Genomic DNA, 72,089 nt, shown 5'->3' with positions numbered 1-72,089 from the left:
AAATGAATGAATGAATGAATGAATGAATGAAAGGAATCCTCAGAATTTGCACTGAGAGTTAGAAACAAGCGAACAAATGTACATGGCCCCGACTGGCCTGAGTTCACAGTGTGTAACGGGAATTCTACAGGAGGCATTAAACCTTTCACCGTCAATATTAAAGCCAACTTGCAACAATAAATCAGGGACAAAATTCGTGAAATTACCCACAAAAACAGAGTAACGAGGGACACTTGCCACAGCAAACTGTGCTGTAAAATGAAGGTATTTCAAACATTACCAGGGAGGCTTGAGTGGTGACAGAGATCACAGGATCAGAGTGAAGAGCTCATCTGACACTGGGCAAATTGGGTGTTTGCCAGTGACGCTCAGCTGGGGAAAAATTAATCCTCAAAAACAAAATTTTTCCTGATAAAAGTCTAAAAAAACTGAGTGGCTCACGTGGTTAAGTTCTTGGTTTCAGCTCAAGTCAGGATCTCAGGGTCATGGGACTGAGCCCATATTGGGCTCCCTGCTCAGCCGGGAATCTACTTGAAGATTCTTTCCCTCTGCCCCTCACCCCACTCATTTGGGCATGCTGTCGCTCGCTAGCTCGCGTTCTCTAAAATAAATAAAAAACCTTGAAAAAAAAAAAAAGCCTGAAAAAAATGTTGCACAGCATCAGGAGTTGGACATTAAAACATCAAGCGAATTGTTAAAACACCCATGCTACCCAAAGCAATCTACAGATTCAGTGCAATCCACAGATTCAGTGCAATCCCTATCAAATTACCAACAGCACTTTTCAGAGAACTAGAACAAACATTGAAATTTGTATGAAACTGCAAAAGACTGCGAATGAAACATGAAGCATACAAATGTCCCCCTGGAGGAACATCCCTGGGGTTCTCCTCAGTGATGGGAGCAAGCTGTAGAAAACAACGGGTGGACTAGGACCCTGAAGGCAAAGGAAGAAATCCGGCTGGCCTGGTCGGTTTGTTTTCCCAGGGAGGTGAGGCCAGGGAGCTGCAGGGTGCTGGGAAAGCCAGACCTGAGCACCAAATCAGATTGGGGAGGAGGGCAGCAGAGGGACAGCAGGCTTGGGCAAGACCACTTGATATCTGCATGTCCATCTTGGCAGCATTTTACCAGTTAGAATGAGCAAGTCATTATTTTCTAAGGAAAGTATCAATGAGGACACGTAACAAAATAAATGTGAGCTTACTGTATGTGCCCTTACCAAGTGCTTCCATTCCTCTAGGTCTCAACTTGATCTCTAAAAATCAGGAAACACCTGCTCTTTGAACAAGTACCAATAGCAATAAGTACCAGTTAATAATGACAATAATCAGCACTAACTTAAGGTCGGGCTGGTGGTGCATGCTCCTATTACTAACAACTCAGAGGCTGAGCCGGGGATGGGCTGGAGCCCCACAGTTCTGGGATATAAGTACCCATTGTGTCCCCACTAAGTGTCCACACTTAAACTTGACCATCCGGATGGGACCTTCCCAGAGCGGGAACAGCCAGGATGCCTGAGAAGGAAAGGGTCAATTGGTCCAGGTTGGAAACAAAACCCATCAGTGATAATAAAAAGTAACAAGAAGCTATACGTAAATAAAGGTACAAAACAATGATGAGGAAATTTAACAAACCCTTGATTCAATAGAAAGATCCATATTTCTGTATGACAAGATTGTTATTGAAGATGCAGATTTTATTTCACTTGCAGTTGAGAAGTACGTCAAAAAAAAAAACCCACACCCCCCGAAAAAAAAATCCCAATGTGGCACTGAGAGTCGTGCTAGCCAAGAACATCTGCTACAATGATAAAAGTATGCTAAAATTTGCGCTGCCAAAGACAGCAGCCACTGGCCCCAAGTGGCTTTTAAGTGCTGAAGGTGGAACTAGATTTTATTTAGTTTAAAATAAATTCAATTTTGGGCGACAGGTGACTCTGGTTGAATGTGTGCCTTCAGCTCAGGTCATGATCCCAGGGTCCTGGGATGTCCTGGGATGAGTCCCGCATCAGGCTCCCTCTCCCTATGTCTCCGCCTCTGTGTGTGTCTTGTGAATAAATAAAATCCTTAAAAAAAAAAACAAATAAATTCAAATTTATATTTTTTAAAGATTTAGTTTATTTATTCATGAGAGACACACACACACAAAGAGAGAGAGAGAGGCAGAGACAGGCATAGGGAGAAGCAGACTCCATGCACGCGGGACTCCATCCTGGTCTCCAGGATCAGGCCCTGGGCCGAAGGCAGATGCTCAATGGCTGAGCCACCCAGGCGTCCCATAAATTCAAATTTAAATATTCATCTCTTGGTCAGCTAGCTCAGCTTTAGGGAATTCATGAAATGAAATTAAGGAGGAGTCGTATTCTAATACCTAGTAAGGAATTTTCATATTAGATACCAAAACGGAATGATAAAAACTACCAAAATCAAACCGTATGGTTTTGGATCAAGTATTGACATAGTTGGAAAAAAGTACTAAAATGCTGCTGCAAAAATTAGGTATTTGTGTAGAAATTAAACTGTTAAATCAGCACTTCCCCACCTACACCCACAATACGTTAGATGCAGATTAGATCTCTAAATTATAAATGTCATACAGGCATACCTCGTTTTATTGCATCTCGCTTTGTTAAGCATCGCAGATATTACGGGATTGGTTTTTAACTAAAGCTTTGTGACAACCTGCATCAAGTAATTTGTCAGTGCCACTTTTTCAATGGCAATTGCTTACTGTCTCTCTGTATCTCACAATATTTCTAACTACTTCATTATTATTGTATTTGTTATGGTGCCTGTGATCAGTACTCACAACTCACTAAAAGCTCAGATGATCATTAGTATTTTTTGCAGTGAAGTCTCTTTAGATTGAGGTACGTACATTGGTTCTTTTTTAGACATAATACTATTTTGCACACTCATTAGACTACAGTACAGAGTAAATGCAACTTTTATATGCACTGAGAAACCAAAAAAACTCATTTTGACTCTTTTTATTGCAATATGTGCTTTATTGTGGGTGGTCTGGAACCAAACCCCCATTATCCCCGAGGTATGCCTGTACAACACACAACTATTAATCTACAGAACTTCCGTAGCATATTTCAAGTAAGAAAAAAAACTAAAAAAATCAAAATTCATAGCAGGATTCCTGTTTTTAAAATGAAGTAATTCTTAAAGATTACCTGAGTGCTGGTTATTGACCGAAGTGTCTCTGCAAGGGTTGAGGTAGAAAAGAGGGTATAAAGCAAGGGAGGGTAGATTTGGAGCCACGGGGGAAATTTAAGAGGTGTGGTGTGCATATGCACATATGTAAGTAACTTTACTTATCTGATCTGCTTTAACAATGGATGCCTTAAAGGTGGGCTGGAGGGAGCAGAGGTTCCAGAAATCCTCAACGGCTTTTTAAATCTCTTTGTATTCTTTCTCCAGGCATTTGAGCATGTGTAACTCCTCTAATCAAAATAATTTAATTCTAAAATTGCAAGGAAATGAATGTCCTTTATTTGTTCTACTACTTAATATATACAACTTTAATTTTTCACATAATCAGGAAGAAAAATGATATCTGCTACAGAGAAGGGCTGTTAGCTATGAGGTTTTATGGAGTGCTTTCTCCAAGTCACACATTTTGCCCTGACCTGAGGATTCTCTTCTGGAATCTTCACCACAGTCCATGCAGCAAATTTAATCATTACACCACCTCCCTGACAGAGTGCTCACACAGATCGAGAAAGAGAGAAAGAGAGAAAGAGAGAAAGAGAGAGAGAGAGAGAGAGAAAGAGAGAAAGAGAAAGAGAGAAAGAGAGAAAGAGAGAAAGAGAGAAAGAGAGAAAGAAAGAAAGAAAGAAAGAAAGAAAGAGAGAAAGAAAAAAAATGGAAAGAGTGAACCTACTTGAAAATACAGTTGAATAAGTTACTGGTAACACAGCCAAATAAAATTTGTTTTGCATGTCATATGTATTACAACTGTATCTTACCATAAGGTAAAAGGAAGTATTAAGAAAATCATAAGGAAGAGAAAACATATTTACAGTAGTATACTGAAAAAAAATCATGCATAAGTGGACCCACAATTCAAACCTGTGTTGTTCAAGGGTCAGCTATACTTTGCTAAACTGTAAATCAACCAACATGCTAAGGAGTTATATTATCAAGACAGGACTCTAGTTTTAAAGCCGGCGGTATTTACCAATTTCATGCTGTTTTTCTATCCAAAATCCACTCACCCTCTAGTACGTGAATGCAGTAAACAACCTGTCTCTAATACTTACGATTTAAGGCCCGCTGAGGGCAGTATTGGCATTGACTATGACCAACTGTTTTCCAGGACATTTGGGGTTTTATTTGGGGAGGGAAGATCCAAATAAGGAATGCTGCTTGAGTCATTCTATATAGGCACTCATAGCACTTCAAATGAATGAGAATGTAGTGGTTCTCTCTTTTAAAAATTTTTTTAGGGGCACCTGGCTGGCTCATTTGGAAATGCATCCAACTCTTGACCTCAGGATCATGAATTCAAGCTCCACGTGGAATGCAGATTATTTAAATAAATAAAACTTTAAAAAATAAAATAAAAGGGGCACCTGGGTGGCTCAGTGGCTGAGCCTATGCCTTTGGCTCAGGTCAGCATCCCGGATCCCCAGGATTGAGTCCCACATCAGACTCCCCATGGAGAGCCTGTATCTCCCTCTGCCTATGTCTCTGCCTCTGTCTCATGAATAAAATTTTTTAAGAAATAAAATAATTTTTGTAAATATTTTTAAATTTTTGAAGTGCATAGTAGTCACTTGATTTTAATAACACAATGCAAATTCATAGAGGATATTGTCTCAGTAGAAATCCCAAAATAATAAATTAAAAACTATGAAAACTACTTTGTCAAATCAGTTAGAAACCAATCATATACCTATAATATATACTAATGCAACAATATATAATATTAATATATAATATAGTGACGTATAGTTCATCTATACATGTAAATCGTATATGTAACTCATATACAACTACATACACACGAAGTCATAAAAGGAAAAAATCAAATGCACAGAAACAATCCTATCAAGAGTCATTCGAATCCTATAAGGAAACACTACAATATTTTGTCATGTGAAAGGCCACTTGAATTAACAGACGTATATTCCTATTACTTTTGGAGAATGTCATCCAGAGAACGTGACCGCTAGTTGACCTATGAGCTGTCCCAGGGTAACTGGCAATTGAAGGCTGCTGGCCCTCTCCCTCCTCACAGAGGAGGCTGTTTTCAAGGATGTGGCCTTGACGACTAAGGTAATGACAAGACCACCTGGATGGTAGACAGGACTGACGCCCATTAAGGCCTCTGTGTAAACTTACAGGATTCTGGGCAGGCTGAGATCTACTTGTTTTAAAACTGCCTGAAACAAGTATTATTTATTTAAGTTCCCCTGCTGGTTAAAGCTGTACCAATCTGGAGTGGCCTGCCTTTTTCTTCTATCCATCCTTGCCCTCCAAATATGGGGGCCAGTTTCAGATTTCACTTGGGAACTCTTGAGGTTTCAAACCAACAATTACTGAAAGGAACTTTTGATATTTGTAACCAGGTTTGGTTTTTTGTTATTGTTGTTCTGTTTGGTTTTTTTCTATATTTGATGTACATTTCATGGTAATTGTACTAAAATCTCCCACAGTTATTTCCTGAACTTGACAATGGTGTTAAAGTCAACCAGAAATACACCTGGGTACGTACATACTCTGATCAAATCTGAAACCGGCAAGACTAATGAAAGAACTTTACCACACCAAGCACTCACTGGCATTTTAAAGTTGGAATAATTGGCCCAAAAAGGTGCAGGCTCACACACTGACTGTCACATCAATGGAACCATATTAATGAAAGAAATGTTGGGGAAACAGCAGGACACAGTGATAAAGTGTGCAAAGTGTCACTCTGCACCTCATGCAACTGAAGGGTAGCAGAATACTCCACCCAAAAAAATGCCCCTTTTGGCACACTGATTATTTTGAAACAAAGTAACTTAGGGAACAACCAGTGCAAGAACACTCTGACCCTCCTTTGTGCTAGGAAGCAGGAAGTAAATATCCCATGTGAAAAGTATCCTCTTTGCATCAGAAGAGCAGGAGGCATTATCAGAAATAGCGAATTTAGGGTAGAGAAGGCTATATAAACAATCTTGTTATTTCCTCATAGTAAGTACCGCAAGCCCACAGTTTTTTGTCTTCTCAATTCTTCATAAATTTATTCTTTCTTTGCCTAAAAGCTGCCTGCTTTGGTCACTTGAGTTTTATAATCTTTATGGTGCAAGATTAAATTTGTTTAATTTTTAAAATCTGTAGGTTTTTCTTGTGTTCATCTGTTTTCTGTCAATTTAATTATTAAGCCAGCCAAAGGACCCAAAAGAGAAGAAGGGACAAGTTTTCTGCCCCTACATAACCAAATGATGCAGTCAGATGGTTTTTTAAATTTACTTTTAGAATTATAAAACTAGTGACTGGGATTAGCACGGCATAGTTGGGTTTTTTGTTTTTTGTGTTTTGGTTTTTTTTTTTTTTTTGGATTTTATTTATTTGACAGAGAGAGAGAAAGCACAAGCAGGGGGAGCAGCAGAAGCAGACACCCCAGTGAGCAGAGAGACAGATGAAGGACTCATCCCAGGACTCCAGGATCATGACAGATGCTTAACTGAATGAGATGCTAAGCCAAGGCAGATGCTAACCCAAGGCAGATGTTTAACTGACTGAGCCACCCAGGTGCCCCACAGTTTTAAGTGAGAAAAGAATGTTTCTCCTCAATTGCAAAGTACAAGAGTCTTTTAAGCAGGAGTTGTCAACAAACCCCTATGAAATGGACAGGCACAGTAGGCAGAGTGGGCTCTTTCCCAGAGGATGGTTAGTGATCACTCATGAACTTGCTCAGTTCATCTTGGAGAGGGACCATCCTTTCAAGTAGATGCAATGATTACTCGTAGTTCTGTGCATTCCAGCAAGGATGAAATAGGAAAGCCGTGAGTCAGCACACAGAGTTAAGGATGGTTACCACTTCTCTGGCTGACAAAACACATTCATGTATGGTATTCAGACGTGCTATTTGAAAACTGCCTGAATGAGGGCTATGAGGATGCTTGTTTACTTATTAACTAACTGGGTTTAATCTCTGTGGCCTGTTACACTGCCAATCTATCACTGTATTCCCAGGAGTGTGGGAGCCAGGGCAAACTTGCACCAGTTGACAGCAAAGTCATATCAAGTTGTTCACCTAAAGGTCCAGGTGCCAAATTGGAGCTCGAGAACCTGGGTCAGTGTCCAGGGAGGAAAGGGCCCCAAATCATGGGTCTGCTTGTTCCACCTTGCAGTGTCTAGCACTTAAGGATCATGATGTGTTCTCATATTTCACTATATCAAAAGCACATTATCCATTTTAGGCCCTGATGATACAGCAATGAACAAAGAAAAAGTTTTAATATTTACAAAGACAAAGAACACATATGGCACAAAGTAAATATTAAATAGGTATTTGAAGGGGCACCTGGGTGGCTCAGTGGTTGAGCGTCTGCCTTTGGCTCAGGGCATGATCCCTGGGATCCCTCCCTCCTGGGATAGAGCCCTGTATCAGGTTCCCTGCAGGGAGTCTGCTTCTCCCTCTGCCTGTGTCTCTGCCTCTCTGTCTCTCATGATTAAAGAAATAAAATCGATCTATGTGTCTGTTTTTGTGCCAGTACCACACTATCTTGATGACCACAGCTTTGTAGTACAACCTGAAATCTGGCATTGTGATGCCCCCAGATATGGTTTTCTTTTTTAAAATTCCCCTGGCTATTCGGGGTCTTTTCTGATTCCACACAAATCTTAAAATAATTTGTTCTAACTCTCTGAAGAAAGTCCATGGTATTTTGATAGGGATTGCATTAAACGTGTAAATTGCCCTGGGTAACATTAACATTTTCACAATATTAATTCTGCCAATCCATGAGCATGGAATATTTTTCCATCTCTTTGTGTCTTCCTCAATTTCTTTCAGAAGTGTTCTATAGTTTTTAGGGTATAGATCCTTTACCTCTTTGGTGAGGTTTATTCCTAGGTATCTTATGCTTTTGGATGCAATTGTAAATGGGATTGACTCCTTAATTTCTCTTTCTTCAGTCTCATTGTTAGTGTATAGAAATGCCATTGATTTCTGGGCATTGATTTTGTATCCTGCCACGCTACCAAATTGCTGTATGAGTTCTAGCAATCTTGGGGTGGAGGCTTTTGGGTTTTCTATGTAGAGTATCATGTCATCGGTGAAGAGGGAGAGTTTGACTTCTTCTTTGCGAATCTGAATGCCTTTAATGTCTTTTTGTTGTCTGATTGCTGAGGCTAGGACTTCCAGTACTATGTTGAATAGCAGTGGTGAGAGTGGACATCCCTGTCTTGTTCCTGATCTTAGGGGAAAGGCTCCCAGTGCTTCCCCATTGAGAATGATATTTGCTGTGGGCTTTTCGTAGATGGCTTTTAAGATGTCGAGGAAAGTTCCCTCTATCCCTACACTCTGAAGAGTTTTGATCAGGAATGGATGCTGTATTTTGTCAAATGCTTTCTCTGCATCTAATAAGAGGATCATATGATTCTTGGTTTTTCTCTTGCTGATATGATGAATCACATTGATTGTTTTACAAGTGTTGAACCAGCCTTGTGTCCCGGGGATAAATCCTACTTGGTCATGATGAATGATTTTCTTAATGTGCTGTTGGATCCTATTGGCTACTATCTTGTTGAGAATTTCTGCATCCATGTTCATCAGGGATATTGGTCTATAATTCTCCTTTTTGGTGGGGTTTTTGTCTGGTTTTGGAATTAAGGTGATGCTGGCCTCATAGAATGAATTTGGAAGTACTCCATCTCTTTCTATCTTTCCAAACAGCTTTAGTAGAATAGGTATGATTTCTTCTTTAAACGTTTGATAGAATTCCCCTGGGAAGCCATCTGGTACTGGCACAAAAACAGACACATAGATCAATGGAACAGAATAGAGAACCCAGAAGTTGACCCTGAACTGTATGGTCAACTAATATTCGATAAAGGAGGAAAGACCATCCACTGGAAAAAAGACAGTCTCTTCAATAAATGGTGCTGGGAAAATTGGACATCCACATGCAGAATGAAACTAGACCACTCTCTTTCACCATACACAAAGATAAACTCAAAATGGATGAAAGATCTAAATGTGAGACAAGATCCCATCAAAATCCTAGAGGAAAACACAGGCAACACCCTTTTTGAACTTGGCCACAGTAACTTCTTGCAAGATACATCCACAAAGGCAAAAGAAACAAAAGCAAAAATGAACTATTGGGACTTGATCAAGATAAGAAGCTTTTGCACAGCAAAGGATACAGTCAACAAAACTAAGACAACCTACAGAATGGGAGGAGATATTTGCAAATGAGTATCAGATAAAGGGCTAGTTTCCAATAACGTATCAGATAAAGGGCTAGTTTCCAAGATCTATAAAGAACTTCTTAAACTCAACAGCAAAGAAACAAACAATCCAATCATGAAATGGGCAAAAGACATGAACAGAAATCTCACAGAGGAAGACATACACATGGCCAACATGCACATGAGAAAATGCTCTGCATCACTTGCCATCAGGGAAATACAAATCAAAACCACAATGAGATACCACCTCACACCAGTGAGAATGGGGAACATTAACAAGGCAGGAAACCACAAATGTTGGAGAGGATGTGGAGAAAAGGGAACCCTCTTACACTGTTGGTGGGAATGTGAACTGGTGCAGCCACTCTGGAAAACTGTGTGGAGGTTCCTCAAAGAGTTAAAAATAGACCTGCCCTACGACCCAGCAATTGCACTGCTGGGGATTTACCCCAAAGATTCAGATGCAATGAAACGCCGGGACACCTGCACCCCGATGTTTCTAGCAGCAATGTCCACAATAGCCAAACTGTGGAAGGAGCCTCGGTGTCCATCAAAAGATGAATGGATAAAGAAAATGTGGTTTATGTATACAATGGAATATTACTCAGCCATTAGAAACGACAAATACCCACCATTTGCTTCGACGTGGATGGAACTGGAGGGTATTATGCTGAGTGAAGTAAGTCAATCGGAGAAGGACAAACAGTGTATGTTCTCATTCATTTGGGGAATATAAATAATAGTGAAAGGGAATATAAGGGAAGGGAGAAGAAATGTGTGGGAAATATCAGAAAGGGAGACAGAACATAAAGACTCCTAACTCTGGGAAAAGAACTAGGTGGTGGAAGGGGAGGAGGGCGGGGGGTGGGGGTGAATGGGTGACGGGCACTGAGGGGGACACTTGACGGGATGAGCACTGGGTGTTATTCTGTATGTTGGTAAATGAACACTAATAAAAAAATTAATTTATTAAAAAAAAAGAAATAAAATCTTTTAAAAAATAAATAAATAGGTATTTGTTAAGTGCAACGAATATATAAGCTATATAGAAAATGGGTATTTGGGATCCCTGGGTGGCGCAGCGGTTTGGCGCCTGCCTTTGGCCCAGGGCACGATCCTGGAGACCCGGGATCGAATCCCATGTCGGGCTCCCGGTGCATGGAGCCTGCTTCTCCCTCTGCCTGTGTCTCTGCCTCTCTCTCTCTCTCTCTCTCTCTCTCTGTGTGTGACTATCATAATTAAAAAAAAAAAAAAGTCATATCAAAAAAAAAAAAAGAAGAAAATGGGTATTTTATTTACAGACAAGCAATACTCCATTAGAAAGTATGGTGGGAAAAAGAAGCAATTTGTGTAGTGATAAAATCTAAAATGCTTAGAAAAAACTCTTCAGGGGTACCTCGCTGATCCAGTCAGAAGAGTATGCCACTCTTGATCTCAGGGTCATGAGTTCGAGCCCCATACTGCTGGGTGCAGAGACTGCTGAAATAAATAAACTTTAACAAAACAAAAACAGAAAAAAAAAACTCTTCAACAATATTTGTTCAGGAATGATACAAACACAGATTAAAATTTAATGCAGAATGCGAGAGAAGATTTGAGTAAGTGGATATTTATTCCAGGAGTTTTCCTGAAAAATAAGATATCTGATGAAGTGGAGCCACAGAACAAATGGTCAAGATAGAATTCTTGAGATGATTTCAGTGCAAAACGGTTCTTTTATTATAGCGCAGGAACAGGACCCATGGGCAGAAAAAGTGCCTGGCTGACTCAGTCAGTAGAGTATATGACTTAATTTGGGGCCATGAGTTTGAGCCCCATGTTGTAGGCAGAGTTTACTTAAGTAATTTTTAAAAAAATTTTTGGAAAGAACTGCACTGGGATTGAGGAATGGCTGGCTATATACTTTTTAGTTAGTAGGGGTCAGGGATAATTTCTCTAAGGAACTGGAAAGCAAGGTTTCCAGGACCTTGAGGGGCTATTGTTAAGGTAAGGTTGCACTCAGGCTTTTAATGAAACATCAAGGAGCCATGAGTTCCTTGACAAACATCATGCTCTGTACTACTTCAGGGATTTATCAGTGGGCTGCAACTGTACAGAAATTTAATTTTAAGCTACATTTCTCTTTCCTTTGTTCTCAACATCATCTATCACATAGATATATAGAAGTATACATCATCTATCACATAGATGTATATGCACCTCGTATAGAAGAGGATGCCCATGCCACAAAGGATCTTTTCCTGGATCCCTGGCATCCATTCTACAGCCCAACATCTGAAAATCACAGCCACCAGAATCAGATATATACTACTCTCACCTCTTCAAGAAAAAGAATTCCAACAATTTATCGAGAGCTTACAGAAAACCAAAGACCTTTCTATGTGCTTTACATGGCTATCTCCTTCAATCTAACACAACTCTGCAGAACAGGAACTTTTATTATCTGCTTCCTACAGATATGGCAGTTGAGGCTAAGAAGGTACTGGTCCCATCTTAAGTAACAAAGCCAGGTTCTGAGCCCAGTTCTCCCTGACTGCAAAACACGTACCCTTTACATTCAGTGCACTGGGCGTGGGATCTGCTTAAGACTCTTTCTTCCTCTGCACCGCTGCCCCCTGCCCCTGCTTGTGTACACACACATGCATGCATGCTCTCTCTCTCAAAAACAAAAACAAACAAAAAAAATCAGTGATTTTTTAAAAAGTAATTGAAGAAAATACTAACCAATCTCCCTAGTGTGGCTCATATATTTTATTTCAGGAGGAAAATTGTAAGTTGTAGGAGACAAGATAATTATGTAAAATAGTAACAGTGGTAATAGTTATTGATTACTTATTCTGTAGCACATATTATCACTTTATCATGATTAACTCTTTAGGATTTTATTTATTTATTTGAGAGCAGGAGGGAGGGAGGGGGGAAAAAGGGAGAAAGGGGAAAAGAGAGATGGAGAAAGATCACACACAAATGGGTGAGGCCCAGAAGAAGAGGGAAAGGGAGAAGCAGACTTCCTACTGAGCTGGGAGTCTGATGCGGAACCCAATCCAAGGACCCTGAGTTCATGACCTGAGCCAAAGTCAGATGCTTAACTGAGCCACCCAGGTATCCCTATCACAATAACTCTTCAGAGTGGGTACAATGATTATCCCCATTTTACAGATGAAGAAATGTAGGCTCAGAGATAACATAATCTATGTTTAAATCTCAATCACCTTGTTTGATTCCAAGGTGTTAAGACTTAGCCACATGCTACACTGATTTCCGACCAAAGTGCTGTGGTGAAGCAATACAAGGGTCACAAAGCTTGATGACTGCACATTCCACTGGGAGGTCAAGAAGAGGTCAAGATGCTGTGAGGTCGATGGGTAACGGTCCAGGCTTAGAGCAGCCCCTATCAGCTAAAAGCAGATGAACTCACAAGTAAATCACAAGGGACAGAAACAAAACATTCTCCAAATGACATTGACCTGAGCAAACCCTCTGCTCACTTTCTGTCCAAAGGCACCTTTCTGAAGTGTGCTGGGGAGACAAGAAATAGGTTAGGAGATTCTCAAGCCAAAGCCCACCAGGATTCCCTCTAGCAAACAGCTTTCCTTTCAGATCAGGTCAGCCTTCATTTTCACATTGGCTCTCCATATGCTAGAACTCTGTAGGTTGGAAATGTACTCTACACCAGCGTCTGCTCTTGTCGGGTATTGTTGTATTTAATTCAAATGGAACTATATGTGCAGTCCAGGACATAGAGGGTAAATGAGAAAGGCTTTCAGGGAGTATGTTCATCATCGTATGAAAAAACTGCAGTGTCGTAATGAATTTAAATATCAAGAAGAGAGAGGAACCTCAAGGCTTCATGGAAGTGATGAAGAAATCATGAATCTGAAGACAGTCTGCTTACTTCATTCACTATAATGCACACTGGGTACCAACTACACGCTAAGTATCTGGGGGCCAGGCTTTTCTATAGCTATTATCTCACATAATCCCCTCCACAGTCGTATAGGTAGGGCACACTTTTTACATGAAGTGACTCACCAAGGAAGTGAAATAGCTAGGATTCAAACTAACTGGGTCTGGTGCCAAATCTGAAATCCTTCCTTGGCCCCTTAGCTATTTGGGTGACACGTTCATCTGTTTGGTGAAAATGAATCAATTCTGATTTTATGAATGCCACCTCCTCCCTTTCTTTTCCTATGTTTTGACTATAGTGGCAGGTTGTTTATAAGTGTAGGACTGACTTTACTTTCAGATGTAAGTGCTGAGCTCTCCAAAGAGTCTAATCCCTATAGGTCTGTAAAGTAGTCTTTAAAAAGACTTTTCAAAGTTCAATAAAGAATGACAGATGGGAACACATTGTGAACAACATATAATAATGATGTCAATCAAGATACAAAGAAAAAAAAAACAGTATTTGTTTCACAAAATAAAAACCAGTTCTGAAGGTTACTCCTCTTTTACTTACATAAAAGCAGATTACAGAGGGGTGTCTGGGTGGCTCAGTGGGTTAAGCTTAACCCATCTTCCTTGGGTTCAGGTCATGATCCCAGAGTCCTGGGATCGAGCCCTGCATCAGGCTCCCTGCTCAACGGGAAGGCTGCTTCTCCCTCTGCCCCTGCCTTCTCTCTCTCTCTCTTACACGCTCTCACAAATAAATAAAATCTTTAAAAACCCAGATTACAGAGACAGGATCCAAAATTATCTCAATGGGCTAAAATGATAGAACATTAAATTTAGCACAGTGAAAGTTAATGTAGCTAAATATGAACCCAGTATTTGGACCAAAATGAAATAAAGTAAGCAGAAGTACTGCCTAAGTATGGACTTAAAGATATTTGACTAACCAATAACTGTTGTTTTTTTTAAAGGTTTATAATTTTCTGGAAGCCCAGAATGAGTCAACAGTGTGACAAAGTTGCTGAGTAGTGATTATGATTTTATGTAATATCAGAAACATTCTCTGTATAATAAAAGAAATGATAGTCTCTAGTCTGTGAGGAGCAGGTCTCACATAAGGTTTTTTTTATTTTTAAATTTTTTTTCACATAATGTTTTGATCAGTGTTTAATTCCATATTCTGAGATGCTAACATGCTAGATTATATCTAGAGGTAAATGATCAGAATGGTAAAGAGTCTGGAACCTTTGGCAATGGAAAAACCGAAGTTGTCTGGAAAAGAAATAAATTAGCAGGAGCAATATTAATGTTTTCAACTATTTAAGGGAATAGCATGCAAAAAGAACGGTATGGCTCAAGAGGGACAAACTAGGATCCTAGCTCAGTCAGTAAAAATTTTAAGATAGTAGATTTTTACCTGACATTCAAATAAACTCTACACTAGTTAGAATAGGACAAAAGTACCTTCATGAGAAAATGACTTTGACATCTCTAGAGGTCAGAACATCATTTATCAAAACTGAGACAATTACTTTAGAGAGAAGATCAGGTTTGGAAAAGTTCAAAGGAAATTGTTGGTTCTGAGTCTCAGTATTCCTATCAGGCCTGCCCAGTAGGTATCTGAGTACTGTCTGCTATGATGTATGGGGTCTCTATCTAATGTAAACTTTACATAACTGCATTGAAAATTAGACACCAAAAAAGAACAGGTGACATCGATGGGGCTGGAACCATTTTAGCAACTCTGTCTTTAGAAGCACATGGTCTTTTGAACTAGGGGTAAGAGTTAAGATAACCAGAAATTTATAAAGAGTTACACTCCCTATGTTAAGAGCATAGACCAGTACATTGTTTGGATTTTGCTAGCTAGAAAAGGGGCATCATTAATGCACAGAGATGATGAGAAATGCGGACAATTCTACATGCCTGGCAGGATGGTGATGGCAGAGAAGCTGAGCCATGGAGTGAGGACTGGAGCTAGGAATTTGGAAAGCTAGCATATGAAGGCAAAAAAGATTCCTCAGAAGCTGAAGCCTCCTCTGGAAGAAAAAAGAATAGAGAAATGAATAGGTGAGACTTTGCAAAACCCCTGAAAAACTGGGAACTAAGAGTTGATGAATGGTCTAGGTGCTGATGTCCGAAAGTGGAGTGGCTTCTTGGCAGGGTAAGCACCATGACAGATGGTGTTTGCTTGAGAAAACGTGACAGGAAGGAGAAACAATGACTGCTTACTTTAGGACTTAGGGAGAAAAGGAATTAAAAGTATCTAACGAAGAGGCATCGGGGTGGGTCAGCTGGTTAAGCGTCCGGCTCTTGATTTAGGCTCAGGTCATGATCTCAGAATCCTGAGATCCCCACATCGGGTTCCGTGTTGGGTGTGGAGCCTGCTTGGGATTCTCTCTATCCCTCTATCCCTCTCCCTCTGCCCCTTCCCCACCGACTCATGCTGTGCCCACGGCACCCCACACACACATGCACACGCGCGCGCGCGCACACACACACACACACACACGGTATCTGAAGAACTAGAGGCAAATAATTATTCTATGAAAGTCTATCATGTTTAGGGAAATCACTGAAAACCAAGTAATGCAGTATGACCCATGGGTATCCATAGCAACCAGGACACAAACCGAATTCTCAGAATGGGCTCTAGTTTTACTGGGTAGCTTTTAGAGAAAGCCTTTCCAAATATGCCAGAGAAACATACTGAAACAAAGCTTCCTGGCCTGATGGAGAGACTTGTTTTGTGGAACCACGAAAATATTCCTGTTGTGCTTATTTGTAGGGTGCAAAATGAAGAGGGGGCAGTGGACAGGGGCAGGAAGGCAGGTACACAAACTGAGCCCCACTTTGTGTCAGGCCCGTGCATGGCATTTTCACTGATACCTTCGCATTTAATCCTCGCACTGACACTATGAGAAAAGTATGATCATCGACATTTTACCATGGAAGGAAACAGGCTCACAGGTGCAAAGAGACTTGCCTTAATGAGTAAGAGGGAAAAGCCAGGTTTCAAGCTCAGGTCTCCAAGAGAAGGTCACAGAGTGGCGAAGAGAATGGAAATAAAGTATGAATGGGCAAAAATCTCTTGGTGAGAAAATGCAGTACAGTGGAGAGCATTTGACACAAAAATCCATGGTCGTATAAACCGAAAGCAAGAAAGTGCTTTAAAAGCCACACAATGGAGATAAGATGAAGAGAAACTGGCAGTGCATCCCAGGCTATTTTGCAGGACCTGAGCCATCATCAAGGACTGGTCATAAATGAAGAATATTAAAGACAAAGTGTTCTGGTAATGACAGCAGTAGGCAGCTGTTATCACTCAGCAAATCGCCCCCTTTTCCCTCCTAGCTCTTAATAGCTGACAACAAACCCTGCACAAGGCACGGACAATCAAAAGGGGAGAGCAACCCAGAGTGGAAGCTGGGCAAATTCCCAAGGAAGAAAACAAAGACATGGCAATAGACTCAAAGAAGTCAGAAAAAGCCAAAGTAAGAAGTGAAATGCAGCTTGTAAAGACACAAAGGAATGGAGAACGAATAACCATTGAAGGGCAAACATGTTTCCCTGGAGTGGCTGCAGAGGGAAGCTATGCAAGTCAGTACACACATATCTGAGTCTAGACGCCAGAGCTCCGAAAAGGGGTCTGAGTGTTTTAGGAAGGAACTTGCCCTAATGCTCTGGCAATTACAGTGATTAAGTAATACAGATCCCCAATTACTTCTGCAAGGAAACAGCAGCGCCACATAAAGGGAGTACAAGCTGCTGTCTGGGTGCAGGAGACCAGGGCTGGTGTCATGGACCGAGGCACTTGGAGATTTTCCATCTAACCCTCTTATTCTCAGATATGGAAATTAAGATTCAGAGTGGTTCAGTGATCCCATGTTCCCTTTAAAGGACTGTTCAGGATGGTAGAAACCTAGAAGTAATCGGCAGAGGGAGGACTGCTGCTGCCAAGACCCTGGGTGAATACTGACATTTAAAAATCCCAACCCAAAGACACCCAGAGCAATCCCCTCGGACCTTCAGCCCGCAAAGAGGAATGTTCTTCTTGAAGATAACATGAAAATGACAAAGTAAATAAAACTTATGCCACACTCTTTGAATTTATCTAACTGAAAAAAGAATTTAAAAATTCAAAAATAGCATAGAAAAGGAAAAATAAAAATGTGGCTGATCTAGCCCTCAGTGCAAAAGCAGAGATAAACAAGTTATTGTGGATGTGTTAATATCATCTTAGGGGAACTGCAGATCATTATATGATTTATTTGAAGCTTTCTTTGTTTCTTAACTTGCTACACTGTGATTTTCTGAGACCCACACATGGAGTGGGAACACCTGAAAACAAAAGCAGAGTAAGACAATTTAGGACTGCAAAATAAAATGCCTGTAACTCTAATTTCCTATGTGCTGTGGGAAGAAAAAAAAATATGTTCTGATCAAAACCATCATGCCATCATGCCAGCTTGGGTCAGGCGTGGTCAGGCTAAATTGAACCCGAAATTACTCCCAGCAGAGGGGAAAGTATTTGCTAAGAAGAAACATGCTTGTATTAAACTGCATGCCACCTGCTTCCTTTGACAAAGATTTCATGTTATGAAACAAGTGTGAAAGCTCAGTTATTCTGGAAAACATTATAATGAAACTCTAATTTCCTGTTATCAATTTTGTCGATTACATTAAAGGGAACATTACTGTGTGGCCTGGCATTCTGGATGTTTCTGCCTTCTGATTGGCCGCAAAGACTATTGCAGCCCAGCAGGCAGGATCTTCTAAGTTCAAAGTAACCATCAGTGATTTCTGAATTAAACTCCAAATTGGTCAAAATCATGCTGAGCCTGACCCAACAATAATCAGAGGGCAGACATTTTTCAAATGGAAGAAGTGGCCAAAGCAATGACATTTCAGACACTTTGTCTTGGGGCTGAGGGCCATTTCATGACAAACAGGCTACAGCATCAAAACTGGCAAATGATGCATGGAGATATTTATTCCTGGTCTTTGTAACTGCTCAGGCTTTATAGGAAAGGGAACTCCAGTACTCCCTTGCTGTTCACTGCCCTAGTTCTCAACTACTCTGCCATATTTTAAAACCCGCGATTTCCAAACACATCTCTTGGCTATTACTTACTTACTTACTTACTTATTTATTTATTTATTCATGAGTGATAGAGAGAGAGGGAGAGACACAGGCAGAGGGAGAAGCAGGCTCCATGCAGGGAGCCCGATGCGGGACTTGATCCCCAGTCTCCAGGATCACACCCCGAGCTGCAGGCAGCGCTAAACTGCTGAGCCACCGGGGCTGCCCCTATCACTCCCTCTTTTGACTATACTTCAGCCTAGATGTCTAGGCACCATCTTCTTGGTGTCTCTTCATTTGGGATTCAGGTCCTGCTTCTGGCTAAACTAGTTTAGGTACAAATCCCTTCCCAGCTAGACCAGGTCCTGTGCCTGCCAATCTTGGTTGGATGGCCTCACTGCTTTCCCCCTTCTGCCACCTTAGGCAGCAGCATATCCAAGCTGCCAACCAACATGGCAGGGGAAGTAAGGTGGGGAGGAGGTGGCTTTCTGCCAGTCTTCATATGAAAGCCCCTACTGGGTTGAATTTACCAGTGGCAAAGTTACAAGGTAAAACTGTTATCACTGGCTACCAGGTCACCCTAACATTGTCATCACTCTGGTTTTCCTAGATCTATCTATTGACCTGGGACCATATCCCCTGCCTCTTCAGTCTTGAGGGAAGCACCAAACCTCTGTTCTCCTGAGCTCTTCTTCCAGTGATTCCTGAAAGAAAGGACTCTAAGGAGAATTAGGAATTGGTCCCTGATCCGTGTCATCTATGCAGACATGCCACTTTCTCAGATTTTTCCTCAGATAACTGAACTGGTGGGGGATCATATTCCCTTTCCCTGTCAATGGGGAAATGGCTTGGTTTGATCAACCACAGGTACCAGAGTATCCTAGATCTGGTCCCTAGAAAAACAGAGGCCAATTGCTCCTTACAGTTATCCTGTGTGACCAGCCTTTGACATCTATGAAGTTTCCAATTGAGGCAAACTTTTGTTTTTGTTTTGTTTTTGAGAGAGAGAACATGAGTGGAGTCGAGGGGAGGGAGAGGAGGAAAGAGAGAGAATCTTCAGCAGACTCTGTGCCCAGTGCAGAGACTGACATGGGGCTATATCCTACGACCCTGAGATCATGACCTGAGCCAAAATCAGGAGTTGGGATGCTTAACCAACTGAACCACCCAGGTTCCCCAGTTGAAGCAAACTTTTCAGATGTTCCTGGGTGACTAGGATTTTTGGCAGACCAAGAAGAGAGTGAGGGGATCCCTGGGTGGCTCACTGGTTTAACTCCTGCCTTCGGCGCAGAGCGTGATCCTGGAGTCCCAGGATCGAGTCCCACGTCAGGCTCCCTGTATGGAACCTGCTTCTCCTTCTGGCTGCGTCTCTGCTTCTCTCTCTCTGTATCTCTCATGAATAAATAAATAAAATCTTTAAAAAAGAGAGAGAGAGTAATGTTTCTGGTAATTAAAAAAGCATATCCCAGGTACAGAGATTCCAAAGGGCATGATGTGTTCAAGAACTAGCTAATAGGGGATGTCTGGGTGGCTCAGTTGGTTGAGCATCTGCCTTCGGCTCAAGTCATGACCCAGGGTCCTGGGATTGAGCCCCATGTTGAGTTCCCCGCTGAGCAGGGAGTCTGTTTCTCCCTCTCCCTCTGCCCCTCCCCCTGCTCATACTCTTTCTGTCTCTCTCACTCTCTCAAATAAATGAAATCTTAAAAAAAAAGAACTAGCTAACAGTCAATGGCTGGAAGGGGGGTGAGGAATGGGGACAGCACAGCATTCAAAGTTTGTGACGAATAACTTGGAAAGGTCAATGGGCTGCTAACGATGAACACACTGAGTATCTTGTTACAGTTTAGACTCTGCTCTGTAGGCAACAGGAAGCCACTCATGTTTTTGAGTAGAGGAATGGCATGGTTAGAAAGACCGCTTGAGTCACAAGAAAAAGGATGTGTGGAGAGCGGAGACTGGTGTCAGGCCACTTAGGAAACAGCTGAGCCTAAGGTCAGTGTTTAACGAAGGGGGATTCCACAGCCCTGCAGGAAGGATGAACTAAGATTTGAAACTACCATATGCAAGGAGGCGGCCCTGCAATAGGTTAACCTTGCTCCCCTTACTTGCAAAATGTAGATCTTAATCCCTGTCCTGCTTCCTTAGCAGAGATGTGGGGAGGACTCAAGGACACAATTGAAGGCAGAATCAACAGAAAACTGTTAGAGAGGCACCTGTGTGGCTCAGCGGTTGAGCATCAGCCTTCAGCTCAGGGCGTTGCCCTGGAGTCCCAGGATCAAGTCCCACATCAGGCTCCTCTGGAGGAGCCTGCTTCTCCCTCTGCCTATGTCTCTGCCTATGTCTCTGCCTCTGTCTCTGTGTCTCTCTCATGAATAAATACATAAAATCTTTTTCCAAAAAAACCCAGAAAGCTGTTAAGAGAACCAAAAAGAACTACTGATCATGATACTACAAGAGTCTATATTAACTGCTTCTCGGTCCCGCTGCATGCCCGCCAGCAGTTCTTCCTCTCTTACCGCCAGGCCTCCAGTGAGTGGCGGTCACGTGGAAGGCCTGCAAGTAGTCAACAGAGCAGGTCCTGTCCCCTCCAAACATGCTCTCTTCTTCCTGTCCTTCTCTACACTTTTCCTTTTTCCATCCACCTAGCCCTCCTGATCGTCCGCCTCCTGGGCGAGACTCCTTGCTTACTTCCCTCTGCCATTCCACATGCTCTGTTTCCCCTGACAGCCCACTGCCTCCTCTCCCCATGTCCCCACCACACCGGCCCGTACCCTCCCAGGCTTTGAATAAGGCTCCCTCTTATTCATCCACTCCTGGGCCCCTGCTCTGTGGTTCTCTGTGCTCTGGAAGAGCTGCGTGGAACAGAGACCATGTCCTCACTCCTCCTACCAGGCATGCGCAACAGCAAGGGCCTCAAATAAATGAGGACCTGGTCCCTTGAGCCTGGGCTGTCCTGAGGGATCAAGTCCATGTTGCCTCACCTAGATCTAGCCTGCGAGCATCCTGAAATACAGAAGATGACAAGGGTAGGAGTAGCACTTTACATGGATGACCTCACTTCTTACGACATCTCTGTGCAACAGGTTACATATATGCTACAAATGAAGCCAAGGAAATCACAGGTTAAGAAATTTAATAAAGTTCTTCAAAGAAGATAAGCCAGTCCTTGCCGTTTCTATAACATTTTATAGTATAAGTGTTTACTGGCCATTGAAGGGAGTCAGAAGTAGGAAATACAGAGTAGACCTTATTATACCCATGCAAAACGGTCTTCCTATCACAATCCACTCAGAAGAAACAATGAGGATGTTTTACCTTTAAAACAACATAATATGGGATCCCTGGGTTGCTCAGTGGTTTGGCGCCTACCTTCGGCCCAGGGCGTGATCCTGGAGTCCCAGGATCGAGTCCCATATCAGGCTCCCTACACGGAGCCTGCTTCTCCCTCTGCCTGTGTCTCTGCCTCTCTATGTCTCTCATGAATAAATAAATAAAATCTTTAAATAAAAATAAAATAAAATAAAACAACATAATATGAGAGGCACCTGGATGGCTCAGTTGGTAGTGTCTGCCTTCAGTTCTTGTTGTGATCCTAGAGCCTTGGGATGGAGCACTGTGTCCCTTCAGCTCTTGTCCTGATCCTGGAGTCCTGCGATTGAGCCATGCGTCGAGCCCTGTGTCGGGGGCTCCCTGAGATCATGGGTCTTTCCCTCTGCCCCGCCCCCTGCTCATGCTCTTTCAAATAAACAAAAATCATAAAAACAAATAAACACAACGTAACATGAGTTTGTAATATGAGTTTCTTATTCGAGTTTGATCCCTTTTGCCATGAATGAAAGAAAACTAACCCAAATTAGGTTTAGCCAGAGCAGGATTCATTGGCTCACATACCTGAGTCCAGGGATAGGGCAGTCTTACAGCATGGCTCGATTCAGGGTTACATTGGGTTACAGGACCCAGCTTCTCTTTTCTGCCCTCTGCTGTGCTAGCTGCAGTCTCTGGAGCAACATGTTTTCCAGATGATAGCCAGACCTCTCAAATCTTCATCTCTCAGGTCCAAGACCAGTTAGAAAGACAGTATCTTCCCAAATGTCCTAGACATTGTATTTCACTCGGTTTTATTAAACTATATGCCCAAGTCTGAATAAGTACTATTGTCATATGGGTTGAGTAGGATATGGCTGATGGTTCAGTTCAGGGTCACATGCTTTTTGCCAACTGAGTTGTGGGATGGGTTGTCACCTGAGCCAAATGAGCAAAGAATGGGGGAAGAGTAGAGTCTCAAATGGCTATTTCCTGTTAATGTAAATGGATGTATGTGGCCAAAAAAATAACAAAATTCCTCTATATGTCTCTACTAAATAAATGTCTCATTAGAGAAGATTAGTAACTATTAAATACTAATAATTCATAGCATCTATTGAGTCCTTGCTATTTACCAGGCACCATGCTGAGCACTTACAGGTATTATCTCAGCATACCTCATGACAAACTTCTGAGGTTAAGTACTAACTAGCAGGATCTAAATCTTACAAATGAGAAAAATGAGGCCAAGGGCAGTGAAGTCACTAGTTCAAGGTCTCATAGTTAGTAAATGGAGGAACAGGGATATTGACTCAGGACACTGACAAATGCTAACACTTTCCAGGTTAATGTATTTGTTAGTATAAGAGAGTTCAGATGGAGAAAAAGAATCATGCTCATGGGGATCAAAGTCTTTACATGGAGACAGAACAAAGCTCCATGTTTAGTGACCAGAAAAAGACCCCTCTTTTTTTTAAAAAAAAGATTTTGTTTATTTATTCATAGACAGAGAGAGAGACAGAGAGAGGCAGAGAGAGAGGCAGAGACACAGGCAGAGGGAGAAGCAGGCTCCATGCAGGGAGCCCGACACGGGACTCGATCCCAGGTCTCCAGGATCACACCCCAGGCTGCAGGCAGCGCTAAACCGCTGTGCCACTGGGGCTGCCCGAAAAAGACCCCTCTTAAGAGTTGGGATAATTTGGCCAGTAGGTAACAAAACATTTGATTAAAAATAACTTAAATCATGGAAATTTATTATCTAACCTCTCCAGAAGTCTTGAGGCAGGCAGTTTCAGAGTTGGTGTTCCTCTCTACCATCTAGTATTCAACCACTGGTCTGTCCCCTCATAGCTGCAACATGGCTGCAACAGCTCCAAGCATCCCATCTTCATATGATTCTGTCTAAACACAAAAGGTGAAATTGCCCCTTCAGTGTCTCCTTTTCATGAGGAAGAAAAACCTTTCTTGGGAGTCCCACAGCTGACATCCTCTTACATTTCACTGACCTGCATGGAGCTCCATGCTCTGCCCTGAACCAATCTCTGCTGAAGGGGAATGGGTTCCTCCCTCCAGAAGGAAAAAGGCCCATCTTCCTAGGAACAGGGTGAGGGAGGTGAAGACTCTAGGGTAAAAAAAAATAAAGGCACTGACTCTACAGGCAATCCAGGCCATCCAGGCGCCCCTCATATTATATTGTTTTAAAAGTAAAACATCCTCATTGTTCCTTCTGAGTGGATTGTGATAGGAAGACCGTTTTTGCATGGGTGTAATAAGGTCTACTCCCTATTTCCTACTTCTGACTCCCTGCAATGGCCAGGCAACCCTCGGACTGCCTCTTACATTTGGGATACCCCAAATGATCTTGAGAATGAGGGCATCCTTAGGTTTCATGCCCTCAGTGATTCAGTCACTTTATCTAGGCTCAGCCCTGCTCAGCATACTGCCTCCTCCCCACCCTTGAACAAAGTCAAGCGTTGTTTCAGAATAAAAGATGGGGAAGATGGCCTTTACAATGACAGTCAGTGTTTCAGGAGCAGCCAGACTTGTCATGCCTCAGCTGTCAAGCAAGCACACAAGGCCTTAGTCTAACTTCTGATGTTGGGCTTTTAACATCTCTGGGGCTTTTAACTGGAAGATATTCAAGGTTCCTCTTAGCTTTGAAGTCTGGAGCACCTTCTTAGATACTTTTAAATCAAATGACATTCATGGCGACATCTGCTGCTAAAGTAGCTGAACAATACAGAGACGGATGCTATTTGATCCCTTCTCCATTACCACTTCTCTCATCCCCTCCCTCCCCACCAACACATACATGGCATAAATCATAGAGGAGGGGCACCTGGCTGGCTCAGTGGGAAGAATGTCCAACTCTTGATCTCAGGATTCAGAATTCAAGCCATACGATGGGCACAGAGATTACTTTTTAAAAAATCATACAGCAGTTAGTAGTATTTTTGCCAGGTGGAGAACTACAGTGGACACCATGGGGTACCACCTAGCTTATCCACTTCCAGGACCAAAATACTCATTTCCTCAGCAATTGGGAGAGTCAGTGACTGATTTTTCCCAGCTGAGTCAATTTCCAGAAACTTCTTACGGCTGGAGAGATAAACTGCTCCAGCTGTAAGAGCAGTGGCTGGGTGGCTCAGTCTTTTAACCATCTGCCTTCAGCTTGGGTCATAATCCTGAGATCCTGGGATCAAGCCCCACATCGGACTCCACAGGGAGCCTGTTTCTCCCTGCCTCTGCCTCCTTCCCTCTCTCTGTCTCTGTCTGTCTAAATAAATAAATAAATAAATAAATTTTTAAAAATTTGCTCCCCCAAATCACATCTCTTCCTCTTGGGTAGCCTATATCCAATGACCAGTTGAGGTGGAGGGGGTACTTAGGGGTGGGATACGGGGAGTGGTGAGTGGGAGGAAAGTTGTGGAAATGGCAGTAATGAATGGTCCTGGCTCTGACTCCAATTTGGGACAAACTTGGGTTTTTAAAAAAGATTCTATTTATTTGGGCAGCCTGGGTAGCTCAGCGGTTTAGTGCCACCTTCAGCCCAGGGCCCGATCCTGGAGACCCAGGATCGAGTCCCATGTCAGGCTCCCTGCATGGAGCCTGCTTCTCCCTCTGCCTGGGTCTCTGCTTCTCTCTCTCACGAATAAATAAATAAAATCTTAAAAAAAACATTCTATTTATTTGACACACACACACACACACAGAGCACAAGCAGGGGGAGCAGCAGGGAGAGGGAGCCCCATGTGAGGCCCGATCCCAGGACCTCAGAATCATGACCTGAGCCAAAGGCAGACGCTTAACCTACTGAGCCACCCAGGTACCCTCAATGTGGGACAAACTTGCAGAAGTATTTCAGTTCCAAAATTCTGAGGTATTGGGTTGAAACCTTTGTTTTCACTGCACTAAGTCTCCTGCTCAGTCTTCCTACCATCACACCCCCACAGGTGCTGATCCTGAGAACAATCATAGGTAGGGGTGCCTGAGTGGCTCATTTGGTTAAGTATCTGCCTTTGGCTCAGGTCATGATCCTGGCATCCTGGGCATCCTGGGATCTAGCCCAGCATGAAGCTCCCTGCTGAGCAAGGAGTCTGCTTCTGCCTCTCCCCCTGCTTGCTCTCTTGTTCTCTCTCTCAAATAAATAAAATCCTTTAAAAAAATGAAAAAGAGACTCACAAACTTCTGCATACAATTCTCCACCTCAGAATTTGCTTTCCAGAGAATATAAACTGTGACGGGGGAACTACAAACTTTTGTGGAAGATGGGGTTTTTTTCTTTCTCTTTTTCTGCTTCTTTCCTTTAATTTTTGGTCGTAAATACTTACATAGGTATCACCTTTAAGTAAAATAACACATAGTACACACACAATTGAGCACATTTCTTTGTGTTCAAGGAATAATGATGTTCCCTAAATTATTTCAGTAGGATTAACTAAGCTCCAAATAGTACTGCCTAGAGTCAAGACCACATGACACAAATCTGGAATGATTTTTTCTCTTTGGGTACATGATGAATTCCTCATTTTCAATTGAGTGCCTTAAATTGGAGTTCTGGTCCTGAGAGCCTGCATTCAACTATTTGGAAAAATGGTTCCCCTATTGGGCTCTTTATATGGAGGAAAAAGTCCTTGTCGTTGAAAACACTCATTTTTCCTAATGCATTTGTATTACTAGTTCCTGCCTAAAAATTAAGCAACCTTTCATAGGTCTCCATGACCTGAACGTTGGTTAATACATATTTGCTATTAATTTCAAAAGTATATACTTTATTGGACTTGGAATTGGTCCTGAGAGGGATTCAAACAGCAAGTGAGCAAGCCTTTGCCCCAAGGGTCCTGTGTCTGCATTTCTAACCAGAGGAGCTCAGGCTGACTGCTAAATCCCTTACACCAGAAGCTAAGCAAGAATGATATTTCCATGGACTGTCTTTAATGTTTGATGGAAGTGATGAGACTGCAATAGATTCATTAAATTTTTAGTTGTTATTCTGATCATAAACAATCTTTTTCGTTTGCATGACAGAAATAACGCACTGTCCAAACAGCGTGATTCATTATCCAGTTTCTTGGTCCCCTGCTCATTTCAGTTATCACATGAGATCAAGACCCCACTATGTTACAGAGAGCAATAACTGATAGGGACACCTGCTTAATTTCTTGAGAGTATTCATAGGTAGGACCTAGGTAAACTTTTGCCTTGATAAGAGCATTGTCCTCCCTACATGATCATTCTCACTTCAATCTCTTCAGACACTTTTGTCCTCACAACTGCCAAGGTGTTCATTTTATAAAATCTTTTAAAACAGATTTTATTTATTCATGAGAGACATAGAGAGGCAGAGATATAGGCAGAGGGAGAAGCAGGCTCCCTGTGGGGAGCCTGATGCAGGACTTGATCTCAGGACCCCAGAATCACAACCTGAGCCAAAGGCAGATGCTCAACCACTGAGCTACCCAGGTGTCCCAAGGTGTTCATTTTAAAGCCTAATTTCACCTAATACAGAACTGATGCCAGAAATGAGATGAAACTTATAACAAAAGTATGTAGCACTGCCTCAGTGGTCAGGCAACCTGATGACACAAACAGGCTGGATAACAAGAGATCTACTTCATTCAATGGCAAACATTTGGTACCATCAGTGCATTAACTTAATTACAGATGGTGAGCTTACCTTTGTTGGTGATATAATGGATGAGGATGAAATACAAAATGTTTGCAGCATGTGTTAGGTTCTGTTGACTCTGTTTGCCAAGACATTACATGAGAAAGATGACCTAAGAAAGAAGTGATTGGTGTCTGAGAAGAAGGATCCAGAGAACGGAGGCCCTGCAAAGTTGGAAAACCCACTTGGTTACACAACACAAATGATAAAGAGAAAGGAATAAAACAGGCTTAAAGACTAGTCAAGCTTTTCAAAGTGACTCCGGACAGAGACCAAAATAAGGGTAAGGGTCTTTTCACATGTTGTTCTAAATATTTTTACCCATAAATTGGGAGAGGTCTGGGGGTAAAGAAAGAAAGAAGGGATATTTGAGAATTATGTCCAGAAAAACTTTGTATTTCTAGTGCACAGAACTACATATAAATAGATTACTAAATTTGGAGATGATTATACTGTTGAAGAAACTATAAGCCTAGACTGAAGTGCCCTGGACTACTGTAGACAATAAACAAACTTGGGTCCTCCAACTTCCCATGAGTAGGAGGCCAACTTCAAAGGCTCACCAGCACCGAAACAGAGCTTTCTCCCCAAAACACATTTCAGGAAAATAATGAACAAGGAACCACCCCCTCCCCAAGGGCAGATTCAGAAGCCATGGAGAGCAACGAAAAGGAGTTCTCTCAGAGCACAGAATCAGAGTCTAATCAAGGTACTTTCCCAGGACGAAAGGTAGGGGACTTTCACAGCATCTTCCTAGGGGGATTTCAAAATTATCACAGCCCAATGACAGTTCTGTCTCCCATTCTCCCACTTTCTAAATGAGAATTGTGTTAACTTTTGCTGTGGTTAAAAAGCTTGCATGTATTAGTAGCTTATAATAATATGCATCATTTCTCACTTACAGGTTTGTGGGTCAGCTGCAGCTCACTGGGGTTCAGCTCCAGGCTACGTACAGTTGCACTGTGGTCTGCTCAGCATGTCTAGCTGTGGGATGCAGGGTGAAAGAGCAGCAGTTACCAAGGGCATGCTCTCATCATAGGGCAGGAACAGAGCACTAGAGTGAAAGCTAAGCCACACAAACACATTTAAAACCTCCAGTCCAGCATGGCATTAAGTTGTATCTGCTCACATCAATTAACCAAAACAAGGCACAAATAAAATCAGTGTGTGGATACACTCTATCCACAGGGAACTATTTTTTTTTTTCCACAGGGAACTATTTTTAAGGATAGGAAAGAAGGGGGAAATTGCGAATGCCAATTAGAATTTGCTAGCAAAATGTTTATTGCAGTTATTTGCATTTTGGGTAAGGGTGAGTGCAAGCAGGTGACCCACCTTTTGACCTACAGGCTGCCAGGCAAAAAGAGATGACATCAGGACCAGATAGAGAATACTATGCATCATCCTGAGAGCTTGGACTTTGAGCTAGAGACTGCGAATAGATAGAATTTAGGGCTACATCCCTTAGAGAGTGGCAGATTGCCTTCTATGAGTAGAAAGAAAAATGAACCAGTTTAAAGACTAAAAGAAAGACTAACAAAGACAATGCTAAGTGTCAGAGTGAATATAAGTCACCCAATAATTCATCCATTCTTGTTGAACTTGCACACGAGAGAAGTCTCCTGAAAAGTTCCCAATTTCAAAATTTATTTTTTAAAAAGATTTTGTTTTTAAGTAATCTCTATGTCCAAACTTACAACCCCGAGATCAAGAGCTGCATGCTCCGCCAACTGAGCTAGCCCAGGCATCCACCCCTTTATTAATAAATATTTTTAGTAACGGGCATGAAGATATACCCTTAATTTGATACTCACATTGAGATAATAGGTTAAAAGGATTTAAAGATTTTAACGATATTATGGAGGAGGCCGTATCTTTTGATTTTTCCTTGGTTTAAGTCTTGAAATTAAATTTGCCTTTATTGCTCAAAAACTGTATTTCACACTGTTTGAAGTTTAAACTCATTTTCAAGCCTGAAGGCTCACCAATTTCTAAACTCTCAACTGTCTTTCGCTTACGTTCAACCACCAGCTAATTATCTTATCTAAGCTCATTTCTTTTATAATAATTGGAGAAATGTAGACAAAACTTACCAAGACTTGAAACTAATATTCTGTTTTTCAACCTCTTCCCCTAAACTACAGGCTCAGTATATCTGCTGCCTTTCAGGCTACTACTACTTTTCAGGTCACAGTTTTACTAGAACTTTTTGTACTATTTGACATGTTCTCACTGACCTAGCTTCTGATGGTATCCTCACTGCCAAGAATACAACCTTTAAATCAATGCCACATATTTCATAGATTTTGTTGCAATGGCACCTCAATTCTGATACTGATTTCTGTATGGGTCAGGATAGGCACAGTTAAGCCATGGTGTCAAACCCCCAAATCTCAGTGGTTTAAAACAAAGATTTCTTTTTCATGTACACTGTATTTCAATCTTGGGTTTGGTTGAATATCTGTGGTTGCTGTTACAGAAGGTAAACAGAATATGGCACATTAAATACCAAGTTTTAAAGCTTCTGCCTAGGACATATTTCACTGACCCAAACAAATCATATGGCCATGCAGAGTTTGCCAGGACAGCAAGGCATTAACTCTCTTACAGACAGGGATGCCTGGTGGCTCAGTGGCTGAGCATCTGCCTTCAGCTCTGGGTGTGATCCCAGGGTCTGGGGATGGAGTCCCACATCAGGCTTCCTGCAGGGAGCCTGCTTCTCCCTCTGCCTGGGTCTCTGCCCCTCTCTGGGTCTCTCATGAATAAATTTTTAAAAAATTCTCTTACAGGGAAGCAAAAACAGATCATTGTGAACAGTCTACTACAATACCCTTTACCTACTTTTTTCTGTTGTGTTGTCATTTTCTTATTGGGGCAATATGCAGATTGCAATATTAACCCTGTGTCTCATGTTTTTTCTAACCTTGCCAACCATCTTTTAACTCTGCTTATGATACATAATGATGAATTTTGCCATACATAATTTTAGTTTTGCTGGAAGTATGCCAGATTACTTCTTTCTTCCTACCTTTCTTCACCCCCTTCCTCCTTTCTTTCTTTTTTGGGCTTTATGGCTTCTGGATTTCACATATTCCTCGGGAAAGTCTTAACAACCTCAAATGTTATATAGATGATCTGCTATAGATTCTTCTCTAATAAACTTTTAAAATATTTTAATCTTCAATACAACTGGATATTTTTTGTGCCTATATGGTATAACTGGAGCTTTTCCTTTTTTTTCCCCAAGTAAGATAATTGATAGACAATTTTATCAGTACTATTTATTGGGGAAAAAAAAACCTCTCACGCCAACCTGATAGACAACCACATACATGGCAAACGGAGAGGTGTCTCACTGGCCTAGGTGCTTCTGAAAAAAAAAAGTTACTATTTGTATCACCACTCAGCATCCACACCTCATCTTCATATCTATTATTCAAGCCTGGAATTGAAAAGAAATATCTCCATGTTTGTGGCAGCCCTTAGCTATGGCTGCTTTGAGATTTCCCCTGCTTTAGTTCATTAGTCAATATGATGTCTTCTATTTTTTTCTACCTTGTATAAATTACTCAAAATATCTGATGTCCTAAAAGCAGACTTTCTGATTTTTCAATGCTATTATGAATTTATTCTCTACAAGACATTTTATGTCTGGTATTTCAGCAGGATTTTGAACAGAGGAAAGGTAAAAATGTATATGTAGTATGCTAGTTCAAACCCTTAATCGGGGGTACCTAGGTGGCTCAGTGGCTGAATGACTGCCTCTGGCTCAGGTCATGATCCTGGGGTCCTGGGATGGAGTCCTGCATCAGGATCCCAGCAGGGAGCCTGCTTCTCCCTCTGCCTATGTCTCTGCCTCTCTCTCTATTATGAATAAATACATAAAATCTTTAAAAAAAAAAACCCTGATCAATTTCTCCCAAAATACTTTGCTAGTAGATGTAAACCCTATATATGAATATTTCCTGGATTCTTTTCCCCCAATGATTCTCTTAGGCCTATCCCTTTAGTTCACCAAATATGCCCAGACATGCTTACATGCCAGAAATGGACAATCCGAGGCTATGACTCGTATTTCCCTGATACTCTACTAAAATAAACATTTCAATCTAGCTCCACAATTATACTAGGCATTGTACCTGGAGGCTGAATAGAAGAACGGAAAAAGAGATGCTTAGCTTCTGTTTCCTCCATATATCTAGCACAGAGAAGGTCAGTCAATGTTTGGTGAATTAACGTATGAATGAATGAATGGGAAAAAAAGTATCTCAAAAGAAACGAAAAAGAAGTAGGAATGAATGCTGAAAGCCTTAAAGTTTGATTCTTAATTTAAAGAGATCTATACACCAATGAAAGAATTTTGAGTGAGGAAATAAGTTACCATTTATCTAAGGATTTAAGATACAGCATCAAATAAGGCTTTTTAAGTGGAATCTTTACATTATATGTATCTGTAACACAGCTCATATCAAGAGGTCCTGTAGGATAATCACTGATAACCATAATCAGAAAAGATGAACTCTTACCTCCAGAAATTTCCTGGATAATTATATGCGATTAATATATATTTTTAGATAATGTTAATTCCTCTTTCAAATTTATTCTGGATTAATAAACTCAATATTTACAAAATGCTAACAAATCAAGCATAGCAGGACTACTCTGAGGATTATTCTAATGGAGATTCATTCATACAAGAAAGTGTAAAGGTGTGATTAGCAAGATGTGCCCCTCCCCTCAAAAGATGTCCACATTAAAAAAAAATAATAAAGGTTGAACACATCATAATCCCTAAACTTTGAAAATATGTTACCCAGTGTTATGGGTTGAACCCTATCCCCACAAAAAGATATGAAGACCTAACCCGAAGCATTTCAAAATGTGATGTTACTTGGAAATAGGGTCTTTTCTGAGATAACCAGGTTAAAATGAAGTGGGTCCTAATCCGATCTGACTAGTATCCTCATTAAAAAGGGGAAATTTGGACACACAGTCTGTGAAGACTCACAGGAAAAGGATGTCCATGTGACTACAGTCACATGGCTTAGAGCACAGACCAGCACCAGCCAGCCAAGAAACAGGACTTCAGGCCTATAAATACAAGGAACTGATTTCGGCCAACACATTCAATGAAACTGGAAGCAGTTTCACCCCTGGAGTCCCCAGGAAGGAACCCAGCCTCGCTGACAGCTTAATTTTGGCCTTATGAGATTCTAACCAGGGGATCCAGCTGAGCCATGTTGTACCCTGACTTCCGACTGACAGAACTGTGAGACCATCAATAAGAGGGTTTCTTTCTTCTTACATAAAATATACAGAACATTTATCATTTTAAGCATCTATTTCAGCAGTATTCAGTATATTCACACTGTTGTACAAATATCACACTGTCTTCACAACACTTTCCTTAGACGACAGCTCCACATTCTCCTCTTCTCACCAGCCCCCAGTAACCTCAGTTCTACTTTACATCACTGCATAGTTCACTACTCTAGGTACTTTATATAAGTGGAATTGTACACTATTTGTCCTCTTGTGTCTGCCTTATTTCACTAAGCATAATGTCTTCAAGGTTAAGTGGGTCTTTTTAACCCACTAAAATAACCCCAATTATTCCAGGAGTTTTGTTTGCAAAATGAAAATGTGCATTCTTATACTAGAACCTCTTGTGCCTCATATCCTATAGGCCTACCTTTTATTCCAGTCCTTGCTGTGGTGAGCAGTCTTTTCAGCCACCTTCTGATACCTCTGGCTCCCGGCCCCAGGGCCATTAAATGCTGTTATAGTAGAGGCATCTGTGGAAACCTGCTTGGCACTTGCAATATGTTCAAACATAGAATTTCTATGAAGTGAGCACCGCGTAAGGCAACCATTGACCAATGAAACAGCAGGAGCTGGTGGATAAATGCTCCTTTCATCCATCTTCTAGAAGAGAATTGTGCGATGTATTCTATATGTTTCCTCAGGGGGTCCACAAGCACTGAGACTCTGCTGACCCAGTGGTAATTCCTCCCTTATTTCGCTCTTCTCTCGTCTTCCACTCCTATTCTCCGAGACCATCTCCCCAAAGAACACTTCATGTGACTTCTTGTCTCGGGCTCTGGATTCTGGGGGTAAACCCTGATTAAGAAAATCACGAGGGGATCCCTGGGTGGCTCAGTGGTTTGGCGCCTGCCTTCACGCTCAGGGCGTGATCCTGGAGTCCCGGGATCGAATCCCGCATCGGGCTCCTGGCATGGAGCCTGCTTCTCCCTCTGCCTGGGTCTCTGCCTCTCTCTCTCTCTCATGAATAAATAAATAAAATCTTTAAAAAAAAGATCACAAAAGGGGGGCACCTACGTGGCTCAGAGGGCACCTATGTGGCTCAGAGGTTGAGCATCTGCCTTTGGCTCGGGTCATGATCCTGGGGTCCTGGGATTGAGTCCCACATCAGGCTCCCTGTAGGAGCCTGCTTCTCCCTCTGCCTCTGTCTCTGCCTCTATGTGTCTCTGAGTATATAAATAAAATCTTTAAAAAAAAAATACTTGGGATGCCTAGGTGGCTCGGTGGTTGGGTGTCTGCCTTCGGCCCAGGGCATGATCCTAGAGTCCTGGGATCGAGTCCCACATCAGGCTCCCTGCATGGAGCCTGCTTCTCCCTCTGCCTGTGTCTCTGCCTCTCTCTGTGTCTCTCATGAATAAATAAATCTTTAAAAAAATTACTTGAGTCCATGTGCTTCCAGACTCTTTTAGGAGTACTTCACAGATCTGCGTAGTGAACTACATCTTTGGATTCCCAGACTAAGGTGATGGCCTTGGTGACTAACATGAATTGAGATTCCTGATTTTACTATGGCCAAAGGCTAATGTGTAATTAGCACCCTGAGTGGGATCTGGAAGAGAAAGCTTCATATTTAGAATTCAGGTGATGTTAACATCTTTTATCTGAAAGGTCTGGATTTTATATGGTCTTTAGGACAGAAGTTTCCACTTGTTACTATATTCCTTCATACTTTAGTTTTAAGAAATTAGTAAGGGGACAAAAGACCTTTTCTGAAGCACTGAATATGGTGTCCTGACAGCAATTTTCAGTTCTTTTTCCTGCCTTTTTTATACAACTGAAGCCCTAAAGGGACATTTGCCAAACATTGTAATTCAAAAATGCAGTTGTAACTCCCATGACTGCACTGACATGAGGATAATTTGGAAGGAGTACATCCCTCAGGATAATGTGAAATTAAACTCTCAAGCATGATGATGGCATAATCCTTTCATTAAGGAGCAAACAAGATCGAGTCACTAAGAAAAAAGATGGAAAACATGGGGAAAGCAAAGCACTTCCGAAGAACTAAAACACCAAAAGTTTCCTCATTTTGCCTTTCTGGAAATCTTCCATGTTATACAAAAAGATATTTTCAGGAGGAGATTTTCCCTGGAGGTGCTACCCACAGCAAGGCCAGTGAATACAAAAGCAGGAAGGCTCTGGCTCTGAAGCCAAGGCCTAGCCCTAGCCCTGGCTGGTGGATGAGGACCTGCTGGAAAGCCAGGGTTTCAAATCCCCAGATGCCCAGCCCCTTTTCGCTGAGTGCAGTTTTCTCAGCTTCTGTCAGAAATGAAGTGGGAGAAATTCACATCCCCTTTGTGAGAAATCATGGAAGGAGAATGAAGCACCCTCCTGGGGCAATAGGGGCGAAATGGAGCTGCTGCCAGGAGACCAGAGCTGCTTTTTCTTTCACACAAAAGCCACTCTCCCTTGGGTAAAAAATGTGTCCATGATGTTGCTATATGGCTAATAAAGTGTATCATTAATAATTCAAGAAAATAAAATAAAACACATTCTGGGGTGAAAAACCATCCACTTCATAGGATCTGTGTGAAATAAAAGTAATGCTACGAAAGACATGAACAAATGGATAATAACTTATTTAGAAGGCACCTCTGTGTGCTTTTTTTCCCTTATAGTAAAAGTATTTTTTGTTATGTGTATAGTTTACAATAAAGCAAGTATCAGAATGAAGGATATTTATATTTATTGGTTGTTATGCTTTCTGGAATTTTTTAAAAGTTTTCCTTATATGCTTTGTGTCCCCCAAAGTCATTCTGTTGCCTGTCCTACTAACACTCACACCATTTACTAGTAAGAACAATCTCTGCTTTTAGTTTTTATTTGTTATGTGGTCCATAACAACTGATTTGCACAGAAAATTAAGAACCTAGAGCTCCTCTCCACATATTTGTCTCCAGGGGGACCTCAGTAGGACCACCACCCTTTCAGGATTTGGTCCATTATACTATCTTCAAAGATAGATCCATAACAACCAGAGAATGGAGACCCTTCTGCCTCCTTTGTATCACCTTCTCAGATCCTCCATGGTAGCAAAATATTACACTTGGGAAGCACCCGTTACAAGACCTGGAGTCCATGTACTATAGCCTTCTTTCACTCAGCAAATTGACCCAACCCAACAGGGCCTATGGCTCTTCACAGAAAAAAAGTGACAATGATGCAAATATGGTAGTTATGCAAACTATCAGAGCTTAAGGATTGATAGCAACATCTATCACTGTTTTTACTTCAAGCCTTCAAATCAAAATGAAAGATTACAGAGGAAGTGAGCCTTGAGGGAAGAGAAGGATTTGAAGAGATTCTACACATTTGGAGGAGGGTGGGAGAGGGAAGGAGGCAGAAAGAGGAGAAAGAGGGACAGAGAGGAGGGTAGGGGGAGAAATGAGGTAGGATGGAGGAGGAGAGAAGTGGGGAGGGAGAGAGAGAAGCATAACGACTAGATGTAGCAGGACATATTAAAAGCTACTGGGGGCGCCTGGCTGGCTCAGTTGGTGGAGCATGTCACTCTTGACTCTTGATTTCCGGGGTTGTGACTTCAAGCTCCATGTTGGGGGTCAAGACTACTTAAACAATAAAAAAAAAAAATTTTTTTTTAAGTTTTTTAGGAAGAGAGTTTTCAGTAATTTTTATTTTATTTATTTTTTTTTTAATTTTTATTTATTTATGATAGTCACACAGAGAGAGAGAGAGAGAGAGAGAGGCAGAGACATAGGCAGAGGGAGAAGCAGGCTCCATGCACCGGGAGCCCGATGTGGGATTCGATCCCGGGTCTCCAGGATCACGCCCTGGGCTGAAGGCAGGCGCCAAACCGCTGCGCCACCCAGGGATCCCCCCAAAAAAAATTTTTTTAAATAATTTTTTATTGGTGTTCAATTTACCAACATACAGAATAACACCCAGTGCTCATCCCGTCAAGTGTCCCCTTCAGTGCCTGTCACCCACTCACCCCCACCCCCCACCCTCCTCCCCTTCCACCACCCCTAGTTCGTTTCCCAGAGTTAGGAGTCTCTCATGTTCTGTCTCCCTTTCTGATATTTTCCACACATTTCTTCTCCCTTCCCTTCTATTCCCTTTCACTATTATTTATATTCCCCAAATGAATGAGAACATACACTGTTTGTCCTTCTCTGATTGACTTACTTCACTCAGCATAATACCCTCCAGTTCCATCCACGTTGAAGCAAATGGTGGGTATTTGTCATTTCTAATGGCTGAGTAATCAAAAAAAAAATTTTAATAAATAAAAAATAAATAAAAGCTACTGTAGTGGTACAAAAGACACTATCAAGGAAGTGAAAAGGCAACCCAAGGAATGGCAGAAAATATTTGTAAATTGTGTCCCTGCTAAGGGGTTAATATTCAGAATAAAGACCTTGTACAACTTAACATCTAAAAGACAAGCAACCCAATTCAAAACTAGCCAAAGGACTTCAACAGACATTCCCCCAAAGAAGATACATATGAGAAGATGTCCAACCCATCACTGAGCATTAGGTAAATAAATACAAATCAAACCACAATGAAATACCACTTCACACCCATTAGGATGGCTATTATCCAGAAAAAGACAGGAACTAAATAACAGGTGTTCGTGGGGATGTGTAGAAATTGGAAGGCAGCTATGCCCACCACTATACCACCAACATAAGTGATGTGTAGAAATCAGAACCCTTGTGCATTACTGGTAGGAATGTAAAATGGCAGCCATCACAGAAAACAATATAGTGGTTCCTCAGAAAATTAAATATGGAATTATCATGTGATTCAGCAATTCTAATTTACAGATTACATCCATAAGAATTGAAAGCAAGAACTTGAACAGATCTTTGTACACCCACATTCATAATATCAATGTTCACAATAGCCGAAAGGTGGAAGCAACCCAATGTCCATTGACTGATGAACAAATAAAGAAAATGGATTATTATTCAGCTTCAAAAAGGAAGGAAATTCTGAACCATCCTACCACAATGAAGGAACCCTAAGGACATTATGCTCAGTGAAATAAACTAGCCACAAAATTGTTAAGTACTGTATAATTCTACTTACATAAGGTATCCAGAGGAGTTCAATTCATTGAGACAGAAAGTAAAATGGTGGCTGCCAGGGCCTGGAGGGAGTGGGGGAGGGAACAGGGAATTCCTGTTTACTGGGTATGGAGGTTCAGTTTTGCAAGATTTGATAAAAGTTCTAGAGATGGCTGGCTGATGGTGATGGTTGAACAACGAAGTGAATGTACTTAATGCCACTGTATTGTACACTTAGAAATGATTAAGATAGGGGATCCCTGGGTGGCTCAACAGTTTAGCACCTGCCTTAGGCCCAGGGCATGATCCTGGGGTCCTGGGATCGAGTCCCACATCAGGCACCCTGCATGGAGCCTGCTTCTCCCTCTGCCTGTGTCTCTGCCTTTCTCTCTCTCTCTCTCTCTCTCTCTCTCTCTCTCAATGTGTCTCTCACGAATAAATAAATAAAACAAAACAAAACAAAGAAATGGTTAAGATGGGGCACCTGGGTGGCTCAGTTGGTTAAGCATCTGCCTTCGGCCCAGGTCAGGATCACAGGGTCCTGGGATTGAGCCCTGCATCGCGGGGGCTCCCTGCTCAGCAGGCGGGATCTGCCTCTCTCTCTCCCACTGCCCCTCCCCCTTGCTTGTGCTGGCTCTCTCAAATAAATACTCTTAAAAAAAAAAAAGAAATGGTTAAGATGGCAAATGTTATGTATATTTTACCACAAGTTTCAAAATCTACAAATATAAAAAAGCAACACAGAAACAAGTCTCACTGAAATATGCAAATGTAAATGGAAGAGGGGATTATGTAGAATTTCAGCAAGCTTCAAGAGATGCATTTTTTAACTTTTATCCAAAAGGAACCAAGCAATGTCATGTTTAAAAAATTCATCTTTGATCCTTTTTCCATAACCATTCCCAACACTTGTCTGATAAAGTTGTAGCTACATATAAATTACACTTCAATGAAAAACTTCTAAAAGGCTATTGCAGTAGCACACAGCATGAAAGGGAGAAAAGACGACCCATGATCTCTTGGATCTCTTGAAGGAAGAAGCCACAGATTCCAGATAAATTCTGTAGTAATCCTGTGGGCTCACACTGGAAGAATACATAAATCTGTAACTGTTTTGTGGGTACTTATGTGTGGTGTTTTAATGTCAGATCATTTTTAAGAAACTACATGCTACATCAGAAATTCCGATTTCTGGTTCTGCCTCAGAAGGATCAGATTAAAAATTCAAGGAGTCTCTTGCTCTGCTTAGTAGGTGTGATACCTGTGAGTACCTATTCCACTACCCCAGATGGTGATTTTACCCTCAGCACATATCTTCCAAGTACTGCAAACACAGAATTTTATTAACAAACTTAATCAACCAAACGCTAAGGTCAACATTCTCTTAGTAGCTGACAAGAGAAGCTGATGAATCCTAATTTCCCTGTGCTTGTAGTGCCAAGTACTGCCCTTCTGAATATGCTAATCATGCGAAAAATGAGGGGGAGGCTCCCAGGCCAGTTCCTCAGTTCTGCACCCTGCCCATCAGAGACTCCCTAGCCACAGATTTATGCTAGTTGACTTTAGCAGTATTTCTTCTCTGCAATCAAAGCAACAGATTACATGCAAAACCCAGTCCTATTCTGTGATGTGAAAGGATCCTCCATCTAATATCTATCTATCTACCTATCTATCCCGTCATTGGCCATAAAGTAACTGCAAATGACTACTGGGGTCACATTTAACAAAAAGGTCCCCCAAAGAACATCCCTTTGCCCAGTCTTCCAAATCCCTCCCTACTCCATAGAACTTCCTCTAGCAAATCCATTTCAAAGGAGGCTGAAGTCCTAACTTGCTGTCCACAGAGATAAGCCCCCTGACCAACAGGAGGGGTGAGAACAGGGAATTCCTGGTGGAACCATGCTCTAAACACCTCAGCTTCCTGTACACACCCATGGCAATAAAGGAGTCATTATGGGAATAGATGAGCACTTCAGAATTTAGAGGGATGCCGACACTGTATCACGTTGGTGGGAAATTTATAGTTTACCTGGAGCCTCACAAGTGAGGGAAGGTGCCCACTGCATGCATACTCACTGTTTCCCACTCTAAGGAGGCATATTTTCAGGACAACACAATAGGATGTGGGGCCTGGATCCACTAAACTACAGTACGAATAGGTAAGAACTGGGATAATAATGAAAGCAATCATCTCCTACTGCTATAGAAAAAAGCTCCCATGTTTCAGAAATTCTGCTTTTATTTATCTTATCAGTTTTATGTCTGCTGCTAGACTGCTCTTCCTACTGCTGTTTATAGGTCAATTTATAAATCCTAAAACATACTACTTCCTCCATACAATGCTTCCTATCAGTAGTAACTCCCATAATTCCTTCATAATTTTCACTAAAGATGGAGACATTTTTTTCCACTGCCTTCCAAAGCAGGATGCCCTGGGGCTTTCAATTACTGGTGTAAAGTCCCAAGAGATCAGATTCCTGTTTCAGGCCACCACTGTTTCATGCCAAATGATAGGCTGAGAGAAACACTCCCTCCGACTCATTCTTATCACCACTTACACAGAAGGTAAAGGGGAAAAAGTAAACATGGAAATTATTTACTTTTGGCAGCCAAGGTGACTGATTTCTATAGCTGTGGCTCAAAACACTATACGTACAAGTGTAATTCTTAAAGAACTCTGGGATCCATTCATCCCTTTGGAAACGTATCATTTTCTGAATAAAGGCAACATAGCTGAATTCCAAGTCTCCCTGTTCCTAACAGCATCCTTCTCAAGATTAAAAATGCCAACACTGGGGTGCCTAGGTGGCTCAGTCGGTTAAGCGTCCACCTTCAGCTCAGGTTACTGATCCCGGGGGTCCTGGGATCGAGCTCCATGTGAGGTTCCCTGCTCAGTGGGGAGTCTGCTTCTCCGTTTTCCCCTCCCTCTGCATGTGCACGCGATCTCTCTCTCACTTGCTCTCTCTCAAATTAATAAATAAAATCTTTTAAAAGTAAATAAATAAAAATAAAAAGAGCAAACCCTTTCTGGTACCACATCTAAGGTCAAATCTTACAAGTGGACCACTCTCAATGAATTCTGATGAGACTGAAGACATATCTGCAGTTGTGTTCTGCATGTGTGCCATCTGACGCTCAGCTACCAGGGCCCCGGGCTACAGACTCTGGCTACTTACAGACCTGCCTGGCCAGAAACAGCCACGGGAGAAACCCGCACTTGCAACTAATCCAACTGGCCTGCAGCCTTGCGTCCAGCTCTGCTCCTCTTTGGGATGGGGACACTTTATCAAGTACGCTTTATATAAGGTAAAAGGCAAAGCATCAGGAAGAGAGGCTAATTATTGAAATAGAGCAGTGCTTCTCCACCTGGCCACATATTACAATTGCTGCGGGGGCGGGGGGGCAGGTTGTAAAAAAATGCCAGTGCCTGGGTTCTTAACCCAGATGGATTAAATTAGAATCTCCAGGGATGGGTCCTAGGTAACAGTATTTTATAAACACTCCCCCTTGTGATTTTTAACTTGCAACCAAGGTTGAGAAGCACCACTTTAGATGTTACCCAAAAGCCTTATTAGAGGAAAAGGGCATACACCTATGACCTATTTCTTAAAAGGTTGTCTGGAGAAACCAACATTTAATGGTGCTTAGTAACAGACAAAAAGGCAGTAAGTTTTTCCAGGGTTTTTTTTTTTTTTTTTTTTTTTTTTTTTTTTTATTTTTATTCATGATAGGCACACAGTGAGAGAGAGAGAGGCAGAGACACAGGCAGAGGGAGAAGCAGGCTCCATGCACCGGGAGCCTGATGTGGGATTCGATCCCGGATCTCCAGGATCGCGCCCTGGGCCAAAGGCAGGCGCCAAACCGCTGCGCCACCCAGGGATCCCCCAGGGGTTGTTTTTTAAAGTAGGCCACGTTTCCAACTAAAAACAGCTGCTTTTAAAATCTTAGGGGTGACTTTCCTTTGACCTCTGTAAATTGGTCTTCTTCCTTATATAACTTTCTACAGAAAATAGTAATCATACATACTAAAAAAATGACAGATTTCTATACTATTCATACTGGCAATTAATTTATTAACACAAGGTTGGGTATCAACCTCAATTTTTCATGATTTTTCAGCTTCCTTCAAATGATCTAGGCTCCCAGTTTCAGGTAAAAAAAAAAAAAGCCATAATTAACTTCATTCACTAAAGAAAAATGGCATGACCAAAAGCAAAGTAAATATGAGTGAGAAAGATTTTCCATCTCCCCTCTCATCCCTCCTGCTGAATTAGCCTGGCCCTTGGATCCTAAATCTGATTTCCTGGCTCCTGAACTAAGCCCTGGCAAAAAGGCATTCTGCTTTCAGTAGTGATGGCTTTGTTACATGGACAAAACAGCATGGGCCCTATAAAGCCATCTACCACTGTGGCTTCTCCTGACAAATTAACACTAACCCACTTCCCTGTGTTCTTAGAAAGGTTTACTATATGCAAGAAGATGTGTGTTGAAGCCTCAATCCATTAGATGAGAAAGCACACAGTAATAAACACCTAGTGGTAGAGACCTTCGAGTTGATTCTTAAAAGGTAAGTGCTCAGCAGGTGGAGCAGAGTGGGAGTGTAGTTGCAGGTGGGCATGGGGGGGGCATTTAATCTAGGTCACTGAATCAAGGCAGAGATGAGAAAGAAGATGGCATGTTCAAACAAGAAACATGCTGGAAAAATACACGCAAAGGAGGAGGGGGAGGTATGGTGAGAGAAAAGGTTGTAGAGGTGGGCAGGGAGTGGACGGAGATGAACGTAAGGAACCAGGAAGAGTGGAAACTGCTACTACACAGATGGCAAGCAGAAGCTGACAGAGCTAAACCCAGGCCAGGTTCATCAAGCACAGAGAGGGACTCACGGTTTAGTGGTGTCACATACACAGTATGGATGTGACTTAGCAAAGGGAGATGATGCCCAGGGGGAAGGATCTAGCCCCTAGCAGGTCTTTCCAGGTGCCTGGCTGGAGGGGAGGGGCTGTGCACCTCGCTATCCACTTCCAGCCACAGGAACATGACTGAGTGAGCCGTTTAGGGTAGAGGTCCCAGATAAAATGCAGGATCGTCACTCAGTTAGATTTGCATTTCAGATAAATCACAAATAAATGTTTAGTATGCAATATGTAGGGCACACTCAAACCAGAGAAAGGTCAGTGTAGAGGTTTGTAGAGAGGTGGGAGCAGCCTTGAGCTGAGAGAGGACTATTCCACAGGAACCAGAAACAACAGTCAACAAAAGATCTTGCTCTTGAGCACTCATAGTGAGGTCTTTGTTTACTGTAGCATATATATACGTTAGAATTTTCCCACTTAGAATTTTCCCACATCAATCCGAGGCTGAGTAATTTACTTCATGTTGCCATAGTGAAATATTCAACTTGGGCTTAAGAAGCAGTGCTGTGGAAGTGAGGAGAAAATAGAATCTTCCTGACAGCACATTTATGTACCAATTTGTTTTTCAAGATATTCTGGTCATATTTAGACCTAGGAAATCATGATTTCCTAAAAATGTACTCAATTGGACTGATGTTCTTTACTATCCATCTAATTCTGAAAATGTTAATGTTCGAGGCTCATTCGATTTCCTTCTCATTAAAGTGGCATTTTTCTTCTTAGCAATTCTGACTTACGTATGGACTGGGGAAATGAATTTTTCTAGAAGAAGGAGGAAGTTACTAGGCTGACAAGAAAAACTTTTTTTTCTCACAATGTGTTCTGCTTTTTTAGAAAAATACTACCTAGTTATTGTCCCTGAAATATCCCCAAGTGAAAATAGACACTTTTCTTCCATTTGTTTAGAGCAGTGATAGCAAAGATAGAATGTTAAATTTTGTATCAAGTTGCAACACAGAGTGGGCTGCTGCAGGACCCTGTGGTGACTTGCAGCTATGTGGGGCCGCACTCCCTGAGTGATCCATCTGGGGAGTCTGACACCCTGTGGATGGATGCCCATCTCCCCCCAAAAGCAACCCGGGGGTGCAAGGAGCTCAAGAAGTGTCCATGCAGCAGATGAATGATACACAGCTGATGCTCCAACTGCTGCACCCACTACCTCATATGGCTGCTCAAGTGCAAGCGTGTCAGCTTCCCCACCTTCCTGGCCAGCAAGCACAAGTTAACAGTAGCACAGCTGGGACTCCCCTGAGTACCTGGACTGCAGGATGTGCATGAAGACATCTGAGCAGGAGCAGTGGCTACCCCAGTGGAAGAGAGGCCAAGAGGTGGGAGCAGAGGGAAGTGAGGTGCCCCCCCTCCCCCCAGGTGGCCCTGTGCTCGACCAGCCCCGATCCTGTGGACCAGTTGAGAAATAAAAGCCTAAAGTAATCTCTACTCCCAACCATGAGACTCCAACTCATGACCCCCAGATCAAGAGTCACATGCTCCACCAACTCAGCCAGCCAGTCACCCACCACCGACAACAAAAACTGATAGGCATCTATAAGGCTACCACAAGCCATATGTTGCAAGAATGGAAGAATGGTCCTCAGATTTGATCGAAATCTTAGCTGGGCTGCTAAAACTGGTCCTAGAGAAGTGGAATTCTGGAGGTGGACTTAGAGAATGGGTAAGATTTCGTTATGTCATCTAGAGAGTTACGAAGGACATTCTAAGAGGGCAGCCCGGTGGCTCAGCGGTTTGGTGCCGACTTCAGCCCAGGGCGTGATCCTGGAAACCCAGGATTGAGTCCCACGTCGGGCTCCCTGCATGGAGCCTGGTCTCCCTCTGCCTGTGTCTCTGCCCCTCTCTCTCTCTCTGTGTCTCTCATGAATAAACAAATTAAACCTTTAAAAAAAAAAAAAGAAGGACATTCTAAAAAAGCAGCATGGGCAGACTTACAAGAGCCAGCACATCGCTGCCTGTGAGGAGGGCACATTCAGATTTAACCTGCCTGAACAATGAGATTTAACCCACCTGAGGCAGTTTGAATAAAGGTGTGATTACAGAGGGTCCTGGAAATGATACAGAGTTCTAGCCAAAAGGAACCAACACCACCCAGTATTTTCCAGAAATGATTCTGGCAGTGTGATTCGGATAAAGGATTAAAGGCAGGCGGATGGGTGAGGGGAAGGAGGGCTGTAGCTAGATGGAACAGCTGCGTGGCTCAACGATGACAGAAGGAAGTGTGTTGGCTCCCATGCCTTGTTGGAGCAGTTACTGAATCATCACTGTCTTTTGCTCTTTCCTATAGGGCAGGGGTCAGCAAACTGCATGTGTAAAGGGCCAGAAAGTAAATAGTTTAGGCTTTGTGAGCCATAAGGCCATGTCTGTTCCAACAACTCAACCCTGCCTGCCATTGTATCAAGAAAGCAGCCATAGAAAATTCTATAAACAAATGGGTGTTTGGCTTTGTAATAAAATTTTATTTACAAAACCAGACAGTGGGATAGATTTGGCCTGTGGGCCATAGTCTGCCTACTGCTGTAGGGCCTCAGGTGAGTGCAGGTTTACGAAGCTGCTAGAGAACGTGGATAAAAAGCACGACTATGTAATTCTAGTTGTCTTTTGTGCTTGCTATTCAGACAGCTGAACTCCTTAGACTATAAACAACCTATGTGGGAAGGAAAAATTCTTTCTTGGATTGTTCTTCTCTGGAGTGGAATTAGTGCTATTATTATTGTGAATATACTGCTCCCTACTCATCTCTCTCATTATTTTTATGACTCATGTCCCTATGATGGAGGCAATAAATGGAATGATCTTCATAGAATGTGAGCACAATGGGGGGGCACCTTGGCATGTGTGATGGAAATTATCCAAATCTATCTTGAAATATTCGGGCAATACAAAAATAGGACCACGTGTACCACTGTGATATCAGGCAGGTTTCTAAAGGTGGATCTGTCAAAACGCATGGATATTTTGATTAAGGTTCACTTGTTCGGTTTCAGCAACTCCCAACCCAGGAAAAAAGCAAGTGGAGAAGGCAGAGGTAGGTAGAAAGAGCTAAGGATCTAGGTAGAGGAGGAAGCAAAAAGGAAGAAAAGAGGATAAAGGAAATAAAAGGTAGAAAGACTAGTGGGAGAACATGAAAAGGGGCTTCCGGTCTCTGGCCTGGCTCAAGGTTGTCAGTAGATTCATGTGCATGTAGGGAAGGCTTATAAAAGAAGCCTGCCTCTCTCTGTGGGTCTCTAATAAATAAATAAAATCTTAAAAAAAAAAGGGGGCAGCCCCGGTGGCTCAGTGGTTTAGCGCCTGCCTTCAGCCCAGGGTGTGATCCTGGAGACCCGGGATCGAGTCCCATGTCAGGCTCCCTGCCTGGAGCCTGCTTCTCCCTCTGCCTGTATCTCTGCCTGTTTCTCTAATAAATAAACAAAATCTTAAAAAAAAAAAAAGAAGAAGAAGCCTGCAGAGGGAACAGCATAAAGACATACAATTAAGGACTTTCCTTTCATTCGTCTCAGCCTATGAAGTACCTGTCCCAGGCTCTGTGCTAGGCCCTGGGTATACAAAGGTGGCTATAACCAAGCAGTTTATAGTCTAGTATACAGAGGTAAGCCAATTCCAAACCATAACAATATATAGTAACAATAAGGGACTTCTCAGTTTCTAACCTAGAGAAATTCTAGCATGCCTACACAACAAATATATAACATCAGTATATTAGCTAAAAAGTGTCAGTAACTGAAACATTCACCAGTACAGGAATGGATACATATGCATATACCCCACACCCAGACATGCTAAATGAAAAAAACAAGTTCCAGAATATTCAGAGAATATAATACCATTTTTGAGAAAATCATGCACACAAAATAACACATTTTCTGAGTATTTCACCACATAAGAGATATTCTAGAATGATTAACGTTAAACTTGTAACAATGATTACTTCTTTGGAAGGATACTGATAGTGGTGATCATATAGGTATTTTTTAAAATTATTTATTTATTTATGAGAGAGAGAGAGAGAGAGAGAGAGGCAGAGACAGGGGAGCCAGACATGGGACTCAATCCCGGGTCTCCAGGATCATGCCCTGGGCTGAAGGCGGCGCCAAACCATTGAGCCACCCAGGCAGCACCAAAAAATTTTTAAAAAGTGAAAAGAATGGGGCACCTGGGTGGCTCAGTCAGTTAGTATCTGCCTTTAGCTCAAGGCATGATTCCAGGGTTGGGATCCCTTGCTGGGCTGGGAGCCTGCTTCTCTCTTCTCCCTTGTTTGTGTGCTCTCCCAATCTTTTTTTTTTTAAAGTAGAAAGAGCTACAGGAAAGATACGGATCAATGTGAAAGGAGTGATTCAAAAAGAGGACTACAGGGGTGTGTGATGACTACAGGGGCATCTGGGTGGCTTATTTGGTTAAGCATCAAACTCTTCATTTCAGCTCAGGTCATGATCTCAGGGGTGTGAGACTGAACCCTGCAGAGTGTAGCCTGCTGAAGATACCCTCTCCCTCTCCCTCTCCTTCTGCCCCTCCTCTCTCTCTTTCATTCTCTACCCCTCTCTCCCTCTCAAAAAAAAAAATATATGACTACAGATTTTTCTCAACTTACAATGGGGTTCCATCTTAAGTTGAAATATCGTAAGACAAAAATGCACTTAAGACATGCAACCTATGGACATCATGGCTTAGCCTAGCCTACCTTAAATGTGCTCAGAACACTTACATGAGCCTACGGTTGGGCAAAATCATCTATCACAAAGCCTACTTTATAATAAGTGCTGACTATCTCATGCAATTGATTGAATATTGTACTGAAAGTGAAAAGCAGAAAGGCTGTCTAGGGACAGGACAGTTGTCAGTGTATGCATTGTTGACCCTTGTAACTGTGTGGCCGACTCGGAGCTGTGGCTCAGTACCCCGGCCCAGAATCATGAGAGGAGATCAGACCGCATACCGCTAGACCAGGAAAAGATCCAAATTCAAAATTCCAAGTACGATTTTTCCTGAATGCATATCACTTTCTCACCACTGTAAAGTCAAAAAAATCTGAGGTCAAATCACCTGAAGTTGGGGATCTTTTTTGTATGAGATCAGAGAGGCCAGTGCTGCCATGTTAAGTGCACAGAGCATTAGGTAGGTCAGAAAGACCCAGCTCCAAAGAGTGACACCTCTTAAGCATGATCCATGAAAATTTGACTTTTCTGAGTTGTGCTTCCTTCATTTGTGGAAGGTGAATACTGATACCCACCCTTTGCGTCCTACTTCACATCATCCCATTTTTTATGGCATTTATTGTTACCTGAAATAAACGTGTTTGTTTGTGCTCCTGTTATTTGCCTACTGCCCAACCCTCACATCACATCTTTTGAGAGTACATCTTTATCATAATGTCACAAGCCAAAGAAGAGTAGTTAGCACGCGGAAGGTCCAAAGCAAGCTGATTTTAGCCTCAGAGCCATTGCACACATTCATCCTTTTGTCTGTAAAACACGTCCCCCCATCTCCTCAGGGCTGGTTCTGTCCTGCCACTCAGGTCTCAGCTACGATGTCATCCCAGCAAAGATACCTTCCCTGACAACCTTAGCTGGCTAGCATTGCCTTCCACGCCATCACTTTCTAACACATGCCACTGCTTCATTTTCTTCACAGCACTTATAATTAGAAATTATTTACTGATTTACTTATTATCAGTCTATTACTGTCCTGTTTTGTGTCTCCCCCAACTAAAATGGAAACTGCCATTAGAGCAGAGGCTTTGTATGTCCTATTTGACAAGTATAACCCCAATACTTAAAATGTTTGAGACAGAGTGGGTACTAAATAAATACTGAATGAATGAATGAAGCCCTACAAACAAACCAATATAGCCATAAGGGACATTAACAAGAGGAAAGCACAATAAAAGATGGGATATAAAAGATTCAGAACATGTGGGGTTTTATAGGTCATTAGTTTGTGTGTGTGTGTGTGTGTGTGTGTGTGTGTGTGTGAGAGAGAGAGAGAGAGAGAGAGAGAGAGAGATCTCCACACCCAATGTGGGGCTCAAACTCACAACCCTAAGATCAAGACTCTCATGCCCTCCAACTGAGCCAGCCAGGCACCCCTGTAGGTCACGTTAAATAGTATTTTTCTTTAATTTTGCTGAAAGCTCTGTGCTCATCAATATGGAGATACACTTTAGAATTACCTGAATGCTGTAGATACCCCCCACTATTCCCCATGGCCAAGTCACCATCATTTGTTAGCTGGACTAATGCGTTAGCTTTTAATATGACCATGATCTGCTATTCTTCCTCTTTATTAATAAGTATCTAGCATATGTTATGCCTTAAAGGAGATGCTAAGGATACAAAGAAAAAAAAACAGATGATTATCATTGCCCTCAAAGGGCTCAGAGCCCTGTTGAAGATAATGTACCTACGGCAAACACAATGATCAACTATAAGCTCCAATAACAGAAATGCCATATGAGAAGTATAAACAAAGTGTTAGACAAATGGAAAGGTTTTTGAGTGAGGAGTCCTGACTGGGCTTCCTAAAGGGAGCATCAGCTGGATCTGGAAAGGTTTATAGCCTTTTGCAAAGATGATAAGGGTAATGAATGCAGGCTGAGGGAGCAGCAAGAGAGAAAGCTTGAGGAAGGGAAAGCAGACAGATTGTCAAAGAACTGATGAACAGCACACTCTGATTGAAGCAGGAGTACAACACAATAGTGAGATAGGAGGTTGTAAAAGTTAGTGAGGAGGCTTGAGAAGAGTGGGGGGTGTGGAAGAGAAAGTGCAGTAGAACAAAAGAGGGCGTACACAAAGACACAAAAGAGTTCAGCTGACATTGGGCATTGGAGTTAATGGCAAAGCCAGTTTTGGGGGGGTGTATGTCAGGATAAATCTCTCTGGGGATAACCACAGTAGAGAATTGCACAACTAAAACTACAGGTCAAGGGGTGCCTGGCTGGCTCAGTCAGTAGAGCATGCAACTCTTGATCTGGGGGTCGTGAGTTCGAATCCCATGCAGAGTGTTGAGCTTACTTAAAAAAAAATACAATACAATAAAGTTATAGGTCAAAGAGGCAAGGGATCTTGGAATAGCAGCAGAGACATGGCTGAAACAGCCAATTCAGGGGTCCAGGCTGATTTAGGTGGCAAATGAAATCTGAACTAAGCAGTGGTCTGAGAGAATAGCAAAGGGATGGGATATCACTGGAAGTCCAAGGCCTTGTATATATTCATTTTGAGTAAGGTAGCAGGAACTCTGGATATTACAGTCTGAGAAACTGAAGATGGACCATTTCTTCTTCTTTTTTTTAAATTTTTTTTTAACTTATTTATGATAGTCACAGAGAGAGAGAGAGAGAGAGAGAGGCAGAGACATAGGCAGAGGGAGAAGCAGGCTCCCTGCACCGGGAGCCTGATGTGGGATTCAATCCCGGGTCTCCAGGATCGCGCCCTGGGCCAAAGTCAGGCGCCAAACCGCTGCGCCACCCAGGGATCCCCATTTCTTCTTTTTAAAAGATTTTATTTATGTATTTGAGAGAGAGAGAGAGAGCATGATCATCTGGGGCGGGGGACAAAGAGAGAGAGAGAAGCAGGTTCCTTGCTGAGCAGGGAGTCTGACTTAGGACTCAATTGCAGGACTCTTGAGATCATGACCTGAGCTGAAGGCAGATGCTTAACCGCTGAGCCACCCAGGCGCCCCAAGATAGACCATTTCCAAGTGATAATAACATTTAAGGTGTGAGACTGCTTATGCATAAATGGAGTACAGTAGAGATCAAGTGTCTGAAACTTGAAGGTGGTGGAAATTTGCCTAGGTTGAATAAGATTTGAAAGAGGAGTGTTGCGTATATCATAAATTAGGCAAGGAAGAGTTAATGCAACTTCCTAAAGGGCAAATTCTTAGTAAGTAACTTGTGGGTGAGTGACTCTTGACTTACTTTATTCCTATTTTAGGGATCTATCAGATATAGAACTTTAAAGACATGCCATTGTCAGCTAGGTCTTACTTTTGCAAAACATAGCTCAGAATATTCCTTTAAAGTATAATAGAAGGCAGCCCGGGTGGCTCAGTGGTTTAGCGCCACCTTCAGTCCAGGGTGTGATCCTGGAGACCCAGGATCAAGTCCCATGTCGGGTTCCCTGCATGGAGCCTGCTTCTCCCTCTGCCTGTGTCTCTGCCTCTCTCTCTGTCTCTCCCATGAATAAATAAATAAAATCTTAAAAAAAATTGTTTTAAGTATAACAGAATGTAAATTACAGATTGTACATTAACTCTACTGCTTCCTTGGAATTTGTAATCTAGGTGATTTGAGGAGGAGCAAATCATGTTATAAACATCACTGAACCATTAGAGCCACAATCATTAGGGAATTATTATTTATTTGACTTGGTATTTGATGACAGTAACATGTTATTTACTACCTAGAATAGCAAACATCTTAATTGATAATATTCTATTCCACTCACATAGAGTACAGGCATTTTTTAAAGCAGGGCCCATGCCCAGCATGGAGCCCAACATGGAGCTTGAACTCACGACCCTGAGATCAAGACCTGAGCTGAGATCATGAGTCCAATTACTGAGCACCCCCAGGCGACCAAGTACAGGCATTTTTTTTATCTCTATTGTTCCCAGTAGGACTAAAATGACTGGAGAAACTTTTTCAAATGATTGACACGTCAGGTGAGTTGTTTATCATTTGACATTACCAGGAGTTTGGGGGAAAAAAAAACCTTCAGTCTAACTTTTATAATTACATTAATTGAACATGACTCAACAGCATGGATTACTCATACTGTCATAACCCCAAAGTAAAGTTTCTGGCAGTATCCAAAAGACTGAGGCAAATGTAGACAAATAGCTTGAGTTTTAAAAGATTCCATGAAGTCATCAAATATCTTTGTAGGTTTCTCAAGATTTCTCAGATATAGTGGTGTGACTTCCCATAAATTGAAATAAAGTCTTTTTGACCTTGGCAGCATGTTAGTGGTGGTCTGTGTAAAAATACAAATTGTGTTTTAACCATGTCCCCTCTCCCATAACATAAAAGAAGCCCCTCCTTTCAAAGTGCAGCCATTTTTAGGGCCTTCTAAGTTAGCTGAACATAACCAAGGCCACTGAGGCCTCCATCTCCCAATGTTTCCTCCAAAAAACAAAAAAAGGGTGAGAAGGAAAAAACAAGTCTACATAAAAACCAAGCAAGGAGAAAAGAGAGGAAATAGCAACCGGGCCTAATATGGATCCAAAAAGACTGGGATGAAGCATAAATCCATCCTCAGTATGAAAATTACTTAAAAAAAACCCCAAGTATCTGAACACATATGAGAGAGAGAGGACTTAAGGACATGCAATTTGAAGGATCAGTCTCCAAAACTCATAGCTTCTAAGAGAGATAAAGGGTAAAAACAGGGCAGCCCCAGTGGCACAGCGGTTTAGCGCTGCCTGCAGCCTGGGGTGTGATCCTGGAGACCCGGGATAGAGTCCCACGTTGGGGCTCCCTGCATGGACTCTGCTTCTGCCTCTGCCTGTGTCTCTGCCTCTCTCTCTCTTTCTCTCTTTCTCTGTATCTCTCATGAATAAATAAATAAATTCTTTTAAAAATGTAATACATATCAACTGAGGTAACTAACCCCAACCCCAGAAAAGCAATCATGAAACAAAAAAATATCAGGGCACCTGGGTGGCTCAGTCAGTCAAGTATCTGCCTTAGGCTCAGGTCACAATATTAGGGACCTGGGATTGAGCACCATGTCAGGCTCCCTGCTCAGCTCACTCTCCCTTTGTCCCTCCCTCGCTCCTGTGCTCTCTCACTATAATATACAAATAAGGGATCCCTGGGTGGCGCAGTGGTTTAGCGCCTGCCTTTAGCCCAGGGCGCGATCCTGGAGACCCGGGATCGAATCCCACGTCGGGCTCCCGGTGCATGGAGCCTGCTTCTGAGCCTGCTTCTCCCTCTGCCTGTGTCTCTGCCTCTCTCTCTCTCTCTCTCTCTCTGTGTGACTATCATAAATAAATTATAAAAAAATTAATATACAAATAAAATATTTTAAAAATACTGATACAAGACAATACTCCAAATGGAATTAAATAGACACAAATGGAAAGGTGGTGACAAAAAAATACCTTGGATCAGAAATTCAAAAGGGAAAAACAGAAATAAACAAAATACAGGAAGAAATTAAAAGAAGTGATTGGGAATGCCTGGGTGGCTCAGCGGTCTGTCTTTGGCTTGGGGCGTGATCCCGGGATTCTGGGATCAAGTCCTGCATTGGGCTCCCTGCATGGAGCCTGCTTCTCCCTCTGCCTATGTCTCTGCCCCTCCCTCTGTCTCTCATGAATAAATAAATAAAATCTTAAAAAAAAGAGGTGATTGAACTCAGGAAAAAAAAAGGAAGAAAAAACAAAGTCATTTTACAATTGAAGAATAAATTACGGGATGCCTGGGTGGCTCAGTGGTTTAGCACCTGCCTTTGGGTCAGGGCGTGATCCCCGGGACTCTGGGCTTCCTACATGGGGCCTGCTTCTTCCTCTGCCTGTGTCTACCTCTCTCTCCCTCCCTCCCTCTCTCTCTCATTCTCTCTCTCTCTGTGTCTCTCATGAATAAACAAATAAAATCTTAAAAAAAAAGAAGAAATTACAAGTGCCCAAGTGAGAACAGGCCTTAGTAAAATGTAATAAGGGGGCATTGAAAATATTAAGGGAGCAGGAAAACAAACAATACAATGAAAATGTGATAGGAAAGTAAGATGAGGAAGAGAAGATAATGGAACAGAAGCCAAGCAAAGAAGGAATGATATTATTGCAGTCCCAGTGAAATGATGATCAATAGGACAAATTATAATCCAAGAAAATCTTCCAGAAATAGAAAAAGACCTTTGTCTACCTATCCACTAAAAATGCACAATCAAGGACTCCTGGGTCGCTCAGTCAGTTGAGCATCTACCTTCAGTTCAGGTCATGATCCCTGGGTCCCTGAATTGAGCCCCTCATCCGGCTCCCTGATCAGTGGGGATTCTGCTTCTCTCTCTCCTTCTGCCCTCTGACCCCTCCTCCCTGCTTGCACGGCACGCTCGCACTCTCTCTCATGCTCACTCTCAATAAATAAGTGAAATCCAAAAAATAAAATAAAATGCACCATCAACTGCAAGATACAGTCTTTCGTCTATTAGATTTCAAAGATAAAGTTAAAACTGTAAAGACCTCCAGGCAAAAAGATCAAGTACTATGTAAAGGCGAGAGAACTGGACTGGTATCAGACATTCAGAAACAATATAATCAAAACAAAACAAAACAAAAAACAATATCTAAAGCAGGGCAAAAATGGAACAGCATTTATAAACAATCAATGAAGCATGAACCAAGGATTTTATATCCGACAAAGCTGCCTTCTAGTATCAAGGCTATTAACACACACATACTTTTCAACATACAACAGCTTAGGGAATTCTGTACCCATGAGCCCTTTTTGAGGAATCTACTAGAACAAGTGCTGGCAAATTATTCTCCGGGACCACATCCAACCTCTCCCATTTTTGTATGGGGACTGAGCTAAGAACTGTTTGTTTGTTTTGCATTTTCAAATAGCTAAAAGAAAACCAAAAGAGTAACAATATTTCACAACCTGTGAAAATTATTTTTCCCTTTCTTTTACCTGTGAAAACTATAATCAAGTCAAATTTCAGTGTTTACAGATACAGTTTTATGGGAACACAGCTACACTCCTTTGTTTACTGTCTATAGTAGCTTTCAGGCTACAGTAACAGAGCTGAGTAGTGTGGCAGAGACCATATGATGCACAAAACCTAATAATACTCATTATCTGGCCTGCTAGAGAAAAAGTTTGCCAACTGCTGTCCTTGGAAGATAAGCTTCCTCCAACCAAGAGACACCTATGAATAACTTTGGCAAAATGACTGACGGTAGAGCATTTTGGTATATAGATAAGTGGATGGAAGGACAGATGATATAAAGAACAAAACAAATTTGGGACAAAGAGTGAAAGACTCATGTATAAATGTACGTTTTGACAAAGCAAAAAGCAAAAGCAATGCAACCAATAAATGGGATAAAGGAAAATGAAAGAGCAAAACAGAGTAGGGAATAGGTGAAAGTTACGATACTAATAAAAAAAATTACAAACCAGACCCTAAACAATAAAAAGAGACTATGAGTATTTAAAAACATATAAATAGGGGATCCCTGGGTGGTGCAACGGTTTGGCGCCTGCCTTTGGCCCAGGGCGCGATCCTGGAGACCCGGGATCGAATCCCACATCGGGCTCCCGGTGCATGGAGCCTGCTTCTCCCTCTGCCTGTGTCTCTGCCTCTCTCTCTCTCTCTCTCTCTCTGTGACTATCATAAAAAACATAAATACCTGAGTGCCTGGCTGTCTCAGTCAGAAGAGCATGCAACTCTTGATCTAAGGGTCTTGAGTTCAAGCCCAATATTGGTGAAATGATGTGAAATGATGATCAATCATCATTGGTCTCAATGATGGGACCAATATTGGGTATCCCAATATTCACGTCCCAATATTGGGTATTGAATATTGATTTATTGAAATCACTTAAAAAAACTTTTTTGAAATAAAAGGTATAAATACTAAGATAACCACTAAAACAAATATGCAAACTCTCCTACTACATACCTAAAATACATGTGTATGCTAAAGAGCAAATGATACACATCTTATAAACATAGCAAATAAAATATACATAATTTAAAATATTGACAAAATGTAAAATAAACATGTATACCAAAAAAATAAATGGAAATGGGCTTTCCTTGATTAGTAAAAGCAAACAATTTTCAATTTCACACACAGCAAAACCCAAACCTCGTTTAAAAGACTTTATTCATTCGTGAGAGAGAGAGAGAGAGAGAGAGAGAAAGCCAGGCAGAGACATAGGCAGAGGAAAAAAGCAGGCTCCATGCAGGGAGCCCAATGTGGGACTCAATCCTGGGACCCCAGGATCACGTGCTGAGCCGAAAGGAGATGCTTAACCACTGAACCACCCAGGCATCCCCCAATTCTCTTGTATATAAGAGACACACACCTCCAACAGTGATTCAAAAATGCTAAATTATAAAGGACAGGTCATGGGGCACCTGAGTGGCTCAGTCGATTAAAAGTCAGCCTTGGGCTCAGGTCATGGTCCTGGGTCCTGGGTCTCCCTGCTCAGTGGGGAGTCTGCTTTTCCCTCTATCCCTACCTCTTTCCCTCCCCCTTCTCATGGTCGCTTGCTCTCTCTCTCAAAAAAATAAATAAAATCTTTTTTTCACAAGATTTTACTTATTCATGAGATACACAGGGAGAGAGAGGCAGAGACACAGGCAGAGAAAGAAGTAGGCCCCATGCAGGGCACCCAATGTGGGGACTCAATCCTGGGACTCCAGGATCACACCTTGGGCCGAAGGCAGGCGCTCAACCACTGAGCTACCCAGGCGTCCCAAATAAATAACATCCCAAATAAATAATATCTTAAAAAAAAAGAATAAAGGATGGGACAAAGGCATACTGGATGAATGGAAACAGGAATAATGGAAATAGAAAAATGGAAACAGAAAAAGAGCAGATACCCTGGTATCAGCAAAGTAAAATTTAAGTCTCAAAGCAAATAGTCAAGACAAAAGGACAATTTTGTATTAAAGGCCACTATGCAGAATGATCATACAACATTTAAGAATATTTATTACCTCAGTAGCACATCGGTTAAGCATCTGACTTCTGATTTTAGCTCAGGTCATGATCTCAGCATTTGGAGATAGGGCCGGGTGTTGGGCTACTCTCTCTCCCCTTCAGCCCCTCCCCCTTCCCACTCTCTCTCTAAAAATATATTTTTTTAAGATTTTATTTATTCATGAGAGACACAGAGAGGCAGAGACATAGGCAGAGGGAGACGCAGGCTCCCTGGGGGGAGCCTGATGTGGGACTCAATCTTAGAATCCCGGGATCACACACTGAGCTGAAGGAAAATGCTTAACTGCTGAGCCACCCAGGCGTCCCCCAAAATAATTAATAATAATAAAAGAGTATTTATTACCAAATAATAATGCCAACATCTTTAATGAAGTAAAAAACTACAGAAGTTGTGATTCTGGTGCGGAGCGGTGGTGGGCATAGCTAGCGGGTCGGGCGCCGAGAGGGGGTGCAGCTCGGTTCCCCCCCATACCCCTCCCCCTCAGGCGCGAGCCCCACCCCTCCACTGGCCAGGCCAGCCCGGCCGAACTATCCCCTGTTGCGTGAGCCTGGGGCACCCCGGGCGCCCCCAGCAGACCCCCCCCCCATCACGGGCAGCCAGAGCTCCAAGGCTCCCCGGGGCTACGTGACCCCCGAGGAGGCAGCAGGTACTTCGCCTGCTAAGGCCAACGGACAGGAGAATGGCCACATGAAAAGCAATGGAGACTTATCCCCCAAAGGTGAAGAGGAGTCGCCCCCCCAGGAACGAAACAGAGGAGGCAGCCGGGGCCATTGGCGATGCCATAGAGCCAGCACCCCCTAGCCAGGGCGCTGAGGTCAAGGGGGATGCCCCCGCCAAGGAGACCCCCAAGAAGAAGAAGAAATTCTCTTTCAAGAAGCCTTTCAAATTGAGTGGTCTGTCCTTCAAGAGAAATCGGAAGGAGGGTGGGGGTGATTCCTCTGCCTCCTCACCCACAGAGGAAGAGCAGGAGCAGGGTGAGATCGGAGCCTGCAGCGAGGAAGGCACAGCCCAGGTAGGGAAGGCTGCCGCCACCCCTGAGAGCCAGGAGCCCCAGGCCAAGGGGGCAGAGGCTAGTGCTGCCTCCAAGGGAGGAGACACAGAAGAAGAGGCAGAGCTCCAGGCTGCAGAGCTGTCCATTCCCTCGAGGCCGGAGAGTGGCCCTACACCTGCCGGCGAGCAGAATGAGTAGCTGGGTGGGGGCAGGTGGGTGATCTCTAAGCTGTAAAAACTGTGCTGTCCTTGTGGAGGTCACTCCCTGGACCTGGTGCCCTGGCTGCCATCCTGTGGCCCAGAAAGGAAGGGGCTGTTGCCCCCTCCCAGCCACATTCCCTCTCCTTTTCCCTCCTGTGGATTCTCCCATCATCCATCTGGCCTTCCTCTTAAGGCCAGCTGAAGATGGTCCCTTGCAGTTTCCCGAGTTAGGTTAGTGATGTGAAATATGCTCCTGCCCCTGGCCCTACCTCTCCTGCCCCTACCCCTGCAGAAGGCAATTGCTGGTTTTCTTCCCCAGTTCTTTTCCAAGTAAGTTGTTTACTCCCCAAATCCCTGAGCCAGATGTGGGGTGCCTACACTCCCAACCCCGAGTGTCCAGCCTTCCCCTCTGTTGAGTTTTTAGTCTCTTGTGCTGTGCCTAGTGGCACCTGGGCTAGGGAGGACACTGCCCCTGTCCAGGTTTTTATAAATGTCTTACTCAAGTTCAAACCTCCAGCTTGTGAATAGACTGTGTCGCTTTTTTGACTTGGTAAGCAAGTATTAGGCTTTGGGGTGGGGGGGGAGGTCTGTAATGTGAAACAACTTTTTGTTGTCTTTTTCCCCCCTCCCATTGTTGTAAATAACTTTTAATGGCCAAACCCCAGATTTGTACTTTTTTTTTCCTCTGCTAAAACCATTCTCTTCCACCTAGTTTTACTGTAACATTTGGAAAAGGAATAAATGTCGTCCCTTTAGTAATGCAAAAAAAAAAAAAAAAAACAAAAACAAAAACAAAAAAGCAAAAACTACAGAAGTTGCAAGGAGACAGGAACAGAAACACAGTAAGAATATTCTGCTCACTACAAATCAAATCAAGTGGACAAAAAAATAAGAAAAAAGAACACCTGAACAGCATAAGCAACACGGTAGAACTTATGAATATATGTAAAGCTCTAAACTCATCACACAGAACATTACTTTTCAATTCTGCATGGCATATTCACAAAAACTGATCATAGATTAAGTTGCAAGGAAACAACAAATTTCACAAAAAAAAATATTACAAACAACCCTCTCTCATCACGAAGCAGTTAAACTGGAAATTACGAATAAAAACAAAATATATTCCTATTTGTCACGTAAAGAAAATTGTATTTGCGGGGCACCTGGGTGGCTCAGTGGTTCAGCATCTGCCTTTGGCTCAGGGCATGATCCTGGGGGTCCTGGGATCGAGTCCTGCATCGGGATCCCCAGAGGGAGCCTGCTTCTCCCTCTGCCTATGTCTCTGCTTCTCTCTCTGTGTCTCTCACGAATACATAAAATCTTTTAAAAGAAATTATTTTCAAAGAAAAAGCTTACAATTTTTTTAAAAAGCAATCACTTCTACAGCAAGGCATTTCCTTTAAAATTAGTATCTGGGGGCAGCCCGGGTGGCTCAGCGGTTTAGCGCCGCCTTCGGTCCAGGGCGTGATCCTGGAGACCCGGGATGGAGTCCCACATCCTGCTCCCTACATGGAGCCTGCTTCTCCCTCTGCCTGTGTCTCTGCCTCTCTCTCTCTGTGTGTTTCTCATGAATGAATAAATAAAATCTTTTTTAAAAAGTAAAATAAAATTAGTATGTGTGATATATATATTTTAATATATATATCTATTTATTTAAAGGCTTTATTAATGTAATCATTCATAAGAGACACAAGAGACATAGAGGGAAAAATAGGTTCCCTGCTGGGAGCCTGATGCAGGACTCAATTTCCAAACCAGGATCATGCCCTGAGCCGAAGGCAGATGCTCAATTGCTGAGATGCTCAATCTTTTAAAAGAAATCATTTTCAAAGAAAAAGTTTAAAAATTTTAAAAAAAGCAATCACTTCTATAGCAAGGCATTTCCTCCTTTAAAATTAGTATCCGTGCTATATATATATATGGTATATATTTATCAAATATACATATTCAATATACATATATATATTTAAAAGCTTTATTAATGTATTTATTCAGGAGACCTACAGGAGACATAGAGGGAGAAGCAGCTTCCCTGCTGGGAGCCCGATGCAGGACTGGATCCCCGAACCAGGATCATGCCCAGAGCCAAAGGCAGACGCTCAATCGCTGAGATGCTCAATCTTTTAAAAGAAATCATTTTCAAAGAAAAAGTTTAAAAATTTTAAAAAAAACAATCACTTCTATAGCAAGGCATTTCCTCCTTTAAAATTAGTATCTGTAATATATATATATCTAAATACATGATATATATTTATCAAATATACATATTCAATATACATATATATATTTAAAAGCTTTACTAATATATTTTCAGGAGACATACAGGAGACATAAAGGGAGAAGCAGCTTCCCTGCTGGGAGCCCAATGCGGGACTGGATTCCTAAACCAGGATCACGCCCTGAGCCGAAGGCAGACGCTCAATCGCTGAGATGCTCAATCTTTTAAAAGAAATCGTTTTCAAAGAAAAAGTTTAAAAATTTTTAAAAAAGCAATCACTTCTATAGCAAGGCATTTCCTCCTTTAAAATTAGTATCTGTGATATATATATCTAAATAAATGATACATATTTATCAAATATACATATTTAATATATATATACATTTAAAGGTTTTATTAACGTATGTATTCATGAGAGACACAGGAGACATAGAGGGAGAAGCAGTTTCCCTGCTGGGAGCCCAATGCGGGGGACTGGATTCCTAAACCAGGATCACGCCCTGAGCCGAAGGCAGACGCTCAATTGCTGAGATGCTCAATCTTTTAAAGAAATCATTTTCAAAGAAAAAGTTTAAAAAAAAAAAAAAAGCAATCACTTCTATAGCAAGGCATTTCCTCCTTTAAAATTAGTATCTGGGGGCAGCCCGGGTGGCTCAGCGGTTTAGTGCCGCCTTCCGCCCAGGGCGTGATCCTGGGGTCGAGTCTCACGTCATGCTCCCTGCATGGAGCCTGCTTCTCCCTCTGCCTATGTCTCTGCCTCTCTCTGTGTGTCTCATAAATAAATAAGTAAAATCTTTTAAAAAAAAAAAAGAAGCGGTTATTTAAAAAAAATAAAATTCGTATGTGATATATATATTTATATAGCATACATTTATTAAACACATATATTTAATATATATATTTAAAGGCTTTATTAACTTATTTATTCATGAGAGACACAGGAGACATAGAGAGAGAAGCAGCTTCCCTGCTGGGAGCCCAATGCAGGACTCGATCCCCGAACCAGGATCACGCCCTGAGCCGAAGGCAGACGCTCAATCGCTGAGATGCTCAATCTTTTAAAATAAATCATTTTCAAAGAAAAGTTTTTTTAAAAAAACCAATTACTTCTATAGCAAGGCATTTCCTCCTTTAAAAGTAGTATCTGTGATAGTTATATCTAAATATAGGATATATATTTATCAAATATACATATTTAATATATATATATACACTTAAAGGTTTTATTAATGAGACACACAGGAGACATAGAGGGAGAAGCAGGCTCCATGCAGGGAGCCCGATGCAGGACTCGATCCCCGAACCAGGATCATGCCCTGAGCCGAAGGCAGACGCTCAATCGCTGAGCCACGCAGGCGTCCTTATTTTCTGTGATATTAAGAAGAAAAATATCTCAAGATTTTCGGGTTTTAATTTCTCTATATGGTTCAGTCTACTTAAAACCTCCCCTATGTTTCATTCTCCCTTACAATATTTCATACATTATTAAAATACCTGTTTTTAGGCCTTGTCCAAATATCTACAAACAATTCCTTTCTGTTCCTTTCAAGTTCTTTATTTTTGCTATTTTGAACTTTTGTTACTTAAGCGAATACTCCACAATACGAACTCAAATTTTAAGACTGTTTTAGGAAACTCTTTGAAATTTAGAAATTACATGGTTCACGCTTTTAACAAAACCCGGGCCCTTGAAGAGCTTAATTCTTGAGGTGGGAAGCCAGGGGAGGAGAGGGAAAAAGAACAGAATCGTCGTCGTTTCTAGAGAAAGGGGTACTGAGTTCTAGAGGGCTGTCGAGCTCCATTTTGACCGACACATCGAAACAACACGAAAGTAAAACCAACCGGCAAAATGAAGGTAAAAACGAAAGGAACAGCAATTGCTCGTCAAACAACGCAGCAGACTTAGGAAGAACAAAAAGCTTCTTTGCTCCTCACATTTTTTACTTACCCAAAGGAACTTCTCCCCATTCATAGCCAGGAACGCCCGAGCTCCCTCGGCGCCAACGGTCCCACCAGGCGGGCCAACGGTCTCCCGAGGAGAATCGCCTCAGGAGGACTAACCACAGCCGGCTTTGTACTTCCCAGTTCAAAGGATGGTCCCGCCCACTTCCGCCCGTTGCGTCGGGTCACGTGACCGGGTCCTCGCCAATCAACTGTGGAGGCATGAGGTCCACTTCCGGGTGGGGCCCCACGCCCTCCCCCATCTTGAGGCTCCAGGAGGGCTTATTTTGTTTCGAAGTTAGGGAATATAGTCTACCGGTTCTCTCGGCCTGCTGGGCTGAAAGAGAATGAGCGGGCCCCTAAAATTCACGAGATGCCATGTAACAGTTTCCTTCGCGTGCAGTGCAGAGGCAAGTGCGGATTCTGAGGGCCAGGAGGCTTGCAGAGCCTCGTGAGCCTGAGAGGTCTGAGTGCACGGAACTGGGAAATGCGCCATAAATCGCTATCACCTCCCTGCTAAATGCACCTTAGAGTGGTTTTGAAGATGCAGTGAGGCCTGTGCCTGGCACATATTGTTACAGAAGTGGTTACTATTTTTCCTTGTTTTGAAGACATTCTCTCCACCTTGAAGACATTTACAAGCTGTGTTATTCAAGGACAATCCTATTGCTTCGTCAAGCTTCCTTTCTCATATGAAAATGGAGAAAGCCCGTTTAACAAATGTTCCCTAATACATACCAAATATATATATGTATATATATATATGTATCTTTAGATCCAATTACCCCCTAATATATACCAAAAACCATCTAGGTTCAGAGGACAGAAAATTGAACAAGATCTGTAAGGTCCCCCCTTTCATGATACTTGTATTCTAGTATGGAGCAAGGTTATAAACCTAAAAACAGAATTACGGAGAATAAAATAATATATGATGTGCCTAGTATTGGACAAAGAACAGCTCATTGTTGAATTTTCTATACAATCATTTAGGGAATGGTGGGAATTTGGGTCAGCCCCACCCAAAGCTCATGAACTGATAGGGGAAGGGTGGTCCCTTAAAGTAAAATTCAAGGGTCCATAATATACTGAATTGCAGAATGGTCCCCAAGTTCCTGCCCCTGATCCACACACATGCTCTATAATGATCTCCCCTTAAGTATGGGCAGAGCCTGTGAATATGATGTGACATCGCTCCTGGGATTATGTTATATGGCAAAGATGAAAGGATTTTTCAGAAGTAAGTAAGGTCCCTAATCTGTCCATAATAGTCACTCAAAAGGGAGAATATGCTGGGTGGGCCTGACCTAATCAAGTGAGCCCTTTTATAAAGGAGCGAGGCCTTCCTTAAAATCAGAACCTCTGAACCGTAGAGATGCTTTCTTCTGGCCTTGGAGAAACTAACCAGCAGGTTATGAAGTGCCTATGGAGAGGGGAAAGCACTAGGAGCCAAGGTCCTCTGTCCTACTCCTGCAAGGAAGCAAATTCTGCTAGCCTAAATGAGTTTGGAAAAGGACCCCAGGCTTTAGATTAGCAGATAGCCTAGTCGACACACATGACTGCGGCCTTATGAACCTCTGAGCAAAACATGCAGTTCAGACTGCTGACCCATGGAAACTATAAGGTGATAAACATGAATCCCCTTAAGCTGCTAAGTGTGAAATCATTTCCCATGCAAAAATAGAAAATTCAGGATTCTTCTCTTGTTTTGGGCAATCTGAAATATCAAATATGTCCTCCAAGCTCCTTGTATGTCATAGGCGTTCAGGGAGGGGCCTAAAGGAGCTGATATCTAAGGTAGACATGAGAAGTAGTTATCTAGGCAAAGAGGAGTATAAATGTGTCAGGAAGAGAGAAGCTCATCCTCACCTGAGCTATCACAAAATGCTTTTCCAAAACGCTGAGATTTACCACATTGGCAAAAAAGGAAAAGAAAGCCCCCTCCGCCACCACCCCCATCGCCATTACAGCTTCTTTGGCATAACATCCAACTGAGAGTGTCCCAGAGTACATTTCCTTGACCCACCAGCTTTTAGGCTTTTCGCAGAGGGCAATTAAGTAATTCATGAGCAATAGAGGTTTGAAATCAGTCCATTCAGTGGAGAGAGAGAAAGAAAAATTTCTGACACCTGGTTTGGAGACCAAACTAGATGACTTTCCTTTCCTTACGACGAGACCAGCCGACACTTTGAGAGAAACAGCATTTGTTATTTGCTTCTACCCCTAAAGAAGGAAAAAGTTTCATTTTTACAGTTGACATATTCCCTCTGAGTGGGGAAACATTTCATCTCCTCATTTCAGGTTGTGATTTATGAATCTGGAAGTACCTCTGTTGCTTTTTCTTCTTCTTCTTTTTCATTAGAAGGAGAGGGTAGGGAGTGAGCAGAAGCAGAAGGAGAGAGAGAATCCTAATCAGGCTCCATGCCCACAACCCTGAGACCACAACCTGAGCCAAAATCAAAAGTCAGATACCTAACCAACTAAGCCACCCATGCCCCACTGTAGCCTATTTTTTAAAGTATATTTATTATTATTGAGGTATAGTTCACATACTGTTAAATTTACCATTTAATGTGTCCAATTCGGTGGTATTCAGTATATTTACTATGTCATATAACCATCATCACTGTCTAATTCTAGAACTTCCTGCCTACCACCCAGCCTCCCCAAGAAAACCTATACCAGTTAGCAGTCAATCCCAATTTTAATCCCTCCTCCCTACTTTCTCCATTACCTGGCAACCATTATTAACCTTACTGTCTATATGGATTTGCCTATTCTAGATATTTCATGAAAATGAAATTAATACGTATTTTTTTGTTTCTGACTTATTTCACTTAGCATAATGTTTTCAATAATGCTGAATAATAATGCATTCTGCAGATCTACCTTTTTTTTTTTTTATCCTTTCACCCATTGATGGACATCTGTGATGTTTCCACTTTTGTTAGCTATCATGGATCTCAGTGTCCTGGAATGGAGCTCTGCATGGGGCCTCCTGCTCAGCAGGGAGGCTGCTTCTCCCTCTCTCCCCTGACCCTTTCCCCTATTCACCTCCACTCTTTATCTCAAAATAAGATTTTATGTATTTTTTGAGAGAGAGAGCATGGGAAAGCACAGGGAGCGGGGGCAGGAGCAGAGGGGGAGGGAGAGAGAATCTCCAGCAGACTGCACGCTGAGCTCAGAGGCCAACTGAGGGGCAGTCCTACAACTCTGGGATCATGACCTGAGCTGAAGCTGATGTTTAACCGAATGAGCCACCCAAGTGCCCCATGGTTTCAGACTCTTTTTTTTTTAGATTTTATTTATTTATTCATGAGAGACAGAGAGAGAAAGAGAGAGGCAGAGAGACACAGGCAGAGAGAGAAGCAGGCTCCATGCAGGGAGCCCGATGTAGGACTCGATCCCGGGACTCCAGAATCACACCTTGGGCCAAAGGCAGGCACTAAACCGCTGATCCACCCAGGGACCCCCTGGTTTCAGACTCTTGATTAAGTTTTCATTTCCCCCAACCTGTGGCTGCCTCCAGTGTCAATCTCCTTCCATTCTGCCCCAGAGCACCCGTTCTTCCCATAGTCTCTGGCCAACTACTTCCTCTTTTACAGCTCATTTTTGCCATATTTCCTTAAAAGATAAACATTAGAGGGCGCCTGGGTGGCTCAGTCGTTTGGGCATCTGCCTTCAGCTCAGGTCATGGTCCCGGAGTCCCAGGGTTGAGCCCCGAGTCGGGCTTGGTGGGGAGTCTGCTTCTCCCTCTGCACCTCACCCTGCTCATGCTCTCATGTGCATGCGTGTGTACTCTCTCAAATAAATAAATATTTTTTTAAAAAAGATAAACATTAGAATTAAAAGGAGCATTTGAATGTGTTGGGTGTTCACACAAGTTACTATCTGCTTCCCCTGGGACTCTCTAGGCACAGAATGAGGGGAGAGACCATATGTATGTATGGAAAATAGTTAAATTCCATCTTTTCCAAAATATACAGAATTATACATGCTATATGAAGGCAGAGCTCCAGATTGGTCGCCAAGATTCTCCACACACTGGTGGTGCATGCACACTTCCTGTATAACCCAGAGGTTGCGAATATGGTAGATTTCATCCCTGTGATTCACTTCTGTACTATGAACAGTTGATTTTAATAAGGATAGAATCTCTGAGGGGTCTTGACCTAATCACATGAGCCCTTTAAATCTAAAGTTAGAGACAGAGAAGTCAGAGATTTGAAACACAAGACAGATTTGATCTGTTTCTTGCTTAAAGATGGAGATCTCAGTTCAACAAGGACAAGTAATGAAATTCTGTGGACAAGAACACAGCTGGACTTCTGACCTGTAGAACTCTGAGCTAATAGATGTTGTTTTAAGCCTCTGAGTTTCTATATATAGTGATAGAAATACTACATATTAATATACAGTGATAGAAATATACAGTGACAGTGACAGAAATACTAGGCTTTCTTTTTTTAAGGATTTTATTTATTTATTCATGAGGCACACACACACACACATACACATACACACACACACACAGAGAGAGGCAGAGACACAGGAAGAGGGAGAAGCAGGCTCCCTGCAGGGAGCCTGATGTGGGACTCGATCCCAGGACTCTGGGATCATGCCCTGAGCCAAAGACAGCTGCTCAACCACTGAGGCACCTAGGTGCCCAGTACTATGCTTTCTCGATGACTGATCTGTGTTTCTATTTTGCCTTTACTGTCAGGGAACTCAGAGTCAAGTTTGAGGCACAAATGTTAAAAGTTTTAGAGGTTGTTACAGTCTGTACATCTATTTTCAATGTTTTTCTCTTGGTCATAGCTTCCTGCATTTTTATGTATTTTGCCTGATTTTCCTATTCTTTTTTAAAAAAAGATTTTATTCATCGATTCATGAAAGACAGAGAGAGAGAGGCAGAGACACAGAGGGAGGAGCAGGCTCTATGCAGGGAGCCTGAGGTGGGACTTGATCACGGGTCTCCAGGATCATGCCCCAAGCCAAAGGCAGGCGCTAAACCGCTGAGCCACCTGGGCTGCCCGATTTTCCTATTCTTAATTATATTTAACATTCTCTTTTATGGGGGCTCTTGGGTGGCTCAGTTGGTTAAGCATCTACCTTCAGCTCAGGTCATGATCTTGGGGTCCTGGGATCGAGTCCCATGTCAGGCTTCCTGCTCAGGCGGGAGTCTGCTTCTCTCTCTCTCTTTCCTTCTACCCCTGCCCCCTGCTAGTGCTCTCTCTCTCTCTCTCTCAAATAAATAAAGAAAAATATTTTAAAAACCCATTCACTTTTATGTAATCTTTTTTTAGTCTCATGATAAAAGCAATATGTGCTCATTGTGGAAAATGTGGAAAAAAATACTGTTAGGCCCAAGAAGGAGAAAAAATTAAGCATTAGAATTCTATCAGTTCATCTGGAGAAAACAACTGTTAATGTTTTGATGTGTTGTTTTCAGTCCTTTTCCCTATGCCCATATGTATATTGTTACATAATGAGGTCATGCTGTGTTATTATTCATATTCTTTTGGTAAGCTACCTCTAAACATTTGAGGAATAAACAAGAATAGAAATTAACATGTATTCAGTGGTTTGAGGGCGTTTTTCTTAAAGATTTTGTTTTTAAGGAACCTCCACCCCCAACATGACACTTGGTGTTCACCTATGTCGAGGGTCCCCGAGACCACCCCCGGGTTCACTGGTTTGGTAGGATGACTCACAGGACTCAGCGTATATTCTTACTCACCGGTATGACTTGCTACAGTGAAAAGGTACAAAGCAAAAAACAGCAAAGGGAAAAAGTAGCACGGGCGCCAAGTCTAGAGGAAACCTGACACAAGTTGTCAAGTGTTCCCTCCCAGTGAAGTCACAAAGGATGCATGTCATTCCTCCAGCATTAAATTGTGACAACACATGTAAAGCATGCCTACCAGGGAAGCTAATTAGAGACTCCGTGTTCAAAGTTTGTAACAGGCTATTATTGGAGTCACCCTTTGCCTAGCATGTCCCAGAATTCCAGACTCCCAGAAGGAAAGCAGATGTTCAGCATAAACCATGGTGCTTGTACAAACAGCTTAGGCCCAGCCAATGGTCAAAGCTGCAAGCAGCCCAAACATAGCAGTTTCCAGCTTGCTTACGTGAAACCTTTCCTGCCCATCACCAAAGTACCACATGCTTGTAGTCCTACTGCAGTTATGTGTAATATTCAACGCCCTGGTTACACGTTTTCTCTCACAGAAAGTATATTAGAAGGTGAGTGTCTTAGTTTGAATTACAGCAGAGTGGATAGCTTAAGCAACAAACTATTTCTCACGTTTCTGGAGGCTGGAAAGTCCAAGATCATGGTGATGGCAGACCCAGTGACTAGTAAAGGCCTGCTTCTTGGCCTGCATCTTGTAGTTGGCCATTTTCTTCTTGTCACCTCACATGGTGGAGAACATAGAAAAAGCAAGCTCTGCTCATAAGGGCACTGGTCCGATCATGAAGGCTCTAGCCCTTGTGACCTCCCAAAGGCCCCACTTCCTGCTACCATCACATTGGAGATTAGGAGTTAACCATACGAGGTCTGGGAGGATCCAAACATGTAGTCCATAACGATGGATGAGAATCACCTCTATGTATATATATTTCTTCTCTTTTTTTTTAAGATTTTATTTATTTATGAGAAACACAGAGAGAGGCAGAGACATAGGCAGAGGGAGAAGCAGGCTCCCCCCAGGGAGGATGTGGGACTCGATCTCGAGACTATGGGATCACGCCCTGAACCAAAGGCAAATGCTCAACTGCTGAGCCACCCAGGCATCCCTCTTTTCTTTTTTTGAGATTTTTTTTTTAATTCATGAGAGACACAAAGAGGCAGAGGACACAGGCAGAGGGAGAAGCAGACTTCCTGCGGGGAGTCCAATGTGGGACTGGATTCCAGAACCCTGGGATCACGACCTGAGCCAAAAGGCAGATGCTCAACCACTGAGCCACCCCGGTGCCCCTCTGTATATATTTTTAAAGCCAATCCTGAGCAAATGTCTATGAAAGCTGTCTTTAGGGTAGAGAAGAGCTGGTCATGAAAGACCAATACCATGCAGAAAACTGATCCTTTGTTGTCCCTTCTAGAGAGTCAGGGTCTGGAGGGCTGTCTCTATTTCCCCAAGGTTTCTTTTTGTTTTTCCCAGCCCCGCCAGACCCAAACTTCCTCAGCTGAGGCCAGACTCAGAGCCTTATGATGAGCTCCATGGGTAGGATCAAGAGCTGTCTCACGGAGCCTGGCTCAAAGAGGAGCAGGCCCTCATCTCAGAGGCCCTGTCCCCTTTTACCCAGGCCCATGTTGAGTAGCTTTACCTGAAGTCTCAGAAGCAAAGGACTGCCTTCGTCTCTGCAATTAGATTTGTATGATTTTTCTGGCTCCAAACATCAGCCTCTAGTATCGAAAAATCTTATTTTGGGGAGAGCTGACAGGTACGGACTACACACAGGTGTCCCCCCCACCCCTGGCACAAAAGTTGCTTTTACTTTGGGATTAAGGTGTGCCTCTGGGGAAAAAAGATCAAAAAACAAAAAACAAAACGTGCTTTTGAAAGAAGAGGGGAGCCACACTAGACAATAGGGTACCTTTGCAAGGGTACCTTGAATCAGTAAAAGCTACCCTTCCTGGGCTTATGCATCCCCAGAGGCACAGAGTTTGGGGACTGTATGGTGCCCTTGGGCAGATTGGCAGAAAAATGCTCTCTCTGGGGGGAGGTAGCTCCATGTGATTGTGCCAAGCTCGGTGAGCAGCACTATGGATGGATTTCAATCACCACTCACTTGCTCTGCTGGGCACCTTTTGTGCTCACACAATTGAGTACAAATAGGTATGCTGGGAAGGTTGGCAGATGTGTGGCATTATCTTCCTTTATCCTCTTATTTCAGAATCCAAAAGCCCTGTCCTATAACTGGTCCTCTGAATCAGTTGAACAAGCTTTTGCATCCACGTGGGGGTATTTGGAGTCCACCCTCATGACTGGAATAATACAGACAGGGTGCTCGATGCAGGGAGGTAGCACGGATCCTCATTAGTTGAATTCATCATGGAATGATGATAACTCATTATTGAATCATTGTGTTCAAGGGTGCTCATCGCTACCTTTGAAATATGATGATTAATTAGTTGGAATGTTGAGACATGGAGAATAACACTTTAGTATGGAAAAGCTGTTTTATCTGTTATGATTATTGGCATCATTTAAGAGCCTCCATTGTGCCATCTGTAAAACGCAGAGTGAAAGTACCTAGCGGCAGGTCTGCTCTGCAGGCCCAAGGAGAGGTCATGCAAGTCAACAAATGTCAGTGTCCCCTTCCATCCTATCCTTTCGCTCCCCTCATTCCTCACATTTACACAATGTTGAGATTACAAAGCACTTTCATTTCCAGGGCCTCGTCCGCTCCTCAACGAAGTCGAATAAAAAGCCTTGGCTTTCAGCAGGCCTGGCTCACTTGCACATGCCTAGATACCGGTTTCAAACCCAGTCTCAGAGATTCTTTTTTCTCTCCATTGTTCATATTACAAATAGGACACAAGGAGGACCGAGCCCACGTGAAGATCCCTTTAGTATCCAGAGGAGCTTTCATCAAGTGGCGACTGGGTCTGGGAAAAGGGAGCCTTTAACTGGGTGAATCCATCATGTTCAGTTGAGTTTCATACACAAAGGAATCTGTACTATATGGCTGCTTCTTCCCTGCCTCTGTCTCTTTTACCTCTAATTGTTAAAACTGGTGGTCCTATAACAGAGGATCTAAAAATAGGGAATATAGTGCAGAAGGAGAAAACTTAAATCATATTACCCAAAGCACTTAAGTTCTTATGCTTTAATATCACAATCTTCTGTGAAAAAAAAATTTCATTGTCTGCCAAATTTTGCAAAGTCAGAATGCACTGCTGTGAATGAAACAAAAGCAGGCGCGCTGGAAAGTTCTCCTCCTGAAAAATAGTTGCCCGGATGCCTCTTTTATATTTTAAGTGAGAATCTTTTCGTTGCAACTAAGCGAAACTGCTACTCGAAAACACCACAAGCCAAAACCCAGGAATCTGATTGGTAAGATACTGGCAGCATCTCATGGAGTCCAAGGGCAGGGGACCTCTGGGCATCACAAACAGAAAGCAGGCACTGGAAAGCACTCAAGAGACCCACGCTTCTATTTGCTGCTGTTGCTTTATTTTATTTTTTAAAAATTTTATTTATTTATTCTTGAGAGACAGAGACAGGCAGAGACACAGGCAGAGGGAGAAGCAGGTTCCACGCAGGGAGCCCAATGTGGGACTCGATCCCGGGACTGCAGGACCACACCCTGGGCTGAAGACAGGCTCTAAACCGCTGAGCCACCCAGGGTTCCCTCTTCTGTTGCTTTAATTCTGCTTCTCTCGAGGCAGGTTTAACTCACTGCCTTAGCATCCTTGGGCTGAAGGTAGGTCACATGGTTTGATCTGCTCTATCTCCTCTGGATGGGAGGACTGGGGTTGGAAATACATCAAAGCTGTGCCAATAGGATTCTCTACTCTGAGCTGTTTGAACTAAGACCCTGTGACCTTGAGCCTTCCTCCTTTTCTCCTGCTTGCTCACTCCAGCTGTTTGTCTTTACTTCTGCTTGCACATCTCTTCATGCATTTTCATTCTCTGTCTCTGCCATTCTCTACAAGACAGTTTGGAAGGCTTCAGTGTACACATGGCCTGATGTGGCCCATCCATACCTCTTGCATGTATGTGTCTTCAGTCCAGGCCACTGGCAGAGACTGACTAGTATGTCTCGATCCCCGTTCCAACTCCAAGGGAAAGAGAGAGACTGGGTTGTTGTGAGGATCGAAGGGGTTAATGTAGTCCAGTGCCTGGCACAAAAGAAGCATGCTGTATGCATTACTATTCTTCAAAACCTTCCTGGGAAGGGGAGGGCGTTTCTCTGCCCAGTCTGTGTTCCATTAGCCCTGCTCCCTTGGCCCCAGCTAGAATAAATCACTTCTACCCCACTCCTGCTGTTGACCCTTGTATATCTGTTTCTGTTTTAATTGTGTGAGTTCCATATTATATTATAGTTATTTCTTGGCGTGCCTGTCTCTCATTCTAGACTGTAAGTTCCTTCCTTGGGGACGTGAGCCATGTTCTTCTCCCTTTGAACCCACTAATGGAGATGAGGTGTTGTGTTGTGCCTAATGCATGGTAAGTGCTGGGGAAAAGCTTGCTGAGCTGAATGTAAGACATGGGACAGACATGGCAATTCAACATTATCTTTAGGGCCCAATTTCTCTTAGTAGTAGAAACCGGAGTATGGGCTGTTTTTCTTGACCCGGCTACCATGCCTTGTTTACTTCCAACCAGCAAATTAGAAGGCAGGTTTCCACATCAGAGGTTATCCCTGAGCAATTAATGAAAGGGGGTCAAATGTGTCCTGGGTCATTCATTCTCGT

General features: G+C 42.5%; 1 long non-coding RNA gene and 1 pseudogene across 2 annotated transcripts; one reads left to right on the top strand and one right to left on the bottom strand.

Moving 5' to 3' along the window:
* Positions 1 to 23,228: 23,228 nt before the first annotated feature.
* Positions 23,229 to 61,793, bottom strand: LOC144308610 (uncharacterized). 2 transcript variants are annotated; one of them, XR_013375020.1, is made up of 5 exons: positions 61,671 to 61,793; positions 28,264 to 28,345; positions 27,371 to 27,525; positions 23,700 to 23,815; positions 23,229 to 23,595 (listed from the first exon to the last, which is right to left on the bottom strand). It is a non-coding gene; the product is annotated as an uncharacterized LOC144308610 (long non-coding RNA). The 2 variants fall into 2 exon arrangements; XR_013375021.1 differs by lacking the exon at positions 23,700 to 23,815.
* Positions 54,520 to 57,525, top strand: LOC144308208 (MARCKS-related protein pseudogene; annotated as a pseudogene).
* Positions 61,794 to 72,089: the final 10,296 nt, after the last annotated feature.

This window comes from Canis aureus, chromosome X (genome assembly GCF_053574225.1).
Source record: "Canis aureus isolate CA01 chromosome X, VMU_Caureus_v.1.0, whole genome shotgun sequence".
Lineage (NCBI taxonomy): Eukaryota > Metazoa > Chordata > Mammalia > Carnivora > Canidae > Canis > Canis aureus.
The sequence above is the reverse complement of the archived record's forward strand: the minus strand, read 5'-3'. Positions and strand labels throughout refer to the sequence as shown.